Raw genomic sequence first — 59682 nt, forward strand, 5'->3', positions numbered from 1 at the left:
TTAAGGCCGTCAGTAGGAAACAGTTCTAGAAATGCATTTCAAAACTTCAAGACTATAAGCAATGACTTATGGTGCAACAAAGTGTGTGGTCTACCCAGTCATGAGCTTGAATCCGCAGAACACGTGTAACCAGACTGCCAAGGTCCATGAGGCCCAGTACTAATACAGTAATGGCTTCCTGGCTGTAGTGCACACAGATAAAGTGTTCCATGGTTAGGTTCCATGGTTCCATGGTCATCCTGCAGAGAAAAGCAGATACCTTCTAATCCCAATCCCTTAAAGGGGTTATCCAGGTGACAAAAACAATATTCTAAATGATCCCCCTTCCCAATACCACTACCCAAGAAGAAAAAAGGAACAGGACCCAAGTATCTTGACCTCATGCATTGTGAGTTTGCATTTCCTTGCCTGCGCCTGATACTAATCTTCAGCTAGAACAACAAAGTAGAGATTTGAATGTATTCAAATGCTTGTTCTTATATTTGCCGTTCCCACTACATCAAGTACTGAGCAGATTATATCGGCAAGTAGTCCCTGTGCTCGAGCGTCTTCATAGCCGGTTAATAGAAAATGATTTTATTATTTGTCTTTGGATAATGTGTTATTTGGTGATAACTAATAGGGAAAAAATGGAAAAAGTACTTACTGCTTCTTCGAGAACATTATGATGGTTGTACTAATATTTTCTTGGTAATAGTTAAAGGGGTTGTCCGGACTGCTGGTGCATACGATAAACATGTTATCCTTACCTGTCTGCGAGCCCCCGGTGTCCTCTTCTGGTGGTGTCGGTGTTCCTCGCTGAATGTAGAGCCTCCAGATCTGAGATTAAATCGTCCCGGGAGTGACATCCTTTTCAGCCAATCACTGACTGAGACGGGACAGGCCCATAACCAGTGATTGGCTGAGTGAGGTGTCATCTCCGAGACAAGTTCATCTCAGAAGTGGAGGTTCTGCAGTCAGCGGGGGACACCGGGGATCTTGCACAGGTAAGTATAGGATGTTTATATGCTCCAGTAACAGTGTATTAAAAGATACCTTTTAACGCATTAGCAAGTGGTCAGCTGTAGTGATTAGAAACTGATTGAAACTCATGTAGATGGAAAAGTAAAATGGTCACTGCTGTTTCAAACTACTTCCCTCCATAATTTTTTTAAAGTCATTTCATTTACTATAAGTGACTTTTTACCCCATAAAAACAGCACTAATGTCTTGGCCAGTGGGTGTCTCCCTTCTCTGCAATCTGTTGTTCACACTCTGTTGTCAGGTGAAATCTGTCTCTAGAAACAGCCTTAACAAGTCAGATTACAGAAAGTAAAGCTTGGGCATACCTTGCGCAGGACAGAGAGCCTGAGAAATCCTGGGCTGTGTACCTGCAAGCTGTGATCCTCTAGGTAATCTGTATTGTTCAAACAAGGTAACGGCTTCCCTCTCATCTCAGTAGGAGCAATGCTTAATGTAACCCTTTGCTTGCTTTGCTGCTGTTGTTTCTTCCCCTTCTGCTCATGTAGCACATTGCAAACCCGGCACATCAGTAATTCCTTCACCTCTAAATACCGTCTATAATAGGGTACAGTGTACAGGATACAGACTGTGTGAATACAGCCCAAAGAACCCTGGAACCATGGAAGACATCAGTTATTAACAGAACAGGGTGTGTGAAAGTTTCTGAAGTGCTTGGTCAACCAGACCACTCGAAGTAAGATGGACCTAAACAATGAGTGACTCCTCAGATGATACTGTGCACACACACACACACACACACACTGTATATATATATATATATATATATATATATATATATATATATATATATTGTGGGTGTGGGGTGCAGTGAAATAAATTTCTATTAATACTTTAGTATTTTTAATAAATTGCTCCATGGACAAATGCATGCAAATCAGCAGTGCTCCAGGTGAAAGGGAAATATTTTACATCCTCAGAGCTGCCTATGAAGGTGGCACGACCATGGTAGTATATGGGCACAGGAACCAGACAGTATGGAGATGGTGCACAACCTTAGTTTAAAAATGACACTGTCTCACCTAGCTTGCAAGCCCTTGTGAGCAGGACCCTCACTCCTATTAAAAAGTTTAAGACTATGGGCGAGATTTATCAAACATGGTGTAAAGTGAAACTGGCTCAGTCGCCCCTAGCAACCAATCAGATCCCACCTTTCATTTTCCAAAGAGTCTGTGAGGAATGAAAGGTGGAATCTGATTGGTTGCTAGGGGCAACTGAGCCAGTTTCACTTTACACCATGTTTGATAAATCTCCCCCTATAGGTTTAAATTTTAAAATGCAAACATGAAAAAAGGCTATTAAATAAAAAAAATAAAAAAAACTTTTTACACAGTACAACCCACATAATAAAGTTATCTAGAAATTTACAGCGACTGGTAAATGCTATAATGCTGTTTAAATAATGTAAATGAAATACTAGGTTATGTTATGTGTATAGGAAAATTTATTCCACAAGAACATCCACCAAATGCAAAAAAAAATTCACAAAGCAATATCAAATGTATTATCTATGTTGGGTATTGGAGATCATATGTTGCTGTGTCCGCTCTGTAATTTGTAATGTTCTGACGTATCTAAAATTGTTAGAGATGCAACTTTGCAATCAGTTTTTATTTTTAAAAAATCCCACTGTTTTAATCCTATGCAGGTCTATGTGTCTCCATGGTAACAGACTACAAACAACCACGTAGTCTGATCTGGCAGTTACATTGCTTGATAGCAGGTATTCTAGTGATTCAGCAAGAAGTTGGAATTTGACAGCAGGATCAGACTACACGTGTTCTTATCTGTTACTATGGGGATGCACAGATCTGCATATAAGCTGTAGAAACCTATTACCTATTGCAGAGTTGCTTAGTCATTTTAAAGGAGTTGTCCAATGAAAATCTTTTTCTTTCAAAACAACTGGTTTCAGAAAGTTATATAGATTTGTAATTTACAGTACTTATCAGCTGCTGTATGTCCTGCAGAAAATATTGTTTTCTTTTAAGTCTGACACAGTGCTCTCTGCTGTCCGAGACAGGAACTGTCCAGAGCAGCAGCAAACTGGAGAGTCTATGTCTCGGACAGAGGTAACAGCAGAGAGCACTGTGTCAGTCTGGAAAGAAAACATTATTTCCTGCAGGACATACAGCAGCTGATAAGTATGGGAAGACTTGAAATTTTTAAATAGAAGTAAAAAGATTTTCACTGGACAACCCCCTTTAATTAAACAATGGGGATGGTAACCTTTTAAGGGGTTAAAGAGGTTATGCTGAAGTAGAAAAACATTGGTTCTTTTGTTGAAAACACTGCCACTCTTGTCCTCAGTTTGGGCGTGGTATTACAGCCAGCACGGTTCCATTGGAGTGAATAGAGCGGAGATGTAACACCACACACAGCCTGGACCTGTTTTGGGGAGAAATCAGCTGTTTTTTCTAATCCTGGATAATTCCTTTCATTTAGAGTTTTTGAATATTTACAGAAACAGAAGATTAGGTAAGAGATGTATTTATAGTGATGTGATAGTGTTTAGTGTTTTCATGGGCAAATCTCCAAACTGATGAAGAGGAGGAAGCTCGGGGGAAATACAAGGGGAAAACTTCAAAGGGACAAAAAAATCCTTCATCAGTGACGGTATCAGGGCCAGGATCCCCGGAGCTCATCTATGGCTCATCCCCGCTCCTCACCTGTGCTCAAAGTGTTAAACCCAATTGCATTTGCATCTCCCGCCCAGCCTAATATTGTGTTACTATGGTTCCTTTGTTGACAGCCGCTTCATCCACTTTTTACATTTTTACCTTTAAAGTGTCTCCTAGCATTCCTGGGCTCTGAGATACAACGCATCAGTGCCCGCACCTCAAGGGGTTGCAGGGATTATAAGAAGAGATGAGCGAAGACGCAGCTTCCCAAATTTTGGGTCAAACTCATTAAGGACTGACGAATCGAATCTTAAAACTGCCCAAACTATAGTAGCTACAATACTGGGACTATTGCTGAAGGGCGAATCTGTTAAAGCATGTGTGGTGGCCACTCTGCAGCTCCGACCGGTCACTTGCTAGACGGTACTGCGTGATGCCACTATTGTGGTGGTTGGTTGGAGTATAGCGCAGCCAGGTGGTATGTTGTTGTGACGCCAGTGTTAACTCAGCACACAGGTATGGAGGCACATCTGCTTTTAGTTTTTTGTGACTGGCTATACCCTTCCCCAATGGTCGGTGACCTGCCGGGTTGTGATGGGTCCCTTAGGCGCCTATTGCGGTGGTCTGGAGTGGAGATATGACCCACCCGGACTGTCGGTACCGCCACCCACAGAAAGGGGAGCTGACCCACGGATGGTGTAGCTGATGTGTAGGTGCTGGTGCAATAACCACATAAGTCACAGTAGAAAAAATAAACTTGTTCCTTTACTGCTAGATCTTCCGTGATACAAGTGAATAGTGTAATACAGTAGTGGCTTTACTAGATCTGCACCGAGAACTGTTGAGGTAGAAAGTAGAATAGCAGTGCTGGCTCGGTTGCGTGCTGAGAAGAGTAGAGAGAGTTCAGAGGAGAGGAGTTTGTCATGAGAGTCCTAACCCAAGTGCTCTGCCGGAACTTTAGAAGAAAAAGAAGAATAATTGAGAATACTTGAAAGAAGAATACTTGTGCCCATGTTTCGACCTTTGTAGCTATGTGTCGAGTTACCCGTCCTATCAGGGTGACACAAGCCCAAGTCCTAGTTACCTGAGTTGAGCGAAGTGTGCGAGCATTTTCCAATGTCACCTGCATTGTGAGATAGAGTACGTAGGCTCTTAGCTGCTTTGCTCTATCCGGATCAGTTCCTCTACTGTTAGGATACTGTCCTGCAGTAAGTTGTTCACAGCGTGGGTTGTGGTTACTTGTCTTCTCTTTAGTTGTTTAGCACTGCATTATAGGTAGAAGTACTGCTTTAAGAAAGAAAGTCTCTCTGTCTTCCATAAGGATACATTACAGCCAGTCTGTCCCGGACAGGGAACCTGACAGAGCCAGACTCCTGGCTAAACTCAGCAGGGATGCCTGGTCTATGTGTCCTACTCCTCTGAGAAACAATGAAGAACTGAACTAAGTGTGGGTCTACACTTCCTCTCCCCATGTGACAACTTCCTAAAGGGTGTGTAACAGCTCCTGTGAGGGATGGAGAAAAGAGTGCAAGAAGAAAGGAGGATAGAGATAGGTAGAAGAGAAGAGTAGCTCTCATTGGTGAGAAGATCACAAACAAAACAATAACCCTCAGTTCACTACAGCTGTGCAACAGTTACAAATATACAGACAGTGACCTCTTATGGTAAAGCTAAAATATACACCTCTATTTCCACATTATTCCTCATAGTAAAAGGCTTTTGCAAGGTATTTTCGAACTAGTAACACCCTCGGTGGGGCACCACACATTGTTGTTGCAAAAGTGTCAAAAATTGGAAAATCACAAAAAAAAAAAAAAAAGGTCAGTCCTCCAGTCAATCATCCAATTTCAGCCATGGACACCAGTGGACATCAGTAGATCAGCAGCGTAATATCAATTTTCTTACCAGGAAAGAAGTGGCGTGCGAGCACTGACTACGCATTCACTCAATAGGAGTGTCCAGTGCCCAGTGAGTGAATAATATGGGCTGTGTCTTCTCTGGTCCCAGTGAATTTCAGTTACTTGGTAAGTTGGTCATTTGGATTGATTATCTATCTATCTATCTATCTATCTATCTATCTATCTATCTATCGTAAACAAAAAGTGTACGCGGCACTCAAAGAAAATGATGTAAAGAGCCGGGTGCCAATCAGCATGCCAGGGGTCCAACAGCCACAACGTATATACTCGCACAAAGGCTGCGGCACTCCGATAAGTAGTGAAAAAAATCGTGCAAAAATGTATTCACATCCCAAAAAAATACAGAGTAAGCGACGTTTCTGACCGCAGTAGCGGTCTTTTTTCAAGCTCTCACAACACACGTGTCAAAGGGGGTATATATACACACATTAGTAAGTGAAAACAGCTGAGTGATAAGTGACGTACATATGCAAATACAATCATGTGACTAGGGGGAGGAAATACTCCCAGTACAAAATATATGCAATCAAAAAAGTGTTCAATGAAGTTGTAGATCAAAGTGATATAGTCAAAGTATATATTATCACTTTGATCTACAACTTCATTGAACACTTTTTTGATTGCATATATTTTGTACTGGGAGTATTTCCTCCCCCTAGTCACATGATTGTATTTGCATATGTACGTCACTTATCACTCAGCTGTTTTCACTTACTAATGTGTCTATATATACCCCCTTTGACACGTGTGTTGTGAGAGCTTGAAAAAAGACCGCTACTGCGGTCAGAAACGTCGCTTACTCTGTATTTTTTTGGGATGTGAATACATTTTTGCACAATTTTTTTCACTACTTATCGGAGTGCCGCAGCCTTTGTGCGAGTATCTCCTATCTATCTATCTATCTATCTATCTATCTATCTATCTATCTATCTATCTATCTATCTATCTATCTATCTCCTATCTATCTATCTATCTATCTATCTATCTATCTATCTCCTATCTATCTATCTATCTATCTCATATCTATCTATCTATCTATTATCTATCTATCTATCTCCTATCTCCTATCTATCTATCTATCTATCTATCTATCTCCTATCTATCTATCTATCTATCTATCTCCTATCTATCTATCTATCTATCTATCTCATATCTATCTATCTATCTATCTATCTATCTATCTATCTCCTATCTATCTATCTATCTATCTATCTATCTATCTATCTATCTTCTATCTATCTATCTATCTATCTATCTCCTATCTATCTATCTATCTATCTATCTATCTATCTATCTATCTATCTTCTATCTATCTATCTATGTATCTATCTATCTATCTATCTATCTATCTATCTCCTATCTATCTATCTATCTATCTCCTATCTATCTATCTATCTATCTATCTATCTATCTATCTATCTATCTATCTATCTATCTATCTATCTCCTATCTATCTATCTATCTTCTATCTATCTTCTATCTATCTATCTATCTATCTCCTATCTATCTATCTATCTCCTATCTATCTATCTATCTATCTATCTCCTATCTATCTATCTCCTATCTATCTATCTATCTATCTCCTATCTATCTTCTATCTATCTATCTCCTATCTATCTATCTATCTATCTATCTATCTATCTATCTATCTATCTCCTATCTATCTATCTATCTATCTATCTATCTATCTATCTATCTCCTATCTATCTATCTATCTATCTATCTATCTATCTATCATCTATCTATCTATCTATCTATCTATCTCCTATCTATCTATCTATCTATCTATCTATCTATCTATCTATCTATCTCCTATCTATCTTCTATCTATCTATCTCCTATCTATCTATCTATCTATTATCTATCTCCTATCTATCTATCTATCTATCTATCTATCTATCTATCTCCTATCTATCTATCTATCTATCTTCTATCTATCTATCTATCTATCTATCTATCTATCTATCTATCTCCTATCTATCTATCTCCTATCTATTATCTATCTATCTATCTCCTCTATCTATTATCTATCTATCTATCTATCTCCTATCTATCTATTATCTATCTATTATCTATCTATCTATTATCTATCTATCTCCTATCTATCTCTCTCCTATCTATCTATCTATCTATCTCCTATCTATCTATCTATCTATCTATCTATCTCCTATCTATCTATCTATCTATCTATCTATCTATCTATCTATCTATCTCCTATCTATCTCCTATCTATCTATCTATCTATCTATCTATCTATCTATCTCCTATCTATCTATCTCCTATCTATCTATCTCCTATCTATCTATCTCCTATCTATCTCCTATCTATCTCCTATCTATCTATCTATCTATCTATCTATCTATCTATCTCCTATCTATCTATCTATCTAAAAAATGTATCACATGTTAAAAGATTTGATCGGTCAGGGTCTTAGTGCTTAGCTTCCCACTGAGCGGGAGAAGGTGCAGGGAGAACCCTCAGGTAGCCCATTATACTCCCCAGCTATCCACAGTGGTCTCTGTATTTGTAAATGACAGGTATGCTGTAATACTATCTCTCACAGCCGGTGCCTCCTCTTACAGCCGGTGCCCCCTCTTACAGCCGATGCTCCCTCTTACAGCCGGTGCCCCCTCTCACAGCCGGTGCCCCCTCGCACAGCTGCTGCCCCCTCTCACAGCCGGTGCCCCCTCGCACAGCCGGTGCCCCCTCTCACAGCCGGTGCCCCCTCTCACAGCCGGTGCCTCCTCTTACAGCCGGTGCCTCCTCTTACAGCCGGTGCTCCCTCTCACAGCCGGTGCCTCCTCTTACAGCTGGTGCCCCCTCTCACAGCCGGTGCCCCCTCGCACAGCCGCTGCCCCCTCGCACAGCCGGTGCCCCCTCTCACAGCCGGTGCCCCCTCTCACAGCCGGTGCCCCCTCTCACAGCCGGTGCCCCCTCTCACAGCCGTTGCCCCCTCTCACAGCCGTTGCCCCCTCTCACAGCCGGTGCCCCCTCTCACAGCCGTTGCCCCCTCTCACAGCCGGTGCCCCCTCTCACAGCCGGTGCCCCCTCTCACAGCCGGTGCCCCCTCTTACAGCCGGTGCTCCCTCTCACAGCCGGTGCCTCCTCTTACAGCTGGTGCCCCCTCTCACAGCCGGTGCCCCCTCGCACAGCCGCTGCCCCCTCTCACAGCCGGTGCCCCTTCGCACAGCCGGTGCCCCCTCTCACAGCCGGTGCCCCCTCTCACAGCCGGTGCCCCCTCTCACAGCCGGTGCCCCCTCTCACAGCCGTTGCCCCCTCTCACAGCCGGTGCCCCCTCTCACAGCCGGTGCCCCCTCTCACAGCCGGAGCCCCCTCTCATAGCCGGTGCCTCCTCTCACAGCCGGAGCCCCCTCTCACAGCCGTTGCCCCCTCTCACAGCCGGTGCCCCCTCTCACAGCCGGTGCCCCCTCTCACAGCCGGTGCCCCCTCTCACAGCCACCCTCCCTCCGGGTCCCCACCCTATGATGAGTAATATCCATAACACAACAGGAGAGAAAACCTGTCATGGAGGAATCAGGAGAACTGGTGACACAAGGGAGTGTGGGAAAGGAAGGACGGGCAGATAAACCATCACTATGCGAGGCTCCCGCTGCCCATGGCTATGGAGAATTATTATAGAATTATTATACGTGACATTGAACTGCGGGAGAGTTACACCGTGCACTGATTTGGTTGCGGAGAGACGCACACCCTAAAGCAACAGCAAACCTGCCAAACCCACCTACATACTACGCACATAGATTTATACTCTCTATATTTATATATATATATCCCCCCCCCCCCCGCCCGCTCACTGCAGAGTTATGCAGACAAGTGAGAACAAGTCACTGGTCAATGGGTGGGAAATCCTGAGGGACTAGAGAGCTGAAGCTGCACTGCTGGGAAGATGGATGTGTCTAGTGTGTGTGTGTGTATATGCATATATATATACAGTATGTTTGTGTGTTTGTATATGCAGATATATACAGTATGTTTGTCTGTTTGTATATGCATGTATATCAGTATGTTTGTGTGTTTGTATATGCAGATATATACAGTATGATTGTGTGTTGTATATGCAGATATATACAGTATGTTTGTGTGTTTGTATATGCAGATATATACAGTATGTTTGTGTGTTTGTATATGCAGATATATATAGTATGTTTGTGTGTTTGTATATGCAGATATATACAGTATGTTTGTGTGTTTGTATATGCATGTATATCAGTATGTTTGTGTGTTTGCATATGCAGATATATACAGCATCTTTGTGTGTTGGCATATGCATGTATATCAGTATGTTTGTGTGTTTGTATATGCATGTATATCAGTATGTTTGTATGTTTGTATATGCAGATATATACAGTATGTTTGTGTGTTTTATTTGCAGATATATACAGTATGATTGTGTGTTGTATATGCATGTATATCAGTATGTTTGTGTGTTTGTATATGTAGATATATACAGTATGTTTGTGTGTTTGTATATGCATGTATATCAGTATGTTTGTGTGTTTGTATATGCAGATATATACAGTATGTTTGTGTGTTTGTATATGCAGATATATACAGTATGTTTGTGTGTTTGTATATGCAGATATATACAGTATGATTGTGTGTTGTATATGCATGTATAGCAGTATGTTTGTGTGTTTGTATGTGCATGTATATCAGTATGTTTGTGTGTTTGTATATGCAAATATATACAGTATGTTTGTGTGTTTGTATATGCATGTATATCAGTATGTTTGTATGTTTGTATATGCAGATATATATAGTATGTTTGTGTGTTTTATTTGCAGATATATACAGTATGATTGTGTGTTGTATATGCATGTATATCAGTATGTTTGTGTGTTTGTATATGTAGATATATACAGTATGTTTGTGTGTTTGTATATGCAGATATATACAGTATGTTTGTGTGTTTGTATATGCAGATATATACAGTATGTTTGTGTGTTTGTATATGCATGTATATCAGTATGTTTGTTCTGGATGTAGTCACGTAAATGTTTATTCTTCTGGTTTTATGTATCTATGCGTATGTGCATATTTATCTGTGTATCTATGTGCATGTGTATATGTACCTATTGTATTTATATATACACCTATATTTATGTGTATCTGTGTACATATCTGTGTGGATATTTATCTATGTATATGTATTTATGTTTGTATGCGTATCTATGTGTTCATTATATATATATATATATATATATATATATATATATATATATATGTATCTGTGTGTATGTGTATCTGTGTGTGTATATGTATGTGTGTATCTGTGTGTGTATATGTATGTGTGTATGTGTATTTATGAGTATAGGTATCTGTGTATCTATGTGTGTATGTGTATCTGTGTGTGTATGTATGTGTTTATGTGTACAGTATATATTTATTTCTATGTGTGTATGTATGTATCTATTCTATGTGTATATGTATCTATGTGTATATGTATGTCTATCTATGTGTATATGTATCTATGTGTATATGTATGTCTATCTATGTGTGTATGTATGTGTGTGTGTATATGTATCTATGTGTATATGTATGTGTGTATGTGTATCTATGAGTATAGGTATCTATGTGTGTATGTGTATTTGTATGTGTCTATGTGTACAGTAAATATATATCTATGTGCATGTGTATCTGTGTGTATGTGTATCTGTGTGTATGTATGTGTCTATGTGTACAGTATATATATATATATATATATATATATATATATGTGTGTGTGTGTGTGTGTATGTTTATCTATGTGTATATGAATCTATGTGTGTGTGTATAAATGTATGTATGTATGTATGTATGTGTGTTTATTTGTATGTGTATCTGTGTGTATATGTATCTATGTGTGTCTATGTGATAATGTATATATCTATCCATGCACATTTTTTCAATGAACCTTTTACCTGGTTTTCACACTACCTAAACATTGGGCATATAATAAATGTGTCAACACTGTAAAGGGCTTTTTTCCCTGCACTTACTACTGCAACAAGGCTTCACTTCCTGGATAACATGGTGATGTCACTTCCTGGATAACATGGTGATGTCACTTCCTGGATAACATGGTGATGTCACTTCCTGGATAAAATGGTGATGTCACGACCCAACTCCCAGAACTGTGCGGGCTGTGGCTGCTGGAGAGGATGATGGCAGAGGGATGCTCAGTGTCCCTCCAGTGCCCTGTGTCCCTCAGTGTCCCCCTGCCATCATCCTCTCAAGCAGCCACAGCCCGCACAGCTCTGGGAGTCAGGTTGTGACATCACCATTTTATCCAGGAAGTGACATCACCATGTTATCCAGGAAGTGACATCACCATGTTATCCAGGAAGTGACATCCCCATGTTATCCAAGAAGTGACATCACCATGTTATCCAGGAAGTGAAGCCTTGATGCAGTAGTAAGTGCAGGGAAAAAAAGCACTTTATAAGCATTTCCCGTAATAAGTGTATATTGGTGATTTGTATAACTTTTAGGGGGCCAATACAATACGTCAATAAAAAAAAATTGCCAGACTTCTCCTTTAAACGCGCCCAGTTTTAAGGCCAAAATTTGTAGGGGGATAAAAATCATTTAATTGCTTCATAAAGACAGAAGAAGTGCAAGATGTAAAAAAACTAGTGTAATATGTTTGAAAGTGTATATTTGGTATAAAAGTGCTCGTGTCACTATTCCTGCATATCAGTGTGATAATACTTATATGTGTTTGTGCTTAGTGATGTACATGTCTGTATATGTGTGTATGAACTCTATATGGTACCCAAAGGAAAGTATGGGGGCCTGCTGCATCATGCCATGTGCTATGCGGAAACATTCTACCTTGGGCCCACCGGGTGATTGGCCGAACAGATCCAGAGATCAGCCAATGTGCAAGAAAATGATTGTCATATGATCAGAAAATTCGCATTCATTGGCTGCACATTATCCTGTGTTGTAGGGGATATCAAGCCGACAGAAGTAAAGGACTGTTCATACAATTCACTGATTGTTCATACGGTCCTGCCCGCTGTGTAATAGGCTTAATAATTAACACTGATCCATTTGATTGGTGCTGGATATGGCAGCACTATGCCCATCTAATATTGTCCTTAGAAGTATATGGCACTGTAATATGGCACTGTAGTGAGGCACCATATGGCAGCACATCAGGCCTTTATACTGGCTCTATCCAGTTACCTGTACCCAAGTGTGCAACATATCACAGGGCTATCGCCTACTATTTATAATACTGTGGCAGAGGCCTCTGGAGCCCCCGACCCAGCAGGGCCATGTGTTACCCTATAGTGTAATAAAGAAATATTCTCCCTTAGATGTATATTTTCTCCCTAGTAAGATGTTATATGGAGGCACTATATGGCAGCACATGGAGTGTCTGTGACTTCATAGTAAATAGCCACAAACTCATAACTCCGAGACCATGAAAAGATAGGTGTCCTCCTACGTAGCAGAGAAGAGAAGCAGCAGCCCTGAGGAGTGTTGAGCGGACTTATCAATACTTGCCTATGGAGTTATCCATGTTTTTCAGAACTCCTTAGGGCGGCATCCATTCTCTCCAGCCGCCGGGAGTGATTTGGGTTTGGAGAATGTTGCTGAACCCAAACAGAGCCCTAAGCATTCCTTCTGCTAGCCCTTCATTCCTTCCTAGGGTACTACTACATGGCCCGATGGGGGCCCAATAATAACTGTAAATGAGCACCGATCTGCAAGATCGTCGCTCGTTTACTGGGCCTATTACATGGCCTGATTATCGTTTAACAAGGGCTGCATGGACATCGTTACCGATGTCCTTACAGCCCTTGCTAAACTGGCATACATAACCTATCCATGGTCCAGGGCTCCTCTTGTGGTCCACCTCTCCCTGGGTCCCGCATGCTGCAGCTTCAGAGCGGCCTGTCTTAACTGACAGGCCACTCAGCCAATCACTGGCTGTGGCGGTCCTGGCCATTGATTGGCTGAGCGGCCTGTCAGCTAAGACTGCAGCGCGCAGGACCCAGGGAGAAGCGGACCCCAGGAGGAGCCCTGGACCATGGATAGGTAATGTATTTACTTTGCAAATCGGCAGCCGCTGGCCGTGCACCGCTATTACACGTGCGCGGTCGGTGGCCGACAATTATAGGTCCAAACATATATCAACGATCAGCCGATGACAACGATCATCGGCTGATCGTTGTGTTTATTACACGAAACGTTAATCGGCCGGATAGGGATGATTCGGACGATTATCGTTCTGTGTAATAGTACCCTTAGGCCTTATTTACATGTCCCATAAAATTGTCCGTGGTTGCGGATCCGCTACCATCTCCCCTCCGCTCCCATCTCCTCTATACGTTCTTCCCCATTTATAGAGACCAGTAAAGCCTGGATATCAATCACAGAAGGCCCAGTGCAATATACGGCTCCATATTTATTAGGCATAGGTGATAGTAATTTTTATAGCATGGACCAGAGGTGTGGAAGCATCTGTCAGTAGTCTGCGCGGTGCTGACACAAATATCATCATGGTTCATCTGATAGTTTGAGCCAAAGAAATTTTGTTACAACAAGACTGATAGCAATCTGTGTATATGGCTGTGGGGTATGCTGGCACTATGGGAGGAATGAAACATACACGATTATGCTTTCCAGGATCATAAAGTGGGTGGAGTTTCTGGAAGACGAGGGATGTAAAAAAACAAAACGCTTTTAGATATATATGTGGAGTCAACATATGGAAGGGAACGTCTCACCTAGATGGGGTTTTTTTTGTTGTTGTTTTTTACTAATTAGAGCCAGGTAGTGGAAAATTTTTCTAAACTGTTTCTATTTTCAGTTTTTTTTTTTTTTAAATACATTATCGTAGGCGCTGCCATCTTGCCTGAGCAGTTGTTTTTTTTTAACAGCATTTGGTGACATACTTTATGGCAATTTTCACGGACATAGACCCAATAAACATTTCCAGATCCTATTTTTTGCATGCTCTGTGGCCTCTATGACCTGTACAAAGGTTATGTCACTTAAAGGAGAGGCTGAGCTGTGAACTTTATCAATTGTCTTCAGAGGTGGAGACCAAGCAGGAAGGGGAGGAGGCGCGCATGCTGCAGCTCAGCCTGACCTCTATGAGTATTAAAGGAGAAGTCCAGCGAAAATTTTTATTTAAGTATTGTATTGTCCCCCAAAAGTTACCAAATTACTGCACTTACTACTACATCAAGGCTTCACTTCCTGGATAACATGGTGATGTCACTTTCTGGATAACATGGTGATGTCACTTCCTGGATAACATGGTGATGTCACTTCCTGGATAACATGGTGATGTCACTTCCTGGATAACATGGTGATGTCACGACCCGACTCCCAGAGCTGTGGGGGCTGTGGCTGCTGTAGAGAATGATGGCTGTGGCAGCATGTCCCTTCTTTCGGGCGGATAGCGGAATACGCCGGCCCATAGAATGGTGTCTATGGAGCCGGCGGAAAGGCGTGCGGCCATGCGCGCGGACACACGACGGAATTCCACGGATATTATCCGCGATAATTCCTCAGTATGAACCCACCCATATAGAGATATGGCAGATTCCCATTAAGTGGGTTACCCAGGAACATAAAATCATAGCTTGCTACTCTAGTCCTCAGTTTGGGTATAGTATTGCTAGACCATTTTATCAAGGTGAATGGTGCCAAGTTGTAATACCACACACAACCTGAGGACAACAGTAGTGCTGTTTTCGGAAGAAAACAACTACGTTTTTCTAATCTCGATAACTTGGATATATTGGCAACAGGCTGTGTCTGGGATTGGATTTCAGTGTGGGGGATGGGGAAGGTGTTACATAACACAGGAATTCAATGGACACCAAAGTGAGGGTGCCATATCCTGGGCCTCTCCAGCCCCGCACAAGCCATGACACAGCATATCCATTCTGCCTGGAATGTTAGGTCTTTTACCCTTAGGCTCAGTTCACACACTAAAACGAAAACAAATATCTGGCTGTAAATAAGGTATAAAGCAGCTGTTAATGCATGCTGTTAGGCCGGGGCTGCATGGCGAGTCCTGATTGTGTGGCTCAGCCTCTCATCCAAATAAATAGGGTCATGTTGTGACCTACATAGTGACCTCTAGGGTTCATTTCAGAGAGGATTCTAGATTCAAGGGTTCATTTCAGAGAGGATTCAATTCTAGAGCACGTTAAAGCCCATCTGAACCCGAGCGTGCAGCATTTCACCGGTAGCTGAGGAAGTTGGACTGCCTGGAAAATATGGATAGAGCCAGAGGCTGTATCCATGTTTTCTAGGACTCACTAGCCATGTAGAACTCAGTGGGGCTCCTGGACACTGCTTTAAGGGGTTATCCAGGGCTACAAAGGCATGGCCACTTTTCCCCCTACTGTTGTCTCCAGTTCAGGTGCAGTTTGAAATTAAGCTCCATTTACTTCAATGGAACTGAGTTTCAAAACCCCATCCAAACTGGAGACAACAGTAGGGGGAAAGTGGCCATGCCTTTGTAGCGTTGGATAACCCCTTTAAGGGGTTATCCAGGGCTACAAAAACATGGCCACTTTCTTCCAGAGACAGCACCACTCCCCAGCCTCTCCAGTTCCGGTGTGGGTTGCAATTAAACTCCTTTCACTTCAATGGAACTAAGTTACAAATCCCCACCCAAACTACAGACAAGAGTGGTGAGGTCCCTGCAAGAAACTGGCCGTGGTTTTGTAGCGCTGTAGCCAAGCCTAACAATGTTTAGAAGCCCCAATAAATGGCATGGTGGCCACACATGCCCTGTTCTAGGGTAATGAAGAGATTGGCGCACAATCTCCTGGCTGTTTAGGGTGGTTGAGATGTAAATGGCTGCTTCCTTGGGGGTCAAGGTTAGTGACCACTCTTGAAGTTCTGCCCGTCCCATAGGCTCCATTTTATGCTCAGGCAGATTCTGCTGTCCGTGACAATTCTTTGGATGGAAGGCGGAACCTGCCTGTGCATAGAATGGAGCCTATGAGACCGTGGGATTTCAAGCGGGAGCGAGGGTGCTGAGCGATGGAATCCGCTGGAAGTTATCTGCCCGGATTCCGTAGTGTGCACATACCCTTACTCCAGAAGTTCTGGTCTCCATGAACATGAACACACAATGAGACTAAAACGCACGCAACCCTAATTCTGATCCAATGGGGTAACCGTGCATTATGGTCTCATGCTTTATTTAATTCTTGTCCTCAGTTTTGTAGTATTTCAGCTCGGTTCTATTAAAGTGAATGAAACTGAATTGTAATACCACACACATCCTGAGGACAGGGGTGGCGCTGTGGAGCTGCTTCTCTTCCTGCTCTAATAAGATCAATGCCAAGCAGGGGTACATTGGGCAGAAAGGACTGATCTGAAGAATCCAGTTCGTTGGGTCTAAAAATCTAGAAATATATTGGTTCTGAGAACCGTTTGATATCACTGTATACATCAATGGTCCCAAAAAGATGCCAGTCTGGGCCATCTAGTCTATGAATCCAACAAATATTAGTATAGAGATGAATCGGGCGTTCCTTCATCTTACCTACCATATCTATAAATGCTGTGATTTAGTTTCCCAGCAGCTGGAAAACCCCCTACCCATGCCGTAATCTGTGTACTCGCATCACTCGGCTAAGCAGGTGTGGCCGCTACTCATCCAGTAACATGATCCCGCTCCTCCCTCTAACAGGACAAGGTATATAGAGGCTTTTATATATCCTAAACCTCTTCACAGCCCGGAGGACACCAGGAGGAGAAAGTCAGAGGGACGTGCTGGTAATGTCACCTAGCTTTATTTATATCCCTCTCGTGCTTTTTGGATATTTTTAGAACCTTCTCTACTGTTCCATATTCCATAAACCCTTGGAGTGAAGCTGTTTCGCTTGGATCCTTTACCTCATAATCATCGGTTTCCTGCATCTGCTTTCCAGCTCTGTCCTCTTTTTCTCTCTCGTAGTATTTCTCCTGCATCTACCTTTCTTTTTTTTTTACACCCTTCTGGGATCTACAAATAATCTGTCCCCTTCTCCACTCAGAACTTTTCTGGAAGTAAAGACCATGAAGACGCTCCTGTGTATCGGTTTTGCTCTCGGGCTCATTGCCATCGGTAAGTGTTGTGATTTCCTTAAGAAAAAAATTCCAAAAATTCCAAAAAAATCACAGACAGATTATTATATCTCCTTAACCTGGTGTTTTGCATTGCGCTTCATTTCCATGTCTGCCGGAAACCCTGTGAACATAACATCTGTCAGACTTTTGTCTGTTGGGCGTTGCCTCTAGTAGGGGCATAGCATTATTTTTGGCTATGTTCACACAGGAATGGGTGTCGAAAACACAGAAAAAGTACAAGTTTTCCCCTTATAGTTTTGGTTGAAAATTCTTTTGTAAAATATTATGTGTGAACACGAGTCTGTCTTGGTAGCTTCCTAAATTTAGCACCTTTTAACGGGAACACCAAACCGAAAAAAAAGGGTGTGCCAGTATAAAGCACCAAGAAGATCTATAGAGGAACCCAATATTACAGCCCATACTTGGCTTCCTTCATCAGACCTTTGAGTTCGTTGAGGTTCAGATGTCTCGTTTTAACACTTTTGCAGTATTTTTATTTTTTTTTCTCTCCAAACCCTGAAGGATGTAGGTGTTTCTTATCAGGCAAGTAGAGTTTTGGAGAAGTAATGGTTCCCCACCTAGCCCTCAGGCTACTTATACACAAGAACTTGATGTACAGAAGAGGTTGGGTGTGGACCTCTACATATCAACTGCTCTTGTACATTGGGACTATCCAGATTCTGGGACTATCCAGATTCTGTTATATTTTAGACGACACCATGAACAGTGCTCCGTTCATGAAACAAGATTTTCCGCAGGTGGAAAAGTTTAGACGTGATTGGAATGTTTCACGAGGCTGTAGTTATAGTACGGGGAAGCTGAGAACGGCTTAGGGCAGAGAAGCTTTATTATTTACTCGTGTATTACTAATATGTAATGTTTTTGGAGAAGTTGTGTAATGGGTAAAATGTTTGGGGCGGAGAGAAAGACGTCCTAGGCGCCTAACGGCAGACAGACAATATGTTGTTTTCGAGGATCTACTTTTTAGACTGTTTACTACGTAATAAAAAGTATTAATTATAGGTTGATTTCACTGGTTCTAGAGGATCTCTTCCTTCTCTCATCGAGGTACTAACATATGGAGGAGATTGTTAGATAACTAAAAATCATTTGAGATGACTGTTACTATATACTGGGTGGAATCTATGATTGTCACAGCAGAGTGTTGGCCATATACCTTAGATTTTATTAAAAAGATTATGCAGGATTAGAAAAAACACAGCTACTTTCTTGCAAAAAAAAAAAAAAAAAAAAACAGGACCACCCCCTGTCCTCAGTTTTTTGAGGGTAATACAATTCAGCTCCATGCACTTCAATGGAACCACACCCAGACAAGAGTGATGCTGTTTCTGGGAGATATTTTTGTCAAGGCAGCTCTATTGTCTATGGGGCTGCAGGACGGAGATGACTAACAATGCAATACTTAGAAATTTTTTGAAAGATATCTGCCCGGGACATGCTAACATTAGTAATGCTCGTGAAAATATTACTCAGAAGTTGGCCAAAATTGTCAAAATACAGTTGTTTTTCATTTGACAACCATCTTAATCAGCTCTTCATATACTAAAACGAGTGTTATTGAAGGTGATTCACAAGGGCCAGGTACAATGGAAGTCCAGAGGACAAAACCTTAGTGAAGTATCAGTGTAGAGATGTCCTTTGATAGTACATGGGTGTGGCAGGAGGGTCACGTTCCAGATATCATATTTCAGACAGCCAAGATATGACGTGCCTGTACGAACAAGTCCTCCTATAATTAGTATTGTGATGTGATTATGATGTTTATGGTAAATTTATGTGGATATTGATCTCAGTGATAATACTTCCATGTGCCATTCTAGAGGGTGTTTCAGTAACTGCATCTTTTCAACCCTGAGGACGCAACTGGCCTTCTCGTTCCACCTTCTTCACCTTCTCGAGAGGGTTATTAGTTGGTTCCTACTACCATCTACCCTTCAAATGTGATTCGGAATCATGCGGACAAGGGGTAGCTAGGTATACCATATCGTTGCGTAACTCCAACCTCCCAGTCTTTCATTGGGAACTTGACCTTATTAGACAAATATTTGATCTGTCAACACTGGAAATTCTCACTTTTAAGATGATGTTAAAGGAAATTAAATGGGAGGGGCAGAAAGGAACAAAGAGATGATCATGTGGGAAGACTTGTAGAAAGTGCAGAGGGTGCCAAGCAGGTGGGGCAGTAGGATGAGAAAAGGGAACAAATTAGACATTGTTAACAAAAAGCATGATGTGTAGTGAAACCTGGGAACCAACCCTCTTAGTATAGCAAGATGATTTCATCGACTCTTACCTACCCATGACAATAGCTGATTTTGATGCCAGAAAACATAGACCACAAGGTTACACCCTCACTCTGCACAAGATTGGGCCATACGAAACATGGGGTGATTCTCATGCTTGAGGTGAAGCTCAACAATGGCCTTAAAAAGGCCTGGGAACGGACAAATAGGACGTAATCTGACTCTGTAATCACTCTTGTGAAACAACCGCAGTCTTTAATCTAGTCACGGTTGGCCAATTCTTCCCTTTCAGGCTTTGGCTAGAGGCTATGATTCTCTAGAGTTGACTCGCCTATGATAAGAAGATGGTGTTACCTACTATAATCTTAAACTAATGGCCATAGTTTAATTTCTTTGGACTTTATATCTAATGTGGTTACTAGTGAGCAGGAAGACAATTAATGGGTCACGAAGACTTGAGCCACATCAAGGTCCAGGTTAATTGATTTTGGCTTGGGGTTCCTCTGGCATTTACTCAGCCTTGAGTAGTGTGACTTTTTTTCTTTTTCCTTTTTTTTTCTTTTTTCTCTGAAGGTCTGCTGAACAAGCTGAGTTGATCTGATATAGGACATGAATTTAAAGCAGGATTACTATCTCCAAAAGATAGATAAATGGGTGTCCAACCACTGGGACTAAGCTCAAAGCTTGGCAATGTTCAGAAGCCCCATAGTGAATGAGCGGAGCACTAGCTGTACTGGCATACAATAATCCCTTGGGGGGGCAATATACTTTCATTTGGGGTCCAAGTAGTAAGACCCTTCACTAATCCGTATCTTATCCCCTATCCGATGGACATACTTCTACGTACTCCCAAGAATACCATTGGTTTACATACTCAACGTAGTTGCCCAAATGGTGGAAGAGCTAAGATGCAGAATAAAGAATTCCTTTGCCTATTCATTACTTCTTTGCTTAAGGTCTAATGAAAAATTTTATTATGTCTTCACGACTGTATTCACGTCTTTTCCTATGTTTACCTTGCAGCCTCTGCCCTTACATGTAAAAAGTGTGAATTCCGTGCTTTTGCCTTTTGCATCACTGGGTCCGGATCTGAAGAATGTGGCGGAAACTGCTCCCACACCAGAGCCGCCTTTGGTAATTATAGTGCATAGAGTGTTTTAAGGACACTTGAGCCCATTAGATACGTATGTTATTGTTTTCAGCTTATTGGCATGTTGTGTGTTATGTCTACTGGGTGGTGCATGACCAAAGAATGGCATTACACAGGGTATCAGGTTTGTATGGAGTATCTGAGCTCTTGCTTATGAGGTACTAAATTGGAGGTTCTGTGTTAGAGAATTTCCATTTTTAGAAACGTTGGGATCTTGCATTGGATCTAATGGATCTTGAGTTCAAGGTCAGAGGATAGTTTGGCAAATTGAGGTGCAAATTGAAGTCAACCCATTATAATTTAATAAAATATATTCTAGCTAGAGATAGAATGCAGGTATCGGTGCCCTAATACTCCCTAGTGTCAAAGCGTACCCTGATCTAGAACCCAGATATCACTGCTTTAACACTTCTGGTGTCAACGTATATTCGGGTCTAGAACCTAGTTTTTGACAATTCCCAGTCTATGAAAGTTTACTATGAGCTAGAACCCAAGATTCAAGTTTGAGGAGTTAAACATTAGGCCAACACTACCTTGACCTAGATTCTGGGTTCTAGCTCATCATCTACTGAAATTGAGGTACTGAGATGCTAAATATTGGGTTCTAGCTCACAATCCACTTAGAAGTTATGATGTAGTGGGGCAGTGAATCTTGGGTTTTAACACTTTATACTTTGACATGAGATGTTGGGGTAGTGAATTTTGGGCTCTAGTACAGAATATACCCGGCCATGAGAAGATGTAGGATCACTGAATCCTGGGTTCTAGCTCACACCACATGGGAATTACGAGGTGTTAGGACACTGACTCTTGAGTTCTTGCCCAGAGTATGTTGTGACATAAGATGGTGATCTAGACCATTATTTACTTTGACATTATAAAATTTTAGGATGACGTATCTTTGGACTCACCATAACTCTAAAAAATTTTTTTTAATTTTCTCTAGGTTCCTTCTCCTTGTTCAGCAAACAGGGTTGTGCCAAGGAATGCAAGGAGGCCAAAAACCAGACCGACAACATCTTTAACTTCCAGTATAACACCACATGTTGTGCCTCAAATATGTGTAACAGCGGGAGCTCCGTTGGGTTCTCGGTCTCCCTTGGGCTGGGTATGGGTCTCTTGTGGCTTCTGAACGCCGTGTGAGACTTCCCCACCACCAGCACTGCAGACACCACATTATAGGACTGCCTTGAAACAAGGCTGAATGAATATATGCAGATGCTATAAGTGACAACACTGGACTGCTTCTTCAGAGGGTTATACTTGGTGTACAAGTCACAGTCGGCCACCATATGACTTGGCTTGGTCCTACAAAACTAACAAGCCCCCTTCTTTTTATGGCTTTTCTCCTCTTCTTTCCCATTCTTCACCATTACCACACGATGACAGTCTACTGTGACCCCAGTCTGTGAATATGAAGTCTTCCGATAGGACCGATTCACTTCAATGGTTTTACTCCTGCTGCTCATCCCTTATAGGGTTTCCTTACCTAATGACATGCCTCTTTAATTTGTAGAATTCTATATTAAAATTATGTATTGTATAGAAGACTAGATATTAAATCTTATTTGTGATACATTTGTCTCACTGGTGTTTGTTTATGACCGATACACATGGAACTTAATTTAAAGGAACATTCCAAGCAAAATTAATCTATTGTGTTATACAGAGTGCAGGGCCTGAGAGGGCGGGGCATGAATCGGGGATTCATTGTGTAGTGCTCAGTACCTGCCGTATGATTATCACAAGGGCCTAGCTTTTGCAATCTGCCTTTGTTGCCCATAGCAACCAATCACAGCTTGGCTATCACTTTACCAGGGCGAATTGAGAAATAAAAGCTGAACTGTGATTGGTTGTGGAACATTTCTGCTAATAACTAAAAAAAATGTTAAAGGGATTATCCTCAAGCCAAATAATAGTGGGTAACTAGCTGATTTTTTGGGGTCCAATTCATTTGCTATGGAGTTCTGAATAGTGATGATGCTGGGCTCCATTGTGAAATCTGTAATGGGGTCCCCAGTTATATCTAGTACTGTTCTTATATAGGAAATAGAGACCTTCTGCAGGATCCCTTTAACCATTGTCAAGTTTACCACTCGTTCAGAAACCCCATAGAGAATGAATGGAGCAGTGGCCAAGATGAAGACAATCATGGCATGTAAAAAGGGGGAAAAGGTACATCCAACAGCACCGGTAGTCCCAACGTTGCAGCTGTGTGTCCGATGCTCGCTGGTTGGTCCACGACCCCAAGTAGACAGAAGAAGGGTTAGCAAGGAGTCCAACAGCATCCAAGTGGAGTATTCTTCAAGAGTTTATTGAAGGATCAAGGATACAATATGATGTTTCGGCTGACATTGAGCCATTGTCAAGTATGCCATGGCATGTAAGTCACCCAGCATTAACTCCAACAAAGAGTTAAAAGGTACTTCTCATGACACCATTGCGGGACGATCCACCAATAAAATCCTGTGGATGAGCGGTCTGCTTCTAACACAGCTGCACTTACAATGCACTATTTGATACTTCCAGGAGTTCCATACCTTGGCTGTGTCAGAAGCAGAGTGCCCACCCGCAGAGTTTTATTGGTGGATCCTTCTGCGATTGCAAAATGAGAGGTATCCTTTAAATATTAGAGTCCATGCACAGCAATTTAATTTTTTGACTAGTTGATTCTAGATGATTGTCCTCTCAGGGTGGACGGAGGACAGTCTTGGGTAAAATCTCCTTAAACGTGAAAATGCCATGATCACTGTGATCGACCCAATCACTGGCCTGGTTGACTTTTGCTGGTAAAGAAATGTATGCTGATCAAGGCCTAAACCTGCTTTCCTAGCCTAGCAGGAGTTTGACACCCCCGTGGTAGCTTCTACTAATAGAATCTGGTTTGAGGGAAGGTCATGTGACCAAAGTACCACGTTTCCTTTACAAGTTATCCACCAATGGTAGCAGTAAATAGCAATATGTTAAAGGGGAACTCCGGATAAGGAACATTTGTTTTCTAATAAAAGTACATTAAACGTTATATAGATGTGTCTATACACGGTCTATCTGTACGGTTCTGCCACACTGGTAGCTGATAATAATCCAGGAAGTGAAAAAAATGGTCTCTGTGCCAAACCACATTGTCTCCTGCTCCCACTGCTCTTCCTCCCTAGGAGACAAATATCCCATGCCTCTGTCTCACATTGTGTGTGTTTGCTGAGATCAGGCTGATGATGCAGACAGGGGGCAGCAAGTGTTTCAACTTTGCTGTTGTGCAAAACTCTGCAGTGAAATTAGGGCTGTGTTCACACATGTTGGTGGTTCATTGCAGTACTGCAGCTTCTGCACAAAAATAATGCAGCAACACAAGTACATAATTCTAAACGGCAGAGAGGATAAGAGCCGGCAATGCCAATCCCACCTGGATAAAAAACAAGGCATACACAGTATATTCCATGTAAGATAATATCGGATAAAGTACTTTTTGTGGGAATCAACTCCAAAGGTAAAAGATGCTTGATCATAATATGTGCGTGGAGATGAAAAGAAAAAAAAAATTAAAAAGTTTTATTCCAATATCAGTGTTATAGGTAGAGAATACAGTGTGCTGTGTGGTGTTACAGGTAGAGAATACAGTGTGCTGTGTGGTGTTACAGGTAGAGAATACAGCGTGCTGTGTGGTGTTACAGGTAGAGAATACAGCGTGCTGTGTGGTGTTACAGGTAGCGTATACAGGGTGCTGTGTGGTGTTACAGGTAGAGAATTCAGTGCTGTGTGGTGTTACAGGTAGAGAATACAGTGCTGTGTGGTGTTACAGGTAGCGTATACAGGGTGCTGTGTGGTGTTACAGGTAGAGAATACAGTGTGCTGTGCGGTGTTACAGGTAGAGAATACACAGTGCTGTGTGGTACAGGTAGAGAATACAGCGTGCTGTGTGGTGTTACAGGTAGAGAATACAGCGTGCTGTGTGGTGTTACAGGTAGAGAATACAGTGTGCTGTGTGGTGTTACAGGTAGAGAATACAGCGTGCTGTGTGGTGTTACAGGTAGAGAATACAGCGTGCTGTGTGGTGTTACAGGTAGAGAATACAGCGTGCTATGTGGTGTTACAGGTAGAGAATACAGCGTGCTGTGTGGTGTTACAGGTAGAGAATACAGTGCTGTGTGGTGTTACAGGTAGAGAATACAATGTGCTGTGTGGTGTTACAGGTAGAGAATACAGTGCTGTGTGGTGTTACAGGTAGAGAATACAGTGTGCTGTGTGGTGTTACAGGTAGAGAATACAGCGTGCTGTGTGGTGTTACAGGTAGAGAATACAGTGTGCTGTGTGGTGTTACAGGTAGAGAATACAGCGTGCTGTGTGGTGTTACAGGTAGAGAATACAGTGTGCTGTGTGGTGTTACAGGTAGAGAATACAGTGCTGTGTGGTGTTACAGGTAGAGAATACAGTGCTGTGTGGTGTTACAGGTAGAGAATACAATGTGCTGTGTAGTGTTACAGGTAGAGAATACAGTGCTGTGTGGTGTTACAGGTAGAGAATACAGCATGCTGTGTGGTGTTACAGGTAGAGAATACAGTGTGCTGTGTGGTGTTACAGGTAGAGAATACAGCGTGCTGTGTGGTGTTATAGGTAGAGAATACAGTGTGCTGTGTGGTGTTACAGGTAGAGAATACAGTGCTGTGTGGTGTTACAGGTAGAGAATACAGCGTGCTGTGTGGTGTTACAGGTAGAGAATACAGTGCTGTGTGGTGTTACAGGTAGAGAATACAGCGTGCTGTGCGGGTGGGACCACAATGAAATGATAAAGTTCTGCAAATAATTCAGTAACACAAGAAACTGCAATGTGTGAACACAGCCTAGATGTTCTGCAACAGATTTGAGCGGGGGCTGTGATGAACAGCTGAGGGAAAGCAATGCATTCTGGAACCTGTAGTACTGAGTACATCTGCTGAACCAGGAAGTACAGGAACACAATACAGAACAAAACCCCCCAAAACAAATGGATTTTTGCCACACAACAACCCTATACTGCAGCAGTAGAGACATGGGTACCGGGACACTGCAGACTCAACAAAATTTACAAGGATGAGAACTTTGGTTACACAATTTTGTTCTTCTTTGCCTTTGGTGTTATCCTTGAATGATATAGATTGGGTTGTTGGGAAAGCCTTTGTTTTATCAGACTGTTTCTACCTTACTTGTCTAAGGACTCTAGGGTGTAAGCATTTTGTGACCTTTACTATAGAGCTCATCTAACCAAATAATAGTCAGATATAGAATTAACCTTTATGCTTTAATTCCCTTGGATGCCAAGATTCCAGCGCAATTGCTTTCGAAGGCGAAACCAAGTCTTGTGTATTTACCTGAGTCACCTGCACATTGACAATCATATGTACAACAAACAGAAGCTGTGCCACTGTCTGACCTAATAGGCATGAATGCTCTGATGGGTATAGAAAGATAGTATTAGACAATGGAGGCTGTGAGTAACAGTGTAGTCTCATCTCCACTCATATCTCCACTCATATCTCCACTCATATCTCCACTCTTAAGGGCCCCTAAGTCTATTTTTGGCCAAATAAGAGCTGCCCGGATGACCCAGCAGTCGATGGTGTGGCCCGACATGGATGATGATTGGGGCTATGTTCACACTGCGTATATGTCCGGACATATACGAGTTAAACTGTGGGATTTACGCTACTTGCGGCCGGCTACGTACAAAGAGCGAACTTACGCCCGCTGTCTACTTACGCTTCCCGAGCGCCCTACGTAGCGATCTGACAGCGGTCTTTTGTTAGGAAATCTTCGCCTAGCCCCGGACACCCCACAGAACCTTTTGGATCGGCACAAATAGCTGGAAAAATTAAGAAATCACCACTACGTACGTGACCGCATGTTACGCTACGGGCGTAAGTTACGGCATTTTCGTCCTCAAACAACGGTCTGGCTCATTTATTACGGCGGCGCGTACCATCCTCGCGTAAATTCGTACGTAGTGTGAACTGTGTGGCCGTAGATCGTATACTTCCCATTGTACGCAAACTACGTAAGTCTCCAGCCGCTTATTCACGGAATGCGCTACGTCCGGAGACTTACGTAGTGTGAACATGGCCTTAAAGTGTTAAAGAGGTTATCCAGCGGTACAAAAACATGGCCACTTTCTTCCAGAGACAGCACCACTCTTGTCTCCAGTTTGGGTGCAGGTTTTGTAACTCAGTTCCATTGAAGGGAATGGAACTTAATTGCAAACTACAACTGACCTGGAGACATGAGCGGTGCTGTCTCTGGAAGAAAGTGGCCATGTTTTTCTAATGCTTGATAACCCCTTTAAGGCTTCTTAAATGAGCTCCAATCTCCTAGATTAGCAATCATACAGAGTATTAAAGGGTCCATAGGGTCAGAGATGAGGGGCAATGAGTTGTTCCTGGAAGGGTATTTAATGACACTTTTACTTCCCAGGGTGGGTAAGAATAAGGGGGCTCTTATTCCAGCTTCGGAATATGGCTCCATCATATATATATATATATATATATATATATATATATACATATATATATATACTAAACTCTATAATCACCAGCGATAATTCCTCTATAACAGCCACATAGCCCACTATGCCACAATGAGCTCATGAAAACTGCCAATGCCCCCAATGCCAGCCACAATGAAAACTCTCCATATATAAGCAACAACTCCCTCAATGTCTCCTATGCCAGCTACAATGCCATCAATGCTCATTATGCCAACATGACAGTCCCCTTTTCTTGCATATAACCAGCCTGTATTTACATACTCTCTATACCTGACAAATGGCACTTATGGCCGCACATAGCAACTTAGCAACTTACTTAGCAACATGGAAGCAGCTGTGACCTAATGTTTCCAGTTTGTTCCAGTGCTAGATTGTATTTGCATGTGCCCCAGGTGCCCGAGAATATCCTTACCACTGCCCGCCTGTGAGATGGAAGCTCGAAGAAGGACACAAGTCAGGTGTCAGATCCATGCACGAGCGCATGAGACTAATAAAGTTTATTATTGTACCTATCGAACTCTGAAGCCGTCAAGCGCCGTTATTCTGGTTCCTGTAGTCATCGGGTAAATCAGTGGATCTGACACCTGACTTGTCACTTTCCGTTCCCCGTTCCCCGTTCCCCTGGCTTGGTATCGCGGTATCTGCATTTGGGACCTGGCTACTTCGGCTATCACCATCATTATTATCTTCTCCACTAAAAACATAAAGAGGCGTTGTGTGGTTAGCACAACACCACCAGGTGAGCAGTTCTACGCTCAAACCGTCTTTACCTGCCTTTTTTCCCTTGCGTTATCACCCTATGGCGCCTTGCATATCTTTCTAGCTTTTGTATATGCTCTGGAAAAGATGAGACACCACTAGCCACACCGCAGCGGTAGGAAGCAAGAAGATGTTGGAGGATATAAAGAAGCCAAAAAGTAATCGCGTGGGATCAGAGAGGAAATGGGGGTAGCTAGTCATAACTTTTTTTTTCTCTACTAATACAACAATTAATATAATGTATAATGTACTGTGCCCCCTAATGAGGTATAATGCACTGTGCCACCACCGTAATTTATGTATAATGTACTGTGCCAACACTCTTTATTAGGTATAATGCACTGTGCCCCCAGCCTTTATTAGGTATAATGTACTGTGCCCCCAGCCTTTATTAGGTATAATGCACTGTGCCCCCAGCCTTTATTAGGTATAATGCACTGTACCCCCACCCTTTATTAGGTATAATGCACTGTGCCCCCAGCCTTTATTAGGTATAATGCACTGTGCCCCCAGCCTTTATTAGGTATAATGCACTGTACCCCCACCCTTTATTAGGTATAATGGACTGTGCCCCCACCCTTTATTAGGTATACTGCACTGTGCCTCCAGCCTTTATTAGGTATATTGTACTGTGCCCCCACCCTTTATTAGGTATAATGTACTGTGCCCCGAGCCTTTATTAGGTATAATGCACCGTACCCCCACCCTTTATTAGGTATAATGGACTGTGCCCCCAGCCTTTATTAGGTATAATGCACTGTACCCCCACCCTTTATTAGGTATAATGGACTGTGCCCCCAGCCTTTATTAGGTATAATGCACTGTGCCCCCACCCTTTATTAGGTATACTGCACTGTGCCTCCAGCCTTTATTAGGTATAATGCACTGTACCCCCACCCTTTATTAGGTATAATGCACTGTGCCCCCAGCCTTTATTAGGTATAATGTACTGTGCCAACACTCTTTATTAGGTATAATGCACTGTGCCCCCAGCCTTTATTAGGTATAATGCACTGTACCCCCACCCTTTATTAGGTATAATGGACTGTGCCCCCACCCTTTATTAGGTATACTGCACTGTGCCTCCAGCCTTTATTAGGTATATTGTACTGTGCCCCCACCCTTTATTAGGTATAATGTACTGTGCCCCGAGCCTTTATTAGGTATAATGCACCGTACCCCCACCCTTTATTAGGTATAATGGACTGTGCCCCCAGCCTTTATTAGGTATAATGCACTGTACCCCCACCCTTTATTAGGTATAATGGACTGTGCCCCCAGCCTTTATTAGGTATAATGCACTGTGCCCCCACCCTTTATTAGGTATACTGCACTGTGCCTCCAGCCTTTATTAGGTATAATGCACTGTACCCCCACCCTTTATTAGGTATAATGGACTGTGCCCCCAGCCTTTATTAGGTATAATGCACTGTACCCCCACCCTTTATTAGGTATAATGGACTGTGCCCCCAGCCTTTATTAGGTATAATGCACTGTGCCCCCACCCTTTATTAGGTATACTGCACTGTGCCTCCAGCCTTTATTAGGTATATTGTACTGTGCCCCCACCCTTTATTAAGTATAATGTACTGTGCCCCGAGCCTTTATTAGGTATAATGCACTGTACCCCCACCTTTAGTTATGTATAATGCATTATGCTGCCACTCTTTATTAGGTATATAGCACTGTGCCCCCAGCCTTTATTAGGTATAATGCACTGTACCCCCACCCTTTATTAGGTATAATGCACTGTGCCCCCACCTTTAGTTATGTATAATGCACTGTGCCCCCAGCCTTTATTAGGTATAATGCACTGTGCCCCCACCTTTAGTTATGTATAATGTACTGTGCCCCCAGCCTTTATTAGGTATAATGCACTGTGCCCCCACCTTTAGTTATGTATAATGTACTGTGCCCCCAGCCTTTATTAGGTATAATGCACTGTGCCCCCACCTTTAGTTATGTATAATGCATTATGCTGCCACTCTTTATTAGGTATAATGCACTGTGCCCCCAGCCTTTATTAGGTATAATGCACTGTACCCCCACCCTTTATTAGGTATAATGCACTGTGCTCCCACCTTTAGTTATGTATAATGTACTGTGCCCCCAGCCTTTATTAGGTATAATGCACTGTGCCCCCACCTTTAGTTATGTATAATGCATTATGCTGCCACTCTTTATTTGGTATAATGTACTGTGCCCCCCTAATTCCCTTATTTATGTATAATGCACTGTGCCACCACCTTTATTAGGTATAATGCCCTTTGACACCACCTTTAATTAGGTATAGTGCCCTTTGTCCCCTAAATGCATTGTATATCCTCCTTTATGCCCCTCCCCCTTGCAATGTTTCATACTCACCGCTCCCCGCTCATGCGCTGTCCTCAGCAGGTGCTGCTCAGGCTCCTAGTGTGATATGGAGGCAGCTGATTGCCTCTCCTGCCACCTCCATCTCCCACAGGGAGCACAGAGCTGGAGGCTCCATACACCACGGACTCTCTGCACACACAGAAACTCTGCTAATGCTACATATTCATAACACCAAATATAAAGCTGCTGACAGTGGCACTGTGTATTGGGGGAGGCTATGCCCCTGTCTACACCACTACCCACCTCTGTAGTTACTTGCATGGAGTAAAGGGCTCTGACAGAATCCCTTTAAGATCTCTCTTGCAGCGCTGCTCTATAGGGATAATAGCACCTTATCATCATGTGTAAACAGTCCACAATGTCACCTAACAATTACTACATAATTCTTATAATAGCCGAGGCGACAAAAGAGAGTTGTTACATTAGTGTGAAGCATAATCCTATCTAGTACAAATAGTAATCTGAAGACTCCGCTAGAATTTATGCCTGGAGGAGAAGGAATTTACCTTAAGCTGGGTTCACACTAGGTTTTTCCAATCAGTTTTTTTTTCCATCCATTTTTGCAATGGAAAAAATCTGTTTGTTTGCAAAAAGGGATGAAAAAAAAACGATTGCAAAAATGTAGTGTGAACCCAGCCTTACTGGTCATAAGCTGCTATGTGGTTGTAGCCTGAAGACGAGAGTCCTGTTCTGGCTGAGGCTGCTTATAGAATGTATGTACAGGTCCTGTGCAACCCTCCGCATCCGCTATGTACCTGGCCTGGGCCACCATGCAGAACTTTTTTTTATATTAAGGTCTCATGATGTAAGGTGGGGGAGGGGTTATGACTGAGACCCTATAAAAATGACCGCTCTCTACAGGTACATAACTATAGAGAGCGCAGAGGGTAGCAGTTACAAGTAGTCATGTGACCCAAACTTAGATTTAGGGTACAAACACACTTGGCGGATCCGCAGCGAGTTTTTCGCTGCAAATTCACAGCGACACTTGCTGCAGATCCCTGCCCTGTTTACTCAATGGCAGACAAACTCGCAGCAGGGATGTACATCCCGCTGCGAGTTTGTCCTCAGCCCGCCCGTTAACCCCCCCGCCGGCTGGAGCCTATACGTCACCTGGTCCCCGCTCCGGCTTGCTTCGGGGCTCCCAGTGTCTTCATGTCCCACTCAGCCAATCAGTGCGCTGCGGTGGGGCAGCACACTGATTGGCTGAGCAGGACCTGCCGGGAACCCCCAAAGCAAGCCGGAGCAGGACCAGGTGATGCATTCGCTCCAGCCGGCGGGGGGGTTAACAGGGGCGGGCTGCGGACAAACTCGCAGCAAGGCGTATATATCTGCTGCGAGTTTGTATGCCATTGAGTAAACAGGGCAGGGATCCGCAGCGAGTCTCACTGCGAATTTGCAGCGAGAAACTCGCTGCGGATACGCCAAGTGTGTTTGTACCCTTACAAAGGGTTGGAGAAAGTTCCATGCACACAAACCACTGGAAGTCCGGGTCTTGGTGCAATAATACACATGTAGCTGCCAACTAAGCTTTTGTATGGTCACAAGTCTGAAAACACAATGGAAATGTCAGTGTGTAAGAGCAGCCAGCAAGATGTTCTGTATGTGAATGTGAAAAAATAAATGTCCATAAAGTAACTGTATGTAAGAGGTCAACAGCCTATATAAATAATCAGGTTGCATCAAAGGAAGAAATAATTCCAAGGGAGGTAGTTTATTAAAATTGATATTCCCATATAAACTAAGATACCTTAGTGGAGGAAACCTCAAGGGAAACCACAGCTGAATGACTGTCCTTTCTTTTGGCAATGGAGGTAAATGACAGCAGATAATGTCGAGCAGCAAGTCTATGAATAAAGTAATGATGTTCTTCATTATGCTGTGTTTAATATAGTGTCGTTTCTGGCTAGACAGCAGCACAGAGCTCCCTAACTGCAGGAATCTTCCTTTAATGACCCATAAAGATCCAGTGTCTGCTATTTTATATTCATCAACTTATTTTTTATTTTTTTTTACTTTCACGGTGAAATGTAGGCGTTTCTGTTACAAATCAGAACTTATATGTGGTCCGGAAAATGTTAGAGGCTAGTCTTACAAAGTGTCTCAATACAACTCTCACGAGAAAAAGCCTCAGAGGAGGAAACCTCAAGGATAACTGAGTTTATTTTATACGTAGCTTTAAATAAGAAGCAAGCAGCAAGTAGCATCCAAGTCTCCTGCTCTGAAGCAATGTTTAGCTACCGCATCATCCAGGAGGACTCTACAGAGCAGCCCCCCATCCCTCCCTAACACCACTGAGGAGCCAAGTGCCCTATGATAAAAACAAAAACACCTATAGATTGATCATGATCATTTTCAAGGCATCTGTCTTTTTGAGACTCCTCCTCTGAGCAATTGCAGAGATTATTGAGCAGTGTGTGGTGAGTAATAGTCCCTTGAAGTCTTTGTGGTTATCTGACCCTGCAGGTCCCCCCATGAAGTTTTTGTCAATGGAGTCTGCAGAAAATCTGAGTTTTTAACCCCAGGGTACACTTATTTAAGGCATCTCGGGATGGTATAGAAGATCACCCCTTTTTTCTCAGATAGTTCGCTATTATATTATTTATGGACGCTGGATATATGATTATATATTAGCTCTGATCCAGTTCAGGAAGAAACGCAACCCTCCCGTAATCCAGTTTGTCTTTGGGAGTAATTTCTCAATTATCTATTCTTTGTTGCCACCTAGTGGTAGCATTAGGGAGTGCTAAGGTTAAATCCTCAGCATATGCTACATATACAAATTAGTATTTGTGTGGCCTGTGCTGACATCTAGTGGTCAATAGAAAGAACTGCAATAATTTATTGGATGTGGGTGTTTGTGGCGGCTATATTTCGGTTAGACAGCAGCAACGTATACTCCTTTATTCCAAAGGAATGATCATCAATAAGTGGTTATCCTTTCTATCATGGAAATGTAGTTACACCATGAGGGATGAGAAAAGAAGTGAGAAGAGCCCAGGGAACCTGCTCATGCAATCACATAAAGGTAGAATGGGAGACCCGACTGCAGATCCATCAGATATTTAGAACTTTCCAAATTTTACATAATTTCTGCTCTGGTTCAATTTTCCGACAGTCACATTTATAATGAAAATGTCACCTTTGTTTATTCCATGTTTTAAATGTATCTTTTAAGACCCATATTACAGCGTCCACTGCCCATCACCAAGATAGAGAAGACTAAAGGTTGTCATGTGGCTTTAAAATGTATCCTGATCAAGCTAATTCCTCTCTGGGTATCAAACCTGTCTTATGTATTCCATCTTTTTTCAGACTGCTACACTTGTGTAGACAATGAGGTGTTTGATGTGCGAGGGTTAATATTGCTGCCACCACTTGTGTATGAGGTGCTGGTCACATGACCTTCCCTCAGACAAGTTTCTGCCTAGAAGCCACTGGAATGAGGGAGGAGTCTCCCTACTGCAATTTAGTCTAGGGCTGGATAATTCTGGTCAGAGTCTTGCCCTAGCCTCAGAGGTGTAAGGTTGTGCCAGAGGAAACAACCCGGTTCCTATTGTTAACAAAGTCATCTCTGGGTCAGTCATATTGGTTGTAGCACTGTGTGGTATTATCCTACCGAGAGAGGATCCTGTCGAGAGAGTCTAAAATTTTTTTTTTTACCCCAAAGCAAAATGCAATCAACAGTGTTGTTTGCTTTTGGTTTGTGGTTATGTAGGCTGGTCGCGGGGCCTGTATGTAGCTCTTGGGGCCTATATGATAGGTGTAAGAGTGTGAAGGAGAGCCCCCCTTTACAGTTGCAGAGATCACATGCTAGGTAAGCGGGGATGTACCAAAAACCTGATGGCCTTTTCTCTTCTTCATGTGGCCCAAGCTCAGCTGGGGGAAAGCAGATAGAAAGGGGGGGGGGGGGTGCAGCTGGTGGCTACACCCCATACGGGTTGTCTATGACTAAACAATAAATGACTGGTAAACAATACAAAACTGTGTATTGTAAACATTTATTAAATCACATAAAATGTCTATTAGCGTCATTTTATCAAAAGCAAAGTATTGCTGGTATTGGTGAAGCACTACAAGAAGATTAAACAGTGCCCAACGTGAATCCCAATTTGTATACATCTCAGAAACAGCGCCTCTCCTGTCCTCAGTTTGGGTGCGGTATTGCAGCTCAGATCCATTGAAGTCAGTGGAGCTTAATTGTAATACCACACACAACCTGAGGACAAGGGTGGTGCTGTTTTTGCATAAAAGTTTTTTTTTCCTTCTAATCCTGGATAAATTCCACTCTTTTAAGTGGAACTTTTAAGGCTCATTTGCATAGACCCCATTCTCGTTTATTTTACAATCCTGTGGATAATGGGAATAGCCATAATGGCAGCAACAAGGAAAATGTCTGTGTGGTTTATATGGAGTAAGCCATATGGGATTAGACATTGTATAGTTTACTTAGATAACATTACATGGACACAAAATGTTATAATAGACGTCTCATCCCTTATTATACAATCACAAGGAATCAAACGCATAAAGAAAGCAACAGTAACTGCACAATATATCTGCAATACATCCTGAGGCGTAGTGATGGGGATACTGTATTCAGAAGACTTTTGCAATCCACAGGACCACTACGGCCGTTACTGCAAGAAGGACGGACGTCCTGGGGATGACGGCAGAGTTACAGAGATCTTCTTCACAACATGAATAACCCTCCTGGCTGCAGAGAGAACTGCTTGTACATCCTTTTAGTGTCACTGCAACAGAAACATTGAGATTAGATGCCAGGTAAGCAATCTATAACTCAGAGCCACAAGGGAAGAGTTCTGTAAGGTACAGTAATGTACAGTACGGGGGACTATGCACGGTAAGCCCTTGTGTGGCGCTCGACCGATCACCTGCTAAGTTGTTCTGTGGTGGTTGGATGGTGGTGTAGTACAGCCTAGCCAGTGATGGAACTGTTGTGATGCCAGTGCTCGTTCAGCAAACAGGTTTGGTGTTGGTACCTGCTTTATTGTTAGTGCTGGCTGTACTATTCCCCAAGGGTCGGTGACCTGCTGGGCTGTGATAGGTCCCTTGGACTCCTGTCACAGTAGTCCTGAGTGGAGATTGACCCACCTGGACTATCGGTACCGCCTTCCACAGAAAGGGGAAAATGACCCAAGGTGTGTAGCAGAGGTGTGCAGGTGCTGATGCAAGGATAACTGAGTCCCAATAGAATAAATACAATGGCTTTATTGAACAGTTTCTTAGAATACAAAACACTTTGGCAGCAAAGGACTTGACTAGATACAGGCTTATGTTTACTGGATCTGTGCTGGGAGATACTTGAAAGTGCTGATACAATAGAGGTAAATGTAGCGGTGCTGGTGTAACTTAGAGTTGAGCAGTGAAGAGAAGAGGAGAGGAGTTTTTCAGAGGATTCCCAACCCAAGGTAGTTATGTGCTCTGCCAGAAATTTAGAGAGAATACTTTTTAGATAATTGAGCGATACCTGTGCCCGTGTTTCGACTATGTTGTAGCTGATCACCTTTTGCTCTACAGTGTCGGGGTACCCGTCCTTCTAGGGTGACACAAGCCCCCTTCGTAGTTATTTGGGTGTAGCTAAGTGTTCGAAATTATCCAGTGTCACCCACGCTATGAGATACAGTATGTAGACCTTCATTACAGTAACTTTGCTCTATCCGGGTCAGTTCCTCTTGTAGCCTAGGATACTGCCCGAGATGTTCTCGGTGTGGGCTGAGTTATTCCCCGACTTGTCCTCCTTGGGGTATCTAGCACTGCATGGTTAGAGTAGTAGATAGACTGAAGAAGTTGAGTGTCTCTGGTTGCTCCATACATGTGTGTCTCGGGCTCACTAACACAGCTGGACTGTCCCTGACAGGGTTCCTGGCAGAGCCAGGCCCTGGCTATCTTCAGCGGGGATGCCTACTCTGTGTGTGTCCTCCCACAAGAATCAGAAGGAAACTACTGCTACCTTTTCTCCCACCAAGTAACTTCTTCCTAAAAGCCCCTGTGAGTGGTGGAGAACAGTGTGCAGAGAGAGAGAGCGAGAAGAATAGGGATAGGCAGAAGAAAAAGAGGTATCTCCATTGGACAACAATTCAATACAGTAGGTGTGCAACCTACATTGTGAACAGAGGCATAGGCGTGCGGCTGACTTTTGTTTTTTTTCTGTTGTATGTGTGTGTGGGGGGGGGGGGCTGCCTCCTGTTGGCTTGCATTCCACCCATGTCTTGTGGGTGGTATAAAAAGAGATTATTTGGCTCCTATCTGCCCAGTTTGTAGGCTTATTGTTAGGGCTGTCTGGAGTTAGGCTGTCATGAGTTGGGGGTTGGCATAATCATTCCAATTCCTTATGTGGCCCCATGGGAAAATGAATTGCCCATCCATATTCTAGAACTATCTTCAAGGTCTGTACATTTTTCACTTACTGTGGTGTCCCACCACTGGTGCTGTCTAAGGCACCTTAGTAAGTCACTCCCTCAGGTTCACACAAGTGGGAGATGTAGTATTGTGTTTTTCCCACTAATTCCCACTAGATGTCACTACTGTCTCTATCTAACTTATTGCACAGCTGAAGAAGCACATGTTATGTGCTGACCAGTCACAGGTGATAGTTCTCCTCTGTCCTTTCTCTTCTTTCCTCTCTCTCACACACACACACTCAGCCCCACCATTAACATGATTAGTTTAGCCCCTGTAGGAGGAGTTAGTTCTTGGTGGGAGGAAGTGTTCAGTTCTAGTGTGGTATTGAGTGTGAGAGGAAGCAAAAAAACAAACCAGTCTCTGCAGAAGTTAAGCCACGGCCTGGCTTTGGCCAGGACCCCTGACAGGGACAAAAGACAGCAACTACAGACTTTATTCTCTATGCAAGTAACTAGGACAACTATGCAGTGCTAGGCTCTACTAAAGGGAGAGAAGGCACTTAGGAAACACCTTGCCCACGCTAGGTACCTCCCTAAAATGTGCAGGGCACTTACCTGAAGGAAGAGGAACTGACCACAGTAGGACAAAGCTACCGTGCAAAGGTATATGCATCCTACTGCACAGTGCAAGATGACTGGGAAACCTGTAAAGTCTGCTACACCCTGATAACTGACGACTGGGGCTCATATTACCCACTTAGGATGGGTATCCCGCAACTAGGGGGCATAAGGCGGTTCAGAGCCAGTTTAGGCATCCGTGAGTACGAATATCTTCTTATCTCTTCTATTTCTACACCTGTTCCGGCAGAGCACACTTACAACATTGGGCAGGGCTCCTCTGGCAACTCTTCTCTGTGATGTCTCACCACGGTGTTCTTTCTCTTATACACATGGAGCAAAAGTTTCTTACTCCCGGTTGTGGTGATGTAGTGCACTTTACCGTTTCATCACTAGATGTAAGTATTTTATATGTATACTCTTATGTATTGCACAGCTGAAAATAGGAAAGGGTTACTGTTTTATGTGTACCATGTGTTTTGCTGACCTATAGGAGATGCTCTCTACTTCTAGTCTATCACTCTTTTTCTTTCTTTTGCACACATTCCTTTCCACCACTCACAGGGTACCTTATTTAGCCCCTGTGAGAGGTTACTTGGTGGGAGGAGGTGTAGCATTAGTTCTTACCCAGATTCTCAGGGGAGAAGGACACACAGAGCAGATGTCCCTGCTGTAGCCAAGTCAGGGTCTGGCTCTGCCAGGACCCTCATCCGGGACAAGTCAGTTCATTCTGGTCTAGTCTAAGACACGTGTGGTAAGTATATCTACTATGAAGTGCTAAACACTACAAGAAGGAGAAGAGTCTGGGAACAACCTAGCCCACGCTATGAACCAGTCTTAAAGGTGCAGTATTCTGATACACAAGAGGAACTAGTCTGGATAGGACAAAGATACCAGAACTCTGGTCTACTCTGTCAGCATCTGCACCTACACACCATTGTATACTTGGGTTATCCTCTGCTTTCTGTGAGTGGCGGTACCAACAACCCAGGGCGGGTCTACTACCACTCCAGGCTACGGTGACAAGTGCCCAAATGACCCTAAACTCCCCCGAAGGTTACCGACCATAGGGGCAGCCGGACCGGCATCACATTAGCATTATTGAAACCTTTATATATGTTACAGGAGAGTTAGTGCTTTGCCTCACCACAGTCTAGTTAACCCATGGATGCATTACAAAGGATCTGTGGGCTGTAACATTGTGCCATACAGACAGGGACTACTACACTGGTATAAGGAAGGTATATAGTCAGAACACATGTAACTAAGGGTATGTTCACACCTCGTTTTTGTCCTCACGTCGGGCTGCACGTCAGGAATCAGTGAAAAAAGGTTGCGGACGTGCAGCCCGACGTGCCACCGACGGCCACATTGACTCAAATGAGCAGGACGGAGTCATTATGTGACTGTGTTCTGCTCATTTGCGGGACGTACGCGGCTTTTGTGCAGGACTCAAAAGCGTGATTGACCGCGCTTTTGAGTCCTGCACAAAAGCAGTGTACGTCCCGCAAATGAGAAGAACACAGTCACATAATGACTCCGTCCTGCTCATTTGAGTCAATGTGGCCGTCGGTGGCACGCCGGGCTGCACGTCAGCATCCTTTTTTCCCTGATTCCTGACGTGGGACCGAAAACGAGGTGTGAACATACCCTAAGAAAATGGTGTAATTTCATAAATTATCAACACATGAAGGAACAAATATAAACTGAGCAAGTCATTTAACTCCAGAAAACAGTATAAGATTATTTACTGATAACAAAATGAATAGTGACTTACAGTGCGACGCCGATAATGTGTAGCAATGAGTATTAAGGGATAAACAGTTGACCACCTTCATACTCTCATCATAACAAGTCAGAGAGTGGCCTGCAAGAGAAAACACACCATGACATGTATACACAGCACAATACACACAGCACTGTCATCTCCTCCTCATACACTACTACACCATGTATACACAGCACAATACACAGCACTGTCATCTCCTCCTCATACACTACTACACCATGTATACACAGCACAGTACACACAGCAGTGTCATCTCCTACTCATACACTACTACACCATGTATACACAGCACAGTACACACAGCAGTGCCATCTCCTCATACACTACTACACCATGTATACACAGCACAGTACACACAGCAGTGTCATCTCCTCCTCATACATTACTACACCATGTATACACAGCACAGTACACACAGCAGTGTCATCTCCTCATACACTACTACACCATGTATACACAGCACAGTACACACAGCAGTGTCATCTCCTCATACACTACTACACCATGTATACACAGCACAGTACACACAGCAGTGTCATCTCCTCCTCATACACTACTACACCATGTATACACAGCACAGTACACACAGCAGTGTCATCTCCTCCTCATACACTACTACACCATGTATACACAGCACAGTACACACAGCAGTGTCATCTCCCCCTCATACACTACTACACCATGTATACACAGCACAGTACACACAGCAGTGTCATCTCCTCCTCATACACTACTACACCATGTATACACAGCACAGTACACACAGCAGTGTCATCTCCTTATACACTACTACACCATGTATACACAGCACAGTACACAGCAGTGTCATCTCCTCCCCATACACTACTACACCATGTATACACAGCACAGTACACACAGCAGTGTCATCTCCTCCTCATACACTACTACACCATGTATACACAGCACAGTACACACAGCAGTGTCATCTCCTCATACACTACTACACCATGTATACACAGCACAGTACACACAGCAGTGTCATCTCCTCCTCATACACTACTACACCATGTATACACAGCACAGTACACACAGCAGTGTTATCTCCTCATACACTACTACACCATGACAACGAGGCTGAAGTTGGTTTCTTATTCAGCCAGTTTCTTATTCGGGGCTGAAGTTGGTTTCTTATTCGGCAGTTTCTTATTCAGAGGATTTTTCTTTTTCCTGTTTTAGCTATTATGCTTACAGAAAATGTATAATATTCATACCCTACCGTAAGTGAGGGGCTCTGAGAGGACTGGTGATAAAAATGGCAAAAAAGACCCCACGGTTGGCATAAAAATGGGCATGAAAGTAAAACCACAAAATTATTATTTAAAAATAGAATTGACTTTGGGCCACTGATCTCACACTGATAATACACAGAGAGGGATGCCCCGCATCACACTGATAATACACAGAGAGGGATCCCCCGCATCACACTGATAATACACAGAGAGATATCCCCCGCATCAGATCCAACAGAGTCCAGCCTGGCCCAAAGTGGTTCTGGGTATAAAAACTGGCATCAAAGTGGGCACATAGGCATTTTTTCCTAATTTGAATAAGTAACAGCTGTTTTCAAAGGGTTAAATGAGTTTGGGCCACTGATCTCACACTGATAATACACAGAGAGGGATGCCCCGCATCATACCCAAGAGAGTCCAGCCTGGCCCAAAGTGGTTCTGGGTATAAAAACTGGCATCAAAGTGGGCACATAGCCATTTTTCATGATTTGAATAAGTAACAGCTATTTTCAAAGGGTTAAATGAGTTTGGGCCACTGATCTCACATTGATATTACACAGAGAGGGATGCCCCCGCATCACATCCAAGAGAGTCCAGCCTGGCCCAAAGTGGTTCTGGGTATACAAACTGGCATCAAAGTGGGCAGATTGGCATTTTTCCCAATTTGAATAAGTAACAGCTGTTTTCAAAGGGTTAAATGAGTTTGGGCCACTGATCTCACACTACATACACACAGATAGGCATGCCCCCCATCACATTCAAGAGATTCCAGCCTGGCCCAAAGTGGTTCTGGGTATAAAAACTGGCATCAAAGTGGGCACATAGCCATTTTTCATGATTTGAATAAGTAACAGCTATTTTCAAAGGTTTAAATGAGTTTGGGCCACTGATCTCACACTGATAATACACAGATAGGCATGCCCCGCATCACATCCAAGAGAGTCCAGCCTGGCCCAAAGTGGTTCTGGGTATAAAAACTGGCATCAAAGTGGGCAGATTGGCATTTTTTCCTAATTTGAATAAGTAACAGGTATTTTCAAAGGGTTAAATGAGTTTGGGCCACTGACCTCACACTGATAATACACAGAGAGGGATCCCCCGCATCACATCCAAGAGAGTCCAGCCTGGCCCAAAGTGGTTCTTGGTATAAAAACTGGCATCAAAGTGGGCAGATTGGCATTTTTTCCTAATTTGAATAAGTAACAGCTGTTTTCAAAGGGTTAAATGAGTTTGGGCCACTGATCTCACACTACATACACACAGATAGGCATGCCCCGCATCACATCCAAGAGAGTCCAGCCTGGCCCAAAGTGGTTCTGGGTATACAAACTGGCATCAAAGTGGGCAGATTAGCATTTTTCCCAATCTGAATAAGTAACAGCTGTTTTCAAAGGGTTAAATGAGTTTGGGCCACTGATCTCCCACTACATACACACAGATAGGCATGCCCCGCATCACATCCAAGAGACTCCAGCCTGGCCCAAAGTGGTTCTGGGTATAAAAACTGGCATCAAAGTGGGCACATAGCCATTTTTCATGATTTGAATAAGTAACAGGTATTTTCAAAGGGTTAAATGAGTTTGGGCCACTGATCTCACACTGATAATACACAGAGAGGGATGCCCCGCATCACATCCAACAGAGTCCAGCCTGGCCCAAAGTGGTTCTGGGTATTTTGTGAATAAATGTTTAGCGCCGCACTACCCCTTTAAGCAAACAGGGCTAAAGTACTCAGGAGGCATTTGTCAGCATAACAGGATCCCAGAATTAGCTGTCCCATCTCGTCTTATTAAACATTTCTCGGCTAACCCTGAATACATTTCTATAATAACAATACCTGCAGCAATGTTTTCTGCTGACAGGTCTGCTTTAGGCTATGTTAGGCCTCATTCACACATCCATAGTTCAGCCAGTGAATACGGACCTGTAATGGTGGACCGCACTATGAATGTGCAGTAACAGTGCTACGCAGTTTACGGAGCACTATGTAGAAGACAATGATTCGTGCCGCAAATCCAAGTCCGCACTATAATCTATCCTTTATTTTTTTGTAGCGCGGGACGTGGACCTGAACACTTGTACAGATGTGTGAACAGGGCAATTGAAATATATTTGTCCTATGTGTTGCCTGCAATGTCAGGGTCCCCTTGTAGCCATATAGGACCCCTTTGTAGCCAGTAAGACCGCCCTTGTAGCCAGCAGAACCTGATTACGGGAGCATTGATGTCCCTGTACCCAGTGGGATTAGCAGATACATGCTGCAATACTAATGATCGCACTGCGCACGTGTAGGAAGGCCGTTCTGGGTACGAGAGATGGCTTTGCCCCCAAGTGCTGACGTCACCATACCCAAGAAGATGAAAGGAAGTAGGACATCACTGTAAGAAAGGTTGCATCATGTGACTGGACCAGCAATCTCCGAGTAAAGCCAACAAGGAATATATAAGTTCTTTAGTTAAGGGTTAATTTTAGTTCTTTTTTTTTCAATTTTTCCAGGAATACCCCTTTAGGCTATGTTTAAACAAAGTAAAAATAAGGGCAAATAATGACCATTATTAAAGGGGAACTGTCGGCCAGTTAGATTAATCTAAACTGCTGATAGCTCCTTATTGCACCAAAAACACCATGGATAAAGGTGTGTGTTTTACCTTAATCCTCATTACCGTTTCAGTAAAGTTTGGCATTTGCTCCAATGTCTGGTAAGGACCCACAGGGCATCCCTCTCTGTGTATTATCAGTGTGATGCGGGGTCCCTCTCTGTGTATTATCAGTGTGATGTGGGGCATCCCTCTCTGTGTATTATCAGTGTAATGCGGGGCATCCCTCTCTGTGTATTATCAGTGTGATGCGGGGGATCCCTCTCTGTGTATTATCAGTGTGATGCGGGGCATCCCTCTCTGTGTATTATCAGTGTGAGATCAGTGGCCCAAACTCATTTAACCCTTTGAAAATACCTGTTACTTATTCAAATTGGGAAAAATGCCAATCTGCCCACTTTGATGCCAGTTTTTATACCCAGAACCACTTTGGGCCAGGCTGGACTCTCTTGGATGTGATGCGGGGGATCCCTCTCTGTGTATTATCAGTGTGAGATCAGTGGCCCAAACTCATTTAACCCTTTGAAAATACCTGTTACTTATTCAAATTGGGAAAAATGGCTCTGTGCCCACTTTGATGCCAGTTTTTATACCCAGAACCACTTTGGGCCAGGCTGGACTCTCTTGGATCTGATGCGGGGCATGCCTATCTGTGTGTATGTAGTGTGAGATCAGTGGCCCAAACTCATTTAACCCTTTGAAAATAGCTGTTACTTATTCAAATCATGAAAAATGGCTATGTGCCCACTTTGATGCCAGTTTTTATACCCAGAACCACTTTGGGCCAGGCTGGACTCTCTTGGTTGTGATGCGGGGCATCCCTCTCTATGTATTATCAGTGTGAGATCAGTGGCCCAAACTCATTTAACCCTTTGAAAATACCTGTTACTTATTCAAATTAGGAAAAATGCCAATCTGCCCACTTTGATGCCAGTTTTTATACCCAGAACCACTTTGGGCCAGGCTGGACTCTCTTGGGTATGATGCTGGGCATCCCTCTCTGTGTATTATCAGTGTGAGATCAGTGGCCCAAACTCATTTAACCCTTTGAAAACAGCTGTTACTTATTCAAATTAGGAAAAAATGCCAATCTGCCCACTTTGATGCCAGTTTTTATACCAAGAACCACTTTGGGCCAGGCTGGACTCTCTTGGGTATGATGCGGGGGATCCCTCTCTGTGTATTATCAGTGTGAGATCAGTGGCCCAAACTCATTTAACCCTTTGAAAATACCTGTTACTTATTCAAATTGGGAAAAATGCCAATCTGCCCACTTTGATGCCAGTTTTTATACCAAGAACCACTTTGGGCCAGGCTGGACTCTCTTGGGTCTGATGCGGGGCATCCCTCTCTGTGTAATATCAATGTGAGATCCGTGGCCCAAACTCATTTAACCCTTTGAAAACAGCTGTTTCTTATTCAAATTAGGAAAAAATGCCAATCTGCCCACTTTGATGCCAGTTTTTATACCCAGAACCACTTTGGGCCAGGCTGGACTCTCTTGGTTGTGATGCGGGGCATCCCTCTCTGTGTATTATCAGTGTGAGATCAGTGGCCCAAACTCATTTAACCCTTTGAAAATACCTGTTACTTATTCAAATTGGGAAAAATGCCAATCTGCCCACTTTGATGCCAGTTTTTATACCCAGAACCACTTTGGGCCAGGCTGGACTCTCTTGGATGTGATGCGGGGCATCCCTCTCTGTATATTATCAGTGTGAGATCAGTGGCCCAAACTCATTTAACCCTTTGAAAATAGCTGTTACTTATTCAAATCATGAAAAATGGCTATGTGCCCACTTTAATGCCAGTTTTTATACCCAGAACCACTTTGGGCCAGGCTGGACTCTCTTGGGTATGATGCGGGGCATCCCTCTCTGTGTAATATCAATGTGAGATCCGTGGCCCAAACCCATTTAACCCTTTGAAAACAGCTGTTTCTTATTCAAATTAGGAAAAAATGCCAATCTGCCCACTTTGATGCCATATTCTATACCCAGAACCACTTTGGGCCAGGCTGGACTCTCTTGGATGTGATGCGGGGGATATCTCTCTGTGTATTATCAGTGTGAGATCAGTGGCCCAAACTCATTTAACCCTTTGAAAACAGCTGTTACTTATTCAAATTGGGAAAAATGCCAATCTGCCCACTTTGATGCCAGTTTTTATACCCAGAACCACTTTGGGCCAGGCTGGACTCTCTTGGATGTGATGCGGGGCATCCCTCTCTGTGTATTATCAGTGTGAGATCAGTGGCCCAAACTCATTTAACCCTTTGAAAATACCTGTTACTTATTCAAATCATGAAAAATGGCTATGTGCCCACTTTGATGCCAGTTTTTATACCCAGAACCACTTTGGGCCAGGCTGGACTCTCTTGGATCTGATGCGGGGGATCCCTCGCTGTGTATTATCAGTGTGAGATCAGTGGCCCAAACTCATTTAACCCTTTGAAAATACCTGTTACTTATTCAGATTGGGAAAAATGCCAATCTGCCCACTTTGATGCCAGTTTTTATACCCAGAACCACTTTGGGCCAGGCTGGACTCTCTTGGGTGTGATGCGGGGGATCCCTCGCTGTGTATTATCAGTGTGAGATCAGTGGCCCAAAGTCATTTTTATTTTTAAATAATAATTTTGTGGTTTTACTTTCATGCCCATTTTTATGCCAACCGTGGGGTCTTTTTTGCCATTTTTATCACCAGTCCTCTGAGGGCCCCTCACTTACGGTAGGGTATAAATATTATACATTTTCTGTAAGCATAATAGCTAAAACAGGAAAAAGAAAAATCCTCTGAATAAGAAACTGCCGAATAAGAAACCAACTTCAGCCCCGAATAAGAAACTGGCCGAATAAGAAACCAACTTCAGCCTCGTACCATGACATGTATACACAGCACAGTACACACAGCAGTGCCATCTCCTTCTCATACACTACTACCCCATGTATACACAGCACAATACACACAGCACTGTCATCTCCTCCTCATACACTACTACACCATGTATACACAGCACAGTACACACAGCAGTGTCATCTCCTCCTCATACACTACTACCCCATGTATACACAGCACAATACACACAGCACTGTCATCTCCTCCTCATACACTACTACACCATGTATACACAGCACAGTACACACAGCAGTGTCATCTCCTCATACACTACTACACCATGTATACACAGCACAGTACACACAGCAGTGTCATCTCCTCCTCATACACTACTACACCATGTATACACAGCACAGTACACACAGCAGTGTCATCTCCTCCTCATACACTACTACACCATGTATACACAGCACAGTGCACACAGCAGTGACATCTCCTCCCCATACACTACTACACCATGTATACACAGCACAGTACACACAGCAGTGTCATCTCCTCCTCATACACTACTACACCATGTATACACAGCACAGTACACACAGCAGTGTCATCTCCTCATATACTACTACACCATGTATACACAGCACAGTACACACAGCAGTGTCATCTCCTCCTCATACACTACTACACCATGTATACACAGCACAGTACACAGCAGTGTCATCTCCTCCTCATACACTACTACACCATGTATACACAGCACAGTACACACAGCAGTGTCATCTCCTCCTCATACACTACTACACCATGTATACACAGCACAGTACACAGCAGTGTCATCTCCTCCTCATACACTACTACACCATGTATACACAGCACAGTACACAGCAGTGTCATCTCCTCCTCATACACTACTACACCATGTATACACAGCACAGTACACACAGCAGTGTCATCTCCTCCTCATACACTACTACACCATGTATACACAGCACAGTACACACAGCAGTGTCATCTCCTCATACACTACTACACCATGTATACACAGCACAGTACACACAGCAGTGTCATCTCCTCCTCATACACTACTATGTAGTGTCCCAGAACATGCAGACTACTACTCCTATTATGCCCATTTCTATTGCTGTGTCAATGCCTGTTCTGGTAAGGTTTTGCACTGCAACTGCTGCTGGTTTTCCCCTAGTATTCTCTGGTAATGTGCATTCTCATGTGTGTTCTCATGTATTCCTGTGTATTATTACATTGTCCAGTGGTATGCAAGGCTGTTGATCACGTGACCGTGCCAGTGCCCTGTAACCATGGTTCCTCCAATGGCCGACTAGCTGTGGCCAGGAGCAACCATGTGACCTCCCACTTCCTCCTAACAAGTTAGTCTTCCCCCTGCTTCCAAGCAAGGAGGATGTGTGTCGTCCCTCTCCTACCTCAGAGGAGTTGGGCTTCTTCTCTGCAGCTCCCACTTCACCACTAGAAGTGTGGATCAGGTGCTCTGCTATATTCAAGTCTTCGGCTGTATCTGCCTGCTCAAGTGTCCGGATTCTTCTCTCTCATCTGGGTGTCATTCCGTTATCTCTCCTCATCGCTGCAAGGATTCACAGCAAGTATTACTTTAAAGCTAATCCACCCAGCAACGCTATTTCTCTCATACTCCTACTCCCATCATCCGGCACGTATTCTCACAGCCTATGCAGCACCACTCCTGCTTTATTTGTCAAAGCCTGCTATATACCCGGTTGCATCCGGACAGAACTGTTGCTACTAGTTACCTCATCTATAATAAAACCGCTGTTACTGAACCCTGGCATTGGTGTCCACTAACTGGTGCCCTGACTAAGTGCAGCGAAGAATCGCATGCCCATCATCACCCGCAGATTCCACAGACCGGCCCTACAGCTGTGCCGCCCTCAGGCCTATACCGTGACAAGTATAACCCCTGCAGCTGCCCCGGTCATTGCCCGCTCATAACACCAGCACTGCGGAAGTGGCCCCCAGGGGCCAGGGCATCGCAACTACACCATGTATACACAGCACAGTACACACAGCAGTGTCATCTCCTCCTCATACACTACTACACCATGTATACACAGCACAGTACACACAGCAGTGTCATCTCCTCCTCATACACTACTACACCATGTATACACAGCACAGTACACAGCAGTGTCATCTCCTCATACACTACTACACCATGTATACACAGCACAGTACACACAGCAGTGTCATCTCCTCCTCATACACTACTACACCATGTATACACAGCACAGTACACACAGCAGTGTCATCTCCTCCTCATACACTACTACACCATGTATACACAGCACAGTACACACAGCAGTGTCATCTCCTCCTCATACACTACTACACCATGTATACACAGCACAGTACACAGCAGTGTCATCTCCTCCTCATACACTACTACACCATGTATACACAGCACAGTACACACAGCAGTGTCATCTCCTCCTCATACACTACTACACCATGTATACACAGCACAGTACACACAGCAGTGTCATCTCCTCCTCATACACTACTACACCATGTATACACAGCACAGTACACACAGCAGTGTCATCTCCTCATACACTACTACACCATGTATACACAGCACAGTACACACAGCAGTGTCATCTCCTCCTCATACACTACTACACCATGTATACACAGCACAGTACACACAGCAGTGTCATCTCCTCCTCATACACTACTACACCATGTATACACAGCACAGTACACACAGCAGTGTCATCTCCTCATACACTACTACACCATGTATACACAGCACAGTACACACAGCAGTGTCATCTCCTCATACACTACTACACCATGTATACACAGCACAGTACACACAGCAGTGTCATCTCCTCCTCATACACTACTACACCATGTATACACAGCACAGTACACACAGCAGTGTCATCTCCTCATACACTACTACACCATGTATACACAGCACAGTACACACAGCAGTGTCATCTCCTCCTCATACACTACTACACCATGTATACACAGCACAGTACACACAGCAGTGTCATCTCCTCCTCATACACTACTACACCATGTATACACAGCACAGTACACACAGCAGTGTCATCTCCTCCTCATACACTACTACACCATGTATACACAGCACAGTACACACAGCAGTGTCATCTCCTCCTCATACACTACTACACCATGTATACACAGCACAGTACACAGCAGTGTCATCTCCTCCTCATACACTACTACACCATGTATACACAGCACAGTACACACTGCAGTGTCATCTCCTCATACACTACTACACCATGACTTACCAATCTGGCTGCTCAACAGAAGCATAAACAATAAGATAACAGTTTTCATGGTTGGAGTTGTTTCTTCTCTTAAGACCATCTTTAACCGTTTTGTACATCTTTTATATGAATGAGACGCTCGTAATCCTCCAGATCATGAGTATTTTATGACTTATAGTAACTAGTGTTATTATGTGAAAGTATGCGGAAAAAGGGTTTACAGTGTCTGGCGAGAAATGTCTATTATCAACTTTATTAGTGTATAATTATAGTAAAATATTAACCAGGTGTCTAGTAAAACAAAAAGTGAAACCTTATGGATTCTTGTCTAATTTACATGAATTGTTCACAAATTCTTAAAATATTGGAAGCCATGCTCAAACACCACAGAGTCAGACCTTGTGGGACCAACACGTAAAAAGGTACTAAATAATAGATTACTACCAAGAAACATCCGGAACATACCCACTCCAAAACAGTTCTAAAAAGGCATAAGACTTAATGCAACCTTTCAGAAGGCACCTCTCCATCCCTGAAAAATACCCAACCACATGCATACTGTTGGGATACACGGGCAAGAGTCTGAAGCTAGACATCTCTGAATTAGCCAATGATAAGGATGGGAAGAGGGCACTCCGATAGCCCAATATCCTTGTGGTCCTACTGGATACTGGCACACATGACCTTGTGCTGCCGGAACTACTTATCATATCTTAGCTAGGCCTGTCCTCCATACACGCTATAGCCCAATTTTATCATTGGGTGCAAAATAAAAAACTGGTATAAACTGCCTATTGCAACCAATCACAGCCCAGCTGTCAGCTCTGGTAGAATGAAAGATAAATTGTGATTGGTTGCTATGGGCAGTTTACTCCAGTTAGTGTCAGCCATAGGTGGGAGGTGCAGCGGCTCCTTTCTCTTTTTGTCTGTTTTTTACATTTCTCCCTTTTCTGGGTGGCTGGCACTCCTCCTGGTAAGACCCATGTGACCCCAATTAGCAGGAAGCACCTGTTCACACATGGCAAGTATCTCCTATTCTTCCCATTCTACCTGCAGTAGCAATGGTGAGTAGTAAGACCCTGTTCACACTTGTGTTGCTTGGTGGCTGCTTCCTCCGCCGGCAGTACCTGTTGGGTTTGGGGGGCCCTTGGGGTTTGGTCCAGTGATAGTGGGGTTGCAGGGCCATTCTATGGCCTCCTTTCCCTGTTTGTGCTCGCTTTGTGGGGTTAGCGGTCGCAGACTGACACTGTGTTGAGTTAGTGTAGGGAGTGTGAACCAGGGGACCTGCACGTGGTACATGAGGCAATATGGTTTGATCAAATTATATACCAACATCCTGGAGTTGGTTTTTAAATGTAGCCGAGAGGCATTAGTGTCAGCCATAGGTGTGAGGTGCAGCGGCTACTTTCTCTTTTTGTCCGTATTTTACTCCAGTTTGTATTTTATACCCATTGCCTCACTAATAGCACAAAAATAACCAAAAAGTGAGAAGCAATTATCTGGTTCTATGGTGTGTGTGTGTGGGGGGGGGGGGGGGTTCAAAAAATACAATGTCTCCCCTCCTGGTTCTTGTCTTCTGACAGCTTCACCATATCCAATAAAAAAGAGGTAAAATGAGAAGACACAATATATCACAACTCGTAATTACTGTTGTAGTATTACTGCTCTATACATAAAATACTGTTTAAGTTAAGAGAGAGATCAAAAAGTTGTGTAAAACCTTTTATTGTTTTGTTATATTTTATAATGGCAATAATAACGCAAATCTGAGATGTAAAGTAAGATAATTCGTCCGTGGATAGGTTTCTTTTTTTTCTTGCCGATACATAATGAGCTCTATAAAAAACGGTGAACACGTCCTTTGCTTTTTCATTATACCAAATACTTTATGTTGGTTTTCATATATGAGACTGTGCCTGCAATCCCTACATATAGCAGCTCCAGACCATCGGAGAGATGAATGAAGATCTCACCTGTGTAATTTACGGAAGGAGTGGTCTCTCATGTTACTGATCTTCCCCCGACTAACCTCAGATTGTGCCCCCTTGTTCAAATGTTAGGATGGTATTACACGGGACAATTATCGTTCCAAAAAACGTTAGATCGTTCGGATTTGAACGATAATCATTTAGTATAATAGCAGACAACGATTGAATGACCAATGACAAATCGTTGGTCATTTGATAGAATTTGGACCTATTTTTATCGTTTGCATGTAATAAGGCGCCGTTTGGTTGTTCGCAGTAGCGACGGCAGGACGACCGCGAGAACGATCATAAGTAACGTGTAATTGGTTGAACGATTTCAGTTCATTCGTCATATCGGTCGTTTGAGATCAATTATCGTTAATCGTCGAGAAATTGCTTCTTGGTATAGGACCCTTATGCTCTTATTAGAAACACTTCCCTCCTACCTCTGCATCAGTCACACATTCCCCTTTACCTCCCTAAAGAAGAGTCACAGTTCGGCACACTCTCAGTAGATTTCGGATGCTACTGATCTTAAGGCTATGTTCAGACTGCGTACGAATCCGTACGCATTTCGTATGGCGCCGTACATGTGCGGCTGAAACTACGGGCGTGCGAATATTCGATGTGCGTCCGGATGCGTACGCATTGCGAACGTAGGCCCGTAGTCTACTTACGCTTCCCGAGCTCCCTACGTAGCGATCTGACAGCGGTCTTTTACTTGGAAATCTTCGCCTAGCCCCGGACACACCACAGAACCTTTTGGATCGGCATAGAAAAATGAAGAAATCACCACTTTGCACGGATCCGCGCGATACGCTACCGGCGTAAGTTACAGCCTTCCGGCCGGAAACGATGGTCTTGTTCATTTCTTACGGCGCCGTATACGATCCGGGCGTACATTCGTACGAAGTGCGAACTGTGCGGCCGGGATCGTATACTTTGCATTGTATGCTAACTACGTAAGTTTCCAGCCGCATATTCACGGAGCGCACTACGGCCGGAAGTTTACGTAGTGTGAACCTAGCCTGAAGCTGCGGGCCGGCATCGGGAAATCCTGGCTCCGAAACTATTATAATCTTTCTGCTACTGTAGTGACACAGCTGCGCGGCTGTGTCACTACAGTAGCAGGGAAATTTGAATGAAAAGATGTAATTAACGACATAAGAACAAATTTTCGTTAGTAGTTTAATTGTTGCCTGCGTATACACAGAAAGAATATTGCTTAAATTCGACCAATATAACTATTTTTCGCATGATAATCTTTCTGTGTTATACGGCCCATAGAGATACCTACTCTCCTAACAATTTTGGCATAGCTTCTTCGATTAGCGATATCTGTAGACGTCTCTCTAGTATAGTAAAACAGATGATCCAGCAGTTCGGTAAAACGAATATCTTTATTCCAAATCCAGGTTGCAGCACACTACAGGTGTACACATGGTGGTTAGCTACATCATTATTGCAGCTCAATCTTTATTTGTGCGAAGACGTATACTAGAGACCTTACCTTCTCTTAAAGCGTGATTTGGATGCACTCCAAGAGTGCTGTCATATTGACTGTCTGTTCCAAGTCACAAGTTAAAGTTAAAATTATTTACTTTGCAAAAAAGAAGAAGAAAGAGGAGTTGCAGGCCTGGGGCATGGAAGCTCTAGGCCCCGCCTCTTTGACCCCATGCCGGCAGAAGATGTTTTTCCCCCAAATATCGGCACCAGGAGAGAAACTGATTCAATATCTCAGCAATGGATTGAAATAAGTTATATCTCCTTTGGCCCATTTTCGGACGTGCTCTGTACTATCTTTTTCTAGGCGAGGTCCTTTTCAGTCTAGAGAAGATGTCTCACCCCAAGATTAATTCATGAGTTACCAAAAAAAAAAATATTCAGAACCCACAGTCCAGATTCTAGAAATGAATTCAGAACCAACATTTAGTCCAACCTCTAGACGTCAGACAACTGGTTCGGACCTCAAAGCAGACACCTAAATAAAGCCACAAAAGCAGAGAAAGGCTATGTTCACACAACGTTTATTCATCTCTGTTTAAAATTACGTCCGTCATTTTGAGTCTAAAATAACGGACGTTATTTAGCTGCCTGACCTCCCCTTAGTGCACTGACGGGTGTTTGCACATTATTCTAGTTTGGTTACTAATCGGCCTTTGGATGGGACTCAATTGAAAAGTCCATTGAATTTAATAGCAAAAACGGAGACACAACGGTGACAAAAGGAAAACTGTGCGTGAACTACAAATAAAAAACGTCCGCTGTTTGCAAAAGACGTCCGAAAATAGTGATCATGTCCATGATTTTGACGCCCGCGGCAAAGACGTCTGTTATTCAATACGCTGTGTGCATTGGACGTCCATCTTCCCATTAACTTCAATGCATTGCATTGCAGTCAGTTAAATCTCGGCAAAAACGGACGTTATTTTTAATATTTTTGACGTTGTGTGAACATAGCCATAGCCTGTCAATAGTTCCATCGAAACCTTGTTAAGAAACGATTGCCTAACTTTATGTGTTAATATGGTGCCAGACAATCAGTGCAACATGGTGGCCAAACAACACACTTCTATGCAGCAGCCTAAATAATTTCGACCTTGCACATGGCAAAAATAATATGCTATACAGTAACAAGTTATACGTCATACTGTGCTGAAAAAATACCACTAAATAGTAACCAAGTAACAGCTCCAAGGTATCCTAATACCAGTGATGTAAAATGTCCAGTGATGTAAAATGTCTACATAATATTGCAATACATGGAAAAATAAAATTTTTGACATTTTTATTTTTTCCACCTTGATTTCTAAAAGCCATATGAGGACTTGTTTTTTGTGGGAACAATTCTATAAGTACTCGGCCGAGCCCCGTGTCCACTCATCCTTGCGCATTTTAGAGAAAACCAGAAATAAAGGTTTCTAGCCTTCCTGACCCCTCGTTTTACTGATCGTTGACCCTTTGTTTTTACGCAGACGCCTACATCATTCCTGTTGATAGAGCTTGAAGTATGATAATGTATAGTGGTTTATTATGTTATATAACTGTGTAGTGCCATATTTACACACTTTATGCTTTCCCGTAGGGGTACGTGACATATATATCATGGTTTCCACTTTTTTTTATTCTGCATTTGTTATATGCAGGTTACTGCAGCTTGTAATCTTCTTGTGTATCTAAGGTGTAGAAGGTGAGATAAGTGGCCGTGCTACTGCCTTCCCCCAATTTACACCACCTGGAAGATGGATCATCCTACCTGGGAGTATACCTAGAGCAAAGATGGCCATTATCCAGGTTACTCTTTCGTTGTACTCTTTGTGGCCATAAGTTCTGTTGAGGCTATTTGCCATAATGTTCAATAATTGGTGCCCTCCTATGGAGACATTCTGTTAAGTTTTGATTTCTCATTTTTTTCGCTCATCACCTTACCACATTATCTGTACACAATATGAGGCTATGTTCACACTACGTAAGTCTCCGGACGTAGCGCATTCCGTGAATAAGCGGCCGGAGGCGTACAATGGGAAGTATAGGAAGTACGGCTGCACAGTTCACACTACGTATGAACTTACGCCAGGATCGTACGCGCCGCCGTAAAAAATGAACCAGACCGTTGTTTGAGGACAAAAATGCCGTAACTTACGCCCGTAGCGTAACATGCGGTCCCGTACGTAGTGGTGATTTCTTAATTTTTGCTGCTTTTTGTGCCGATCCAAAAGGTTCTGTGGGGTGTCCGGGGCTAGGCGAAGATTTCCAAGTAAAAGACCGCTGTCAGATCGCTACGTAGGGCGCTCGGGAAGCGTAAGTAGACAGCGGGCGTAAGTTCGCGCTCCGTACGTAGCCGGCCGCAAGTAGCGTAAATCCCTGGCCGGAGTTTAACGCGTATATGTCCGGCCGCGGAAATATGTGGCCGGACATATACGCAGTGTGAACATAGCCTGAAAGTGTAGACTGTAGAATCAATGTTCGAGATGTTTTTTCTCCCAATACATAGCTCTATTTTTTGAGTGTTTCCTAAGAGGGTTACTCTGGTTTCCTACGGGTTTTACATAGAGATGAGCGAACCGGGTTCGGGTTCGAGTCCATCCGAACCCGAACGATCGGCATTTGATTAGCGGTGGCTGCTGAACTCGGATAAAGCTCTAAAGTTGTCTGGAAAACATGGATACAGCCAATGACTATATCCATGTTTTCCACATAGCCTTAGGGCTTTATCCAACTTCAGCAGCCACCGCTAATCAAATGCCGAAAGTTCGGGTTCGGATCGGCTCGAGCATGCTCCAGGTTCGCTCATCTCTAGTTTTACACTGTTGACCAGTATAGATAGTTAAGTGTGGAAAGCTCCAGCAGATGGCATTGTGTGTTTTGATGTTAAGTATTTAACCATTTATATTTATCAACTGACCAAAAAATAGTTGGTAAATGTTAAATTGGTGGGGACCAGAATTTTATGATTCCTATTGACTGGTATAGTCTGTGTGGGTTGCAAGTGGGGCAATTCATCAGGGCTGCATTCACCATAGGACATTAGTAATATTATTTGGATACAGTAAAGTAATTGCTTTGGGGATGTGTCCCTTGAATTAGTCAGGAGACGACAGATGCTTGGAGAATGCCCAATGAGATGTGACTTTACCTTCACCTTTGGGCTATGTTCACACTGCGTACGATTCCGGACGCATTTCAAACGCCGCCGTACATGTGCGGCTGAAACTACGGGCGTGGGAAAAATTGATATGTGGCCAGATGCGTACGAACCGCGAACATACGCCCGTAGTACAGTTATGCTTCCCTAGCTTGTTTCGAAGCGATCTGAAGCAGGTCATTTACTTGGAAATCTTCGCCCAGCCCAATAAAACTCACAGAACCTTTTGGATCGAAAAATCAAGTTCAATTTGGCTGAAATAAGTACTCCGTACGGGACCGCATGGAAATCCACGGCCGTGAGTTCGAACATTTCTGTCCTCAAACAATGGTCTTGTTAATTTTTCACGGCGCCGTATACGATCCGGTCGTAAGTTCATATGTAGTGTGCATTGTGCGGCCGTATATTGTATACTTTCAAGCGAACGCATCAACCTCAAAACTACGTGCGTATATTCGCGGTTCGCAATACGGCAGGAAAGATACATAGTGTGAACATAGCCTTGAAGTGTACAGCCTGGGATTTGTAGGTCTGATTTCCTTGTAAGAGTCATAGGTAACACTGGTGGAAGTCAAGCGAGGATCTTTACCCAGAAACTTTGAAGGTGACAACTACAAGTGGTCTGTGTGAAGTTGTTGAAAGTTTTGTTCCCTGGTTGGCTGGGTTTCGTTGAGATGTAATGCCAATGCTCAGGAGTAGAGCCTTCTGATACATCCTGCTCTATTACCAATGTAAACATAAAGCGGCACATTTATCAGAGTCTGCGATTAGCGCAAACTTTAGTGAATTTTTGCACAAGGACATCCCCCCCAGTGCACAAAACTGTGCATTTTTTTTTTTCAATTTTGCACTTTGTGTGCCATATGGTCGCCCTCCTGTGCACCCGCTCTAGTTCAGCTGTGCCCTTCTTATATACCGGTGCCCAAAACTGTACACAGTATTCCATATGTGGTCTGACCAGTGATTTATTAAGAGGCAAACTATTTTCTCATCTCTAGCATCTCGGTCTCTTTTGATGCATCCCATTATTTTATTAGCCTTGGCAGCCGCTGCCTGGCACTGATCACTAAAGTTGAGTTTACTGTCCACCAATACCCCCAGGTCCTTTTTTGGAAGCAGTTTACCAAGTGTTTTATTATTTAGAACAAAACTGCACTTACTATTTATATGGCCCAAATGCATAACCTTACATTTATCCACATTAAACTTAATTTGCCATTTATCTGCCCAAGCCTCCAGCTTCCCCAAATCCCTCTGTAATATCATAATTTATGATTACTTTACCCAGTTTAGTATCATCTTCAAAAATGGAGATTCTACTCTGTAGCCCCTCTACAAGATCATTAATAAATATATAAAAAAGTAGACCCTACACTGACCCCTGTGATACCCCACTAGTAACTGTGACCCAATCTGAGTATGTTTCATAAATGACCACCCTCTGTGTTCCGTTATTTACCCATTCACATATATTTTTTCCTAGTCCCAGCATCCTCATTTTGTAGACCAACCTTTCATGCAGCACAGTATCAATTGTTTTGAAAAGTCCAGATACACAACATCCACAGCCTCCCCCCGGTCCAGTCTATTACTGACCTCTTCATAGAAACTGATCAGATTAGTGTGACAGTATACTCCAGTATATCAAGATACGCTATATCCAGTATAGCATCTCTTACAAAGCCCTCAAATACTTTACCTACTATAGATGTTAGACTTACGGGCTCGTAGTTTCCATGATCACTCTGTGATCCTGTGGAACAATCCCTGTCATTATAGAATCTTTAAATATAAGAAATAAGGGTCTGTCTAACACAGTATTTAATTCAGGGTCTGACTGGAGTACTGCTGCTGAAAAAAAAATAAATCACATGATAAATCTGTCAAAAAGTAGCTAACTTAAACCACGCTCCTAACACCCCCCTCCTAAAATGGCCTAGCCGGCGTAAACTGCTCAAAATAGCACAAACTGCTTCATAAATGATGTGCAAGATGTTACACCCTGCGCAAAAACACAAAATACGCCAGAATAATGGCACAAAAAGAATGATACATATATATATATATATATATATATATATATATATATATATATATATATATATATATGTCAGTGCAATGCTGTCAGCGTTTTCACAAAATCCGCTAACTTTCCACACCTGACAGGAATGGCTGCTCAGTCTAGACTACCTAGACAAGGGTTTCTAATATGTGTTAGAAAAAAATTCTACTATAGTTTGAGGCCAGTTTCATGCATACAGGATCCGCAGCGAATTCCAATGCTGTGACTAGATTTATCATTCTGTGTATGTAAAGCACCTTCCAACTTAACCCAGCAGCTGCCTGGCTAATACATAACCTGGCTGCAATAAAAAGACACACTTGAACATAACGTTTTAAAGGGAACCATTCACCCCGTGGCCCCCGGCAGAAACTGACATACAGTGACATAAAGGTCAATATACTTACCACATCGCTCCCGGTCCCGTCCCGGATCCCGTTGTTGACACGGAGAAATCGACGATTCTTCTTCTCCCGCCCATTATGGTAATGAGCTGAGATGAGTCCAACGTCCATAGGAAACGACGGACGAGTCCAACTTATTCATGAGGTCCTCTTCTCGTCGCCGCCCATCCATGCCTCCTGGAACTTGATTGACGTCTTCAGTCTTCAGTCTTCTGACGAATTCCCGCGCAGGCGCCGTTGCGATGGTCTCATCACCTCTCTGCGCCTGTGCGGTAAACAGGATACGTGTTCGAGGCAATCGGCGCACGCGCAGTAAACAGTGAAGCTGCGGAGCGGCTTCAATTGTGAACTGCGCATGCGCCGAAAACGACTGTCACGGCGCCTGCGCGGGATCCGGCGAGAAGAAAGAAGACGAGGAGGAAGAGGACCCGGCGTCAATCAAGTGTCGGAGGCGGGGAGAAGGCTGGACTTCGGACCCGGCGGCGCTCATTACCATAATGGGCGCGAGAAGAAGAATCGCCGATTTCTCTGTGTCAACAACGGGATCCGGGACGGGACCGGGAGCGATGTGGTAAGTATATTGACCTTTATGTCACTGTATGTCAGTTTCTGCCTGGGGCCACGGGGTGAATGGTTCCCTTTAACGTCTCTTGTGTAACCTGTATTGACATCTAGTGGGCAATTTGAGAATTGCACTTGCACATTAGACACATACAGCTGTACTACAACATAGGATATGCAATATAGCTTTCACACCAACATGGAAAAGTGATGTTCCTCCAAATCAGTGTTTCACTCCATTTATTTTTTAAACATTGACTAGGGATATATGCCATGCCAAAAATCTTTCCAAAAGAAAGGACTACCCATCTGCAGACGGCTGTTTTGGGGGACATTTCTGTTTTGTAACTGCAGCGTCCAGGGTTGAAGTGGGGCCAGTGCTGGGCCTTCAGACACTGTCGAGGTGTCACCACATGTTGCTGCTCTCTGATACAGCAAGGTGCACCCCAATGGGAAGTAAGTCCAGAGAGTCAGGGTTCGCAGTAAATACAAAACAATGCAGGAAAAGCACTGAGCTGGCCTTTCCAGTGTCCAACCCAAAACAGAAGGTGGTTTTTTGTGCTGGGGAAAGGCC

At 43.3% G+C, this 59682-nt stretch overlaps 2 protein-coding genes across 3 annotated transcripts; one reads left to right on the forward strand and one right to left on the reverse strand.

Annotated features, from left to right (window-relative positions):
• Positions 1-17224: 17224 nt before the first annotated feature.
• On the forward strand, positions 17225-22646 carry LOC138766273 (lymphocyte antigen 6 complex locus protein G6c-like). The gene is made up of 4 exons (XM_069943737.1): positions 17225-17323; positions 17584-17654; positions 20944-21054; positions 22017-22646. Exons 2-4 carry the CDS (start codon positions 17606-17608, stop codon positions 22211-22213), a joined length of 357 nt encoding a protein of 118 aa, XP_069799838.1. The 5' UTR covers positions 17225-17323; positions 17584-17605; the 3' UTR covers positions 22214-22646.
• A 12057-nt stretch (positions 22647-34703) lies between these two features.
• On the reverse strand, positions 34704-58649 carry LOC138765795 (short neurotoxin 3-like). 2 transcript variants are annotated; one of them, XR_011358636.1, is made up of 3 exons: positions 58551-58649; positions 39477-39566; positions 34704-35470 (listed from the first exon to the last, which is right to left on the reverse strand). XR_011358636.1 is itself a non-coding variant. In XM_069942853.1 (3 exons), exons 1-3 carry the CDS (start codon positions 49537-49539, stop codon positions 35316-35318), a joined length of 294 nt encoding a protein of 97 aa, XP_069798954.1. In that variant the 5' UTR covers positions 49540-49552; the 3' UTR covers positions 34704-35315. The 2 variants fall into 2 exon arrangements, 1 of the variants encoding a protein (XP_069798954.1); XM_069942853.1 differs by lacking the exon at positions 58551-58649 and adding an exon at positions 49491-49552.
• Between the last annotated feature and the right edge of the window lie 1033 nt (positions 58650-59682).

The sequence above is a fragment of the Dendropsophus ebraccatus genome, chromosome 10 (genome assembly GCF_027789765.1).
Source record: "Dendropsophus ebraccatus isolate aDenEbr1 chromosome 10, aDenEbr1.pat, whole genome shotgun sequence".
Lineage (NCBI taxonomy): Eukaryota > Metazoa > Chordata > Amphibia > Anura > Hylidae > Dendropsophus > Dendropsophus ebraccatus.

Excerpts from the sequence above, each read along its gene's own strand:
- LOC138766273 (XM_069943737.1), top strand. The coding sequence starts at position 17,606 with ATGAAGACGCTCCTGTGTATCGGTTTTGCTCTCGGGCTCATTGCCATC. Across the intron at positions 17,655-20,943 it reads TCTCGGGCTCATTGCCATCG|CCTCTGCCCTTACATGTAAA; the intron begins GTAAGTGTTGTG and ends TTTACCTTGCAG. Across the intron at positions 21,055-22,016 it reads CCACACCAGAGCCGCCTTTG|GTTCCTTCTCCTTGTTCAGC; the intron begins GTAATTATAGTG and ends AATTTTCTCTAG.
- LOC138765795 (XM_069942853.1), bottom strand. The coding sequence starts at position 49,539 with ATGAAAACTGTTATCTTATTGTTTATGCTTCTGTTGAGCAGCCAGATT. Across the intron at positions 39,567-49,490 it reads TCTGTTGAGCAGCCAGATTG|GCCACTCTCTGACTTGTTAT; the intron begins GTAAGTCATGGT and ends TTTCTCTTGCAG. Across the intron at positions 35,471-39,476 it reads CACATTATCGGCGTCGCACT|TGACACTAAAAGGATGTACA; the intron begins GTAAGTCACTAT and ends TTTCTGTTGCAG.